The sequence below is a fragment of the Ursus americanus genome, chromosome 29 (genome assembly GCF_024610735.1).
Source record: "Ursus americanus isolate L20-20 chromosome 29, mUrsAme1.1.p, whole genome shotgun sequence".
In the NCBI taxonomy this organism is placed as follows: Eukaryota; Metazoa; Chordata; class Mammalia; order Carnivora; family Ursidae; genus Ursus; species Ursus americanus.
The window spans coordinates 34,715,588-34,787,676 of NC_142155.1; the positions used below are offsets into that span (position 1 = coordinate 34,715,588).

The 72,089-nt window shown below is 47.3% G+C and overlaps 1 long non-coding RNA gene across 1 annotated transcript; it reads left to right on the plus strand.

Moving 5' to 3' along the window:
- The first annotated feature begins 2,466 nt into the window (after positions 1 to 2,466).
- On the plus strand, positions 2,467 to 32,690 carry LOC123802814 (uncharacterized). The gene is made up of 4 exons (XR_006782666.2): positions 2,467 to 2,551; positions 3,128 to 3,220; positions 5,153 to 5,264; positions 32,366 to 32,690. It is a non-coding gene; the product is annotated as an uncharacterized LOC123802814 (long non-coding RNA).
- Positions 32,691 to 72,089: the final 39,399 nt, after the last annotated feature.

Consider the following 72,089-nt stretch of genomic DNA (forward strand, 5'->3'; position numbering starts at 1 on the left):
TGTGTTTGTGTATGTGTGTGTGTGCATATGGGAGTGTGTGTGTCTGTGGCATACGGGCATGTGCATAAGTGTGTGTGCATATTGGCACACGTGTGTGTTTGTGTGTGTGTGTGCATATGGGCATGTGTGTGTGTGCATATGGGCCTGTGCATATGTGTGTATGGGCGTGTGTGTGTGTGTGTGCATATGGGCCTGTGCATATGTGTGTGTGTGCATATGGGCGTGTGTGTGTGTGTGTGCATATGGGACTGTGCATATGTATGTGTGCATATGGGTGTGTGTGTGTCTGCATATGGTCATGTGGGTGTGTTCTGTCCTTTAAAATCATACCATGCAAGCACCTGCCTCTGGGAGAAGGCTGGCTGAGGGGCTGCTGACAGGGTCAGGAGTGAGCTCAGGAAACGTCGGCCTCCGTGGCAGCACCGGCTAAGGGCGAGAGCACTCTGGTTGCTGGCCGAGCGCCCCGCAGCCAGCGACGGTGATGTGGGCAGGGCAGAGGGGAAGGCCCAGGTCAGCCAGGTGGCAGAGGAGTGGAAGGCACTGGAGGAGAGGGCAGAGCCGGGCAGGCTTTGTCTCCGTCTTCTGACATTGCCGTGCCGGTCCTCTCATCCCTTCGATGATAAAGCTTCGCGTGCTGGTTGAGGAAGGCCAGCCCTGGAGCTCACCGTGTGAAGTGGGGTCTGTGGGCCATCCTTGCGGGATGACCCAGGGTGGACTGAGTGGTGCCGAGCCCGGGGACAATGTCAGCAGGTGCGTGGCTCTCAGCCCAGGGCCCGGCACCACACGAGAGCTCTGTAGGGTCCTGATTGCCGTTGTTGCTGTTGTTATTTTGCTATTGCTCAATGACTTCGGCGCCCTCCTCCATTTCAGCCCTGTCCTTGTCCTGCTCCTGAGCGCTTACTCTCCTTTCCTTTGGCTCATCAGGGATCTGGGAGCGCCCACATGACCCTCCTGTCGTGGGAGGTCATCAGAAGCCTTGCAGGACACGTGCACTGACACTGTGAGACAGGAGAACTTGGGGCGCCGGGCTCTCCGTCGCCGGAGCTTCTGGAGCCCTGAGTGAGCACCAGACAAGTCAGGGGATCCCTGGCCCTCGCCCCAGCCGCGCGCAGACGGGCATTCCGACTGCTTTCCAATTGGTGGGTTTGGGTTGAGAATCGGTTATGTGTTGGGGAGATCCAGAGACAAAACGCACGGGGACATGCCAATGGGGCTTCTCACAGAGGCTGGGGCTACTTCCTCGAAGTCAACGACCCCCCGCACTGGGAGCTGCCTACGCTCACTCTCCCCCATCCTCCCTTCCTCCTCTTTCCTCTTGTATCTTCTCCAGTCTGGGCTCCTAGGGCTCCCTCTCCCTGGACTTCTCCGCACCAGCTGGCGGCTCCTACTAGTCCCTTCAGCTGCTGCTTCTTTGCCTCTGCCCTCCACAGCCCCATCGAGTCCCCGGGCTTTAAAGACCTCCTTGACTCAGGGCCCCCAAGTGCATGTTCCTGACCCCACTCTCTGAACTCCAGACTCGTCCCTCAGCCGCCCTTCTGGGCCGCCGTTCCCGTCTCTGCCACCTTCTGACATTTTTGCTGCTGTTATACATTTATTTGTCTCTTTCTGTCCCCAGACCACAATGTCAGCTTCAGGAGGCAGAAACTTTGTTCTGTTCACTGCTGCATCCCCAGCTCCTACAACAGAGTTGTTATTCAGTAAATACTTACGTACGAATCACAGAATGAAAGAGAGAGAGAGAGAAAGGATGTACTGCCACCACGTACTGATACCTGCTAGGTGCTGCTCACCCAAAATCCAGAGGTTTTTTTTCTTTAACCCCTACAACCATTCTGTGAGGTAGGCATCGTCACCCTCATTTTACAGGTAAAGCAACTGAGGCACAGAGAAGCCACACGGCTTGTTGGTCTGTACTCCGTTTGCACACCTCTCCCTCACCTCCAGAATGGGGCACCTAGGAAGGTCACCAGGAGAAGCATTTGGGTTTGACCTTGTGTACTGATGAGCTTCCGCCGTTCCTCCATAGCTCCTGGGAGAATGTTCTGAGGCCCCCTCTGTGCAGGCCTGGAAGCCAGCGGGGGCTGTCAGCTCCGCGACAGGCATCTCTTCCCTAGCTGCTCTGGTAGAATAAACAGCCTTTTCCCTGGGGCGCCTTGGGACCAGGGAGCGGGAAGAGGAACCTGGCTGTAAGCAGGTGTTCTACTGCTATGGACTCTACCGTGTCCCCTCGAAACCCAGATGTTGAAGCCCTAACCCCAGTGAGACTGTGTCTGGAGACAGGGTCTGTAGGAGGTAATCTGGGTTGGAGGAGGACATGATAGGATTAAAGTCCTTCTAAGAGACACCAGAGTGCACCCCCCACTCACCTCCTCCCACCCCCCGTGTGCCTGTGCCAAGGCAAAGTCATGTGAGCACGCGATGAGGAGGCGACCATCTGCAAACCAGGAAGAGTTCTTACCAGAAACCGAGCCAGCCAGCGTCTTGATCTTGAACTTCCCAGTCTCCAGAAGTGTAAGAAACACGTTTCTGCTGTTTAAGCCACCTGTGTAAGGTATGTTGTTACGGCAGCCGGAACTGACTAAGATGTCGACTATCTCTGTTTGCCAGGGCTGAGGGGTTCCCAGGATGTGGGAAGACTGGGACAGCTCAGTCACTCTAGCTGTGCCCACTACTACCCAAGTGTGCCGGGTTGGGGGAGGTGCATCTAGACTTCTCTGCCTCTCTTTCCTCAACCCTCTCCCCACATACCTCCTTGCCCCCCCAGGAAGGCAAAGTTCTCACACTTTCACTAGCTGATCACCCTGGGGGGACACGCACACTTCTTGCACAAGGGAGGCTCTACTCCTTGCAGAGAGATGTCTGGCAACACACAGTACTTCGGGGGATGGGGGAGGCAGGGAAGTGTGGTGGAAAGTGGCTGAGGTCGGAGAGACCCTGGTCTCAAATCTTGGGACCATCACGTACTGGCAGTGCCACCCTGGGCAGGTCGCTCTGGGCCCTGCACAACTCCAGGAGGCATCTGGTCCCCAGCAGAATCTGAGAGCAGTTCACACGGAGCACAGTGCAAATGGTGGTGTCTTTTAGCTTGCATGACAAGACTGAACTGAACTGAACTCCTTTATCTCAGAATCCGTTTCCTCAGCGTCGTCAAAGGAAGATAAGATTTACTTCACCGAGCTGCAGAGAGAATTCAACAAGATAATGCGTTAGGACGTGCTTGGTAAGTACTAAGCTCTTGCTTTCCTTCCCTTCCCTTAAAACCCCCTACGCAGGGATGTACTGTACGGTGACTAACATCATATAATAAAAAAACATTAAAAAATAAAAAACCCTACGGAGGCAGTAAGCCACAGCACAGCGGTTAAGACTGTGGGCTTTGGGGGCGCCTGGGTGGCGTCTGCCTTCGGCTCAGGGCGTGATCCCGGAGTTATGGGATCGAGCCCCACATCAGGCTCCTCCGCTATGAGCCTGCTTCTTCCTCTCCCACTCCCCCTGCTTGTGTTCCCTCTCTCACTGGTTGTCTCTATCTCTGTCAAATAAATAAATAAAATCTTTAAAAAAAAAAAAAAAGACTGTGGGCTTTGGTCCGAGACTGTGAGGGTTCAAACTGTGTGATGCTGGGCAAGGTAATCAACCTCTCTGGGCCTCGCAGTTCATGGTGTAAAGTGAGGATGCTCAGGGGGCTGGGCTGTAGGTTGGATTTCATGAGACACCAGGGGTAGAGTATTATTGCAGTGTCTGCATGTAAAAAGGGCCCCGAGTGAGTGAGACTCTGCTCTCTGGAGAAGCCTCTTCCTTCCCTTCCTTCTCTCTTTTGTCCTTTGACCCTCTGCCTCTGGATTTTTCCAGACAAAGCAAAATCCTTTCATGTGCTTTCTCACCGCCCCCCACCAAGGGTGACAGTGCGGGATGCAGTGCGGGTGAGCCCGAAGGCCCATGTTTACGGAAGGTGTGCCAGGCCAGGCCCTTGAAGGAGGCCCCACCGGCACAGGGGGAGGAAAACACAGCCTCTGGCCTCGGGGTTCTCAGATGCAGCCCTGCCAGGCAGCAGGGGGCCTCCGGGGGCAGAGGTGCTGGGACGACACCCCCTGAAGGGAGAAGCCTTGGCCTAGAGGGAGCTGGAAGGACCTGAAAGTGACCAGGTTTCCTGGGCTACGTAGAAACTCGGACGAAGGTTCTCACCCTCTCCTCCTCTGCCTGAGCTCCTGAGGCAGAGCGGCAGCGTCTGGTGGAGACTCAGATGCCCCTGTGGCCTTTGAGGGACTTACTTCCGGAGGCTGAGGGCAGATGGCAGGGGTGAAAGAGGCCCTCATGAATGATGCAAGTCAGCGGCTCTCACACCGCCCCCCCCCCAGCCATGGAAAATGCTGGAGAGCTACAGATTTTGATTTGAATAGTTTTAAGGGGGGCCTGAGAATTTCCTACTTCAACTTTCAGTTTAGAAAACATTCAAAGCTACAGTTCAGTTGAAAGAAGGGTACAGAGAACACCTAGTACCTTTCACTTACACTTGCCACACGTGTCGATCTCTCTCTTTCCAAATGTGCATATGTATACACACAGATACGTATTTTATTTTTTTAGGATTTTATTTATTTATTTACTTACTTACTTATTTATAGATCAGTGAGGAGGGGCAGAAGGAGAGGGAGAGAGAGAATCTCAAGCAGACTCTGTGCTGAGCCTGGGCCTCCATCCCACGACCCTGAGATCATGACCTGAGAGTCAGATGCTTAATCGACTGAGCCACCCAGGTGCCCCTATACACATATGTATTTAAAAAAATATCTGGATCATTGGAGTATAAGTTGTAGATGTCGTAATACTTCCCCTTAAATATTTCCGCACACTTGCACAATACTTCCCCAAAGGTATTTTCCTATGTAACTACACTATCATATTACACTTGAGAAATGTACTAGCAAAATAATATTATATAACATATCATTCATATTCAAATTTACCCTATTGTCTCCAGAATATCCTTTGTAGTTCTCCCCCACCCCATTCAAAGATCATTCATGGCAAGTCTCTTCATTGTCCTTGAATCTAGAATAGTTCTCTCCAATTTTTTGTCTTTCTCGTTATTGACATCTTTGAAGAATCTATGGCATCCTTAACACTTCCGTTATATTTCTATCACTTTCTACAGATAACTGCTTTCACTGAAGAATCTATGCCGTTTCTGTAGTGGCGCATTCTATATTCCACAGTTCGCATTTCTCGGATTGTTTCCTCTGACTGAATTCAGGTTAAATACTTTGGTAAGAACACTGCATGGGTGGGGTAGTACATTGGGTGTCATTTCATGCCAGTTGGTCCTGCTGTTAATCACACTAAATTCATCATGTGTTTAAGTGGTGCCCGCCATGTTTCTCCATTGTACTTCTAAATTAATAAGTAATCTGAGGGGATTAATTTTGATCGTATGAATATCTTACCAATCTCTTACCCAACGGTAAGAGAGTACACCCCTGATCCTTCACCAAGCAGATTGTAACACTGAAATATGGTAGATGATAATTTTCTCATTCTACCTTTCCTTCTACTTCACGGACAGACTTTGTTTTATACAGTTTCTCCAGCCTTTGAACATCACCATGAATTCAAAGATTTTTTTAAAATTGAATAAGTCATAATTCATTATAAATATTAAAGCTCAGATTGGGTGTTATAGGCAACTGATGAATCACTAAATTCTGTCCCTAAAACTAATAATACACTATATGTGACCTAACTTGAATTTAAATAAAACCTAAAATAAATTAAGAGAAAAGAATTTACAAACCCCAAATGTTAAGCTCAAATTGTCCCAAATTTGGTCAGTGGGAGCCCCTTCAGTTTGGCTCCTGGGTCCCTTTGTCATGTCTTCATTAGAGTTTCAGGACTTTCTGAATCTTTAGTATAACCTGAGGTTCTAGGCTCCTCTTGTACTTTCTGTGTTACAGCTGAATCAGGCATGTTCTCAAGGAGCCCCGTCTTGTTCCTTTTAAAGGAGAATGATTTTTAAAAAAACCAAGATCTGGGGACTCAGTGTGCTCATTATTGTTGGGGTATTGTTATTCCTAGGACTTTTCAGTGGACTGAGCTTGGCAATACTTAAAAAAACCAAATCTTGAATTCACTTTGGTATTTCCAATTCAAATCCAACACCACAGGTCCTTCCTTCCTCCTCTTCCCACATTCCATATTGACGCTTCCTTTCTCGCACAGTAAGAACTTGCTTCTTAACAATGTACTTACTAATTTTCTCTATCCCGCAATGCACACAAAGTCGTTTTAGAATTACTGCACCAGAAATACAACTAACAACAAGCCTCCTAAGTCAGATGTGAGCCTTCTTTGTAGTTCTTTTTTCTCTCTGGAACATATCTCATGAAGGGTGTGGAGTCAGGGTACTAGGTCCCAAGTTACTTGCATTATGTTTTGGTTTTTTTCTATCTGATTTTCTGTAGACTTAGTTGTTGATTTAATTTTATCTTTGAAACATGTGAAATATTTAAATGATTGAGCAACAGAAAGTATACAGAAAGGTATATGCGTGGGGAAGTCTCATCCTTAACACTTCTGTTACGTTTCTATCACCTTCTGCAGATAACTGCTTTTATTAGATTCTCATTTACTTTTCCAGACATTGTTGTTGTTGTTTTAGTTTATTATTATTATTTTTTAAAGATCTTATTTATTTATTTGAGAGAGAAAGAGCACATGAGCAGGGGCAGGGGCAGAGGGCGAGGGAGAAGCAAGTTCTCTGCTGAGCAGGGAGCCCAATGTGGGACCCTGGGATCCTGGAATCATGACCTGAGCCAAAGGCAAACACTTAACTGACTGAGGCACCCAGGCGCCCATTGTTGCTATTTTAAAATAGCATTGATCCAGCTGCAAAGGAAAAGAGAATTTTAGCTAAAGAAACCAGGGGAATCTCCCTTATGGTCTGGATTAAAAGAGGATAGTACGGATAGGCCGGTGGTGGGCATTAAGGAGGGCACGTATTGCATGGTGCAGTGGGTGTTATATGCAAGTAATGAATCATGGAACTTTACATCAAAAATTAGGGATGTACTGTATGGTGAGTAACATAATATAATAAAAAATTATTATAAAAATAGGGGATAGTACAAAATGGCAAGAAAAGTAGTAGTAGGAAATGAGGGGGAAGCAGGGGGTCCCTCCAGCTACAGGGTCTCAAATATTCAGATGACCCTAAAGATAACTGCCTGGGGGCTAACCTTGCAGGAAGTGTTTCCTTTTTTCTTTTTTTAAAATTATGTTATGTTAGTCACCATACAGTCCTTGAGTGTTTCCTGAGGATGGAGTCAGGGGAACCTCCCCTCAACGTGACGGAAGCAGGTGATTTCATGAGCCCTGCCCTCAGGAATAAAAGCAAAGGGGATTGGAAGTATGAGCCAAGGATTATGACTAAGAATGTTTCAGTCAAGCTATTAAGAAGGGAGATGACAAGGGATCAAGGAGGGATAGCTGTCAGCGAGAGAGGCAGCAGGCTGGGTCCCAAAAGAGTTGGCCTGGGATTCAGAAGTTTCTGTGGAGGTTAGGCTTGGGTAAAATGGCCCCCCGTGTCCCCTAAATGACATGGGGCAAGGGCTGAATGCGGCGGTGTGTCCCTGTCTGTAAGAACCAAGCTGGAGATCTAATGCATTGAATGAACTATGGGTTCTGAACGTTAAGAGGAATCCTATTTATCTCTGTTGAGCATGCAGGGATTAAAAGCAAGCATTGGTTAGATAAAATGATCTAATATTCCGGGCTACAGTCAAAGTAAGGGGAGTGCTTGTCTAATTACTATTTTACCTCCTTCTTCTCCAGTGAGGAAAGTGGTCTTCCACTTGGAAAGGGTGGGGTAAATATTGCAAAGAGGGGATTGAAGTCAAGGACAGGTGAGGAGGCAGGAAAGCCAGCCCAAGCAGCTGTACTGAACTTGGAGCCCTGAGCCTGATGAATTACATCCTGCAGCCCTGGAGGGACTTGACATGTGATTTCAGAACCGCGGCCATTAATCTTTGATAAATTATGGAGGAGGGCATTTGAGCTCAGAGACAAGAGATGGGCACATGTGCTCTTGACATTCAGAAAAGGGGACAGTGGGTTCTGCAGCTTACAGTGCAGTGGGGGGGGGGGGTGTTCTCACCAGCCTGGTTAACAGGAAGGTGTGTGTATCTTCCGGAAAGTTGGTTTTGAGTCCCAGCTCTGGTCCTAGACTAGGGCAGGATCAGGGCAGGAATTTGGAGACCAGGGTGGTCTGGAAAGGGTCAAATCAGGGAGAAGACGGGGCAGTGTGGGGGTGTTCTCATGGCCCCTTCTGTAGTAATACCTGATTTACCACTGTGCACCTCCAGCAGCCATGGCTGTGGGCCTCAGACTGGTTTCCCCAGAAGCAGACCTTGAGATGAGGGAGTGTGTAAAAGTGTTAGGAAGTGTTACCAGGAAATATCAGGACGGGCGTGGGGAAGTGGGACAAGATGAGAAGGGAGTATACAAAGCGAAGGCCTAGGGGGAACTTTGGGTCAGCCCCACAGGGAAACTCCATAAATAATGTAGGTCTCGCTTCGTTGTCTTGATCATGAAGGGGACTGTAATGACTTTACTCCTCGTGTTGTCACCTATTGATTATGGGACGCCCGAGGGAGAGGTGAATTCCCAGGGATGTGGGAGCCTGAGAACAGTCCTCTGACAAAGAAACTCACGTGCTGGCTGAGTGCGTCCAAGGAGCTGGTATGTGGCCATGACACGAACTGCCTTCACACACTGCCTGGACCCACAGCTCTGGTCCAGCTAGCGGAGCCTGGGGACGGCACCTTGTCCAAGTTTGGCCAGTGAGGCTGCCTCCACTGAGAGTTTGGAGCAGGGCCCAGGATCTGCAGGGTGGAGTCTGGGCTTTGTGTGGCAGCCACGTTCCACCATTTGGGCTCCAGGGACATTTGTCGTGGTGTCTGATGGCCCAGCACCTTCTGAATGCTGTCCTAAAGCTTGCTGGAGTTCCTGATGTATAGGAACCGCTGGCCCCTGGCAGAACCTAGTGTTCTAGGAAATTCTGAGTGTCCTTTGTATCTGGGACAGGTGTGGGACTCGGACTACACCAGTCAGGAGAACCTACATGATACTTCTATATGGGAACAAACACAGGGTATCCATTTTTTCTGGTGCTCCTGGCAGCCCAGGGTTCTCATTTGGGAGATATTATGTCAAATTCCTGAATAGAGGTGGTGACAGCTCAGTGGCAGTAGAGGCTTGAGTTCCTGGCATCCAGTGCCCATCTGCTTCTTTCTACGGGGGAGGCATTAGGAGTGACAGGTTGAGGATTTTTAAAAAAATTTTATTTACTTATTTGGGAGAGAGAGATCAAGAGGAAGCGTGAGCTGGGGGAGCGTCAGGCAGAGGGAGAGGGAGACACAGGTCCGCCGCACAGGGAGCCTGATCAGGCCTCGATCCCAGGACCCTGAGATCATGACCTGAGCTGAAGGTAGACGCTCAACCAACTGAGCCACCCAGGCCCCGCGGAATGCTGTGGGCAGCGGCTCCTGGGCATCCAGAGAGGCGTTTGACCAAGTCTCTTGGTCATCCCAGTGGACAGATGTGGAAACGTGATGGACTAATCACTAGTTCAACCATATCAAAGGTGAAAGGGGACTAATATGTCAACACTGGCTGGAAGGAGGTCTCTAGAGGCATACCACAGGGATCTCCGTTAGCCCTGTCTGTTCAACATCGTTATCAATGACTCGGATCAGGGTGCTACAGATAACACAAAGCCAAGGGAACTGGAAGAAGCATTAGGTCCCAGAATCAGCTTTCAAGATAATCTTGATATCCTGAAGAACTAGGATTGAAAATAAAACTTAATGGAACATGCATCGGTTCTACACCAAGTTAAGACAAAAACCCCCCAAAAAACAAAAAACAACCCTGCATAAGAATTGATTTGAAAATGGTGGGTAGAGAAAAAACTTCAGAGGGAGGAGGAAGTATTCCTCTTTATATATTTATATCCGACCTATTCCGCAAAGGATCTTAGGGAACTTGTAAAACTACACGAAATGGAAAAGAGCTAAAACACAGTTGACCAAATTGCTGTAGCGGTTAACAGTAGCAAAATACTAAAAGCACAGTTGAGACCAATCCCCAGACACATGTATCACCCAACCCAGTGGATGTAACAAGTCATGCTCTGAGCTCCCCTGTGGCTGAAGCAAAGAGGGAAACTTGATTGGTTTGAGATTTTCTAGTACATAGAACAGACAAACAAACCATTTATCCACTAGAAGCACTGCTTTTCTAGATGGTCAGACCCGAGAGAAAATTCCCTCCTGGGTCCTTATAAAAAGAACACCTGGCGAGGCTAGGTAGGGATGGAGTCCTCAAAAGGCAGGATATCAAAGCAAATTCAGTGAAAGTGATTCTCCTTAGAGCCAGAAAAATGTCTAAGCACCGGATTTAGAACGTGATCTACCTCTCTAACTCAGTGTTTCTGGAGTTGTCCTCATTACTGCTGCCCAGGGGAGACAGCCTCACCTCATCTCGTTTCATTTCTCCCTCTCCTACCTAAATACTAAGTAGTAACATTTTACTGGGTAGAGTTGAACTTTTATGATCATAAAACTTTGAGATATCTAAGGTTTTTTGCTGCCCCCAGTTTTCACCCTCTTGTCCCTGAGAATGCACACTCCAGCAGGATGGAGGACCACTTGTCCTTCACGGTCCTCCTCAGCACTCAACAGTTGTTCTCAAGGTGCATGCTCTCTAGAGAGCGTTTCTTTATTGGGTGAATTGCCCCGCCTGGTGTAGGTTTTTTCTCTCTTTCTTTTTCTTTTTCTTTTTCTTTTTCTTTTTCTTTTTCTTTTTCTTTTTTTCTTTCTTTCTTTCTTTCTTTCTTTCTTTCTTTCTTTCTTTCTTTCTTTCTTTCTTTTTTTCTTTCTTTCTTTCCTTTTTAACGAATTTGACTTAATTCTGAACAAATAGGAAGCACCTTTACTTTGTCCATCTCTTGTTTTCCAGCTCTCTGTTGCAGCACTCCTCCTCACCCTTTGATGCTGTCTTAGGCAGAGCCTCTATAATAGAGCTTTTGGCCACCATCGGTTATAATAACTAGCCTTATTTCGGCTGGTTGGCCTTGAAAGGTCCAGCCCAGGCTGCATCAAAACTTCAATCTCATACCCACCTTCAGGCTTCTCCCCACCCCATCTGTCAGCTCAGGCCTGAGCTAGGGACCTGCCTTGGGGGAGGGGATGTTGCTGCTTTTTACCACCTTCTCTCCCATTTTGCCTATCCTTCTTGGCCTCCCTTTTGGGTGGAGTTCTTAACATTCCCTTGGAGGAGCGGGACATTGTGCAGAGGTCTTGCTGCCCAGTTGTCACACCCAAAGAGAGGGAAGTTACCCCCATGTCCTCTCTGGCCTCTCCAGCCAGCTTCCCACATTCCTTGATAGTTCTCGGGCAAGAAGCAGGTGTTAGCCTCCCTGTTCCAGAACCTGGGGGCAAGGACAAAGATGCTCCCCAAGCTTCTGTCCAGTGGGAATGCTGGTTTCTGTGGCTCAGCCAGCATCCAGCTGGACATAGGACTCACTCTCCCCTCTTGAAGGCCTGCCACCCCCCAAGCACTTCCCCTAGAACCCCATGCTTTGCTTGAGGGCTGGCAGAAGCATCTCCCTCCCTTCTTTCATGGGGAAGGGAGGGCTGGGGATGTATCCCAGCCTTACTCACTAGGCTGACAATTCTCTACTATTGGAAATCCCCCTACCTCAGTGGAATCTCTCTCTGAACTTCTCGTGCTCTCTCGTGGTGCCAGAGGTGGGGTGGCAGGCCTGAATCATACACCTTTGAATACATCCTGCAGGTATGTTCTGGGCACTTCCTTTTTAGAGTGTGGGGTCCCTTTTGCCTACTGTCCTCCACTTTGGGGCATTAGCAGAAATTCTGAGATTGGGAAAGGTCCATTCAATACTCCACTGAATGTCCAAACTTCCCCATTGGCTGGGCCCCCTTTCTGGGACTTGTTTGCCAAGACTTGTTGAACCTCTGGCTCAGGGCAACCCCTTCCAGGGATCACAGGAACCAGACAAAGAGCTGTGGTCACGGACCCTCCTGGCTTTGTGATTGTTCCAGACATCTTTCCACAATTGCCCAGAAAGTGTATTTTCACGTCCTCTCCCTGCTCCCCCATTTTGCTGGGCACACGGAATTTGTTAGGAACAGAGTAGTGAAGAGTTCAGAGGCTTTCTTCTCCTACACCCCCCTGAGGTTGGCCCAGCAGCTCAGTCCATCTCGTGGAGACAGGAGGAAGCAGAATCTGGGCCGCATGAACGAGAAGGGGGAGGAAGGAGGTGAGGGAATGGGTGGTGGGGTAAGAGGTGAGGGCGGGAGCTTGGGGAAAGGAGAGAAGGAGAGACACAGTGTGGGCCTGTTTTTCGGCTCTCTGGTTTCTGAACCACACTGAACAACAGGGCCTCAGAACCTCCAGCCCTGATTTTCTAGGAGAAGGAATGCACAGGGCAACATATCTGAATTCTGAGTGGGCCATCTGGAGCACAGTGACTTTTCTCAAATGGAGAGAGTGTGGCCAGGTAGTGAGAAAGTTTGGGTAAGGATGACTCTGGCCATGTGAGAGACGCATGCGTCAGAGAGGTTTTGCTCGATGGTGTCCACAGAGCTCTGTTTGGCCCCCTTCCTCTGTGCCTACTGAGGTCCACTTGCACCTCTGCTCCATGTTTCCTTCTCTCAGGGCCCACAGCTGTGGGATAAGACACTCACTCTCTAGAACATTCATGGTCATGATGACATCAGGGGAAAGAAAGGCCAGAAAACCACATACTAGCTCTTAAAACTTATCCTGAAAGCGACATGTGTGACTTCTGCTCACATTTCATGGGCCAAACCAAGTCGTCTGGCAGTGGTTACATGTGACAGAGTGGCAGTGAGTTTTTCTCCCACAGGGAGGGATGCCAGGTATTGGGGACAGTACTACAGTCTTTCATGCGAGGCTACCCATCCTGCCTAAGACACAGCAGTGGCATGCTGTTTGAAGTCTGACAAACAAGATCGTCAGAAGAGATTTGAAGGCAGCTGCTGTGTGGGGAATTGTATTTTTTCCCTAAAGATTATTTCATCTTGTTCGATAGATCATATTCTTAAATTCTTTCGCTGTCCGACAAGTATTGATCAGGGAAACTGTTCAGGCACCCAGGTGTGAGCCACATCACTCCGTAACTCCCCCACACACTCTTCCTGGCTGGCTGAATTTTCTTCCAATTTCTGTCTCCCTGATGCCTCCCCCCCCCCCTTTTTGGTCCACTTCAGTTTTCCTCTGAGTTCCAAAACCCAGATGATAGTGACTCCTTTGTGGTCACCTAAGAGTTTCAAACTCCTGTCTCAAGAGACTGGTAATTTTCTCTTAGATCTTCCTACTATTTGTCCAACGGAGCAGTGGGGTTTTAGGAAGTTTTTCTGTCTGAGGAGCTGAATTTCCACCATAAATGTGGTTCACTGAGAGATTAGCATGCTTTTTTCTTTTTATCATTAAAAAGAATTTTAATATTTTATTAAATCATTCGTCCAGAAAAGGAATGACTAAAAAATCATAGCTATAAAACCACCTTCACATAACAAATACCTGGGACCTGTTGGGTACTTTTCTTCACTGTTCCTTCCTTTTACAAAGTCAGCTGCTGCTCTCCCCTGATTTATGGCCAGATTGGATCCTGAAGTGTCTGTCCTGCTCCTGTGGGGGCCAGCGCCCTCCATGTCTCCGGGGCCCCTCACCACAGCGATGAGAACCCTCTCCTGGAAGGAGGCTTTTGTTCACCTCACAGGGAACTTTCTGGGCCACAGCCACAGGCAGCCCATTCACCCTCCTGGGCGGGGGGCAGGGGGGAAAGCTCATGAAAGAGGCAGCTTCATTTCATGGTTTTTTTGCCTCCTTATCAACTGGGACAATGTGTTTTTCCCCTCTGACTCATGGATTCAGAACCTTAGGACTGGAAAGGGGCTTCCCTGCTGTTTCCTTCAAGTGACAAAAACACAAAGATAGGGTGTAGCTACCCACAGTGCCTCGTTACATTTCAGCGAGAAGAATATTTGTAATTGTCTTTTCCAATCAGCCATTTTCCTAGGCAGTTTATTTACCTATTTTGATTTTGAGGTGGCTCACTTCCTACCTTGCTTTGTTTTGTTTCTTTACTGGCCTTAGCTGGGTCTTTTGTGAGCTGGTAATTTGTTCTCTGGTCTCTTAGCAACCAGGAACTTTTCTAGCTCACCACTGAATCAGACCTTGGAGTTGCAAAGTTTATAACAAAACCTGCTGAAGGACAGCACCTCTCCCAGAGCCAACAATTTTAAACGAATGTTTGAACAAGAAAACCAACCAGGTTTCAGGATGTGTACATTCATAAAGGCAACAATGGACAAAACACACATCTGACTCTCCAGAATGGTTCGATTGTCTCCTGGTCCCAGTCCCAGCTAGCTGAGTCTCGCTCGTTCTCTATCCCCCCCATGCAGCAAAAGGCACTTCCCTTGCTTGCTCTTGGGCTGATGTGAAGCAGATGGGGCCTGCCTGGAAAGAAAACAAGTGAACCCTGCCTGGAGGAGGATGAGGAGGGGATCCTGGGCCTGTTCTCCTTATCCAGGATAGGGCAAGCAGCTGATCCCATGGTCCTTGCCAGTTTCATGCCACACGCACACACATGCGCATCCCATGCCACGCACATTTTTGTGCAATGTGCTAGGTACTGCCTAGGGAAATGCGCAGCACATAGCCGTGCCCCTATAGAGCTCGCAGTCTAGTAAAGACAGACATAAATAAATCAGCTGCTAGCCAGTGTGATAAGTCCGACATTCATGATATACACAAAGGGGTGGGGAAGGAGAGGGAACTCAGCCTGGGGAGTGAGGTGGGAGCCTGTGTGAATGACTGCAACAGAGGCAGAAGGGGGGTGGGGGAGGAAGGGGCTACCTCTCTCCACCTGTAGCCTGTGTGCGGAATCACAAACTTCCAGCAGGGAGCCCCAAGCTATTAGCTTAGTGTGAGCTCCGAGTAAGCTAATATTAGCCAGTTATTAGCTCATGTGAGAGTTTACTAATTCTCAGGGTTATCTATGGCTATGTAAAAAATCACCCCGAAACTTAGTGATGTAAAACAGCCACTGTTTTATTATGCTCTCAAATTCTGTGGGTCAGGAGTTAGAAAAGGACATGGGGGTTGGCTCTTCTTTGTTCCTTGGTATCTGGGGCTTCCGGGGAGGACTTGAGTGGCTGGGGCCACCTTCAGCTGTGGTGGATTGGAGGCCATTTCCAATCTGGTTTCTTCACTCACGTCTGACAGCTGGGCTGGGCTGGCTGATACACAGGCTTGGCCGAGACCAGCATCCAGATTGTCTCCATGTGGCCTCTCCAGCATGCAGGTCACAGGATCATGGGATTTCTTACATGGAGCCTCAGGGATCGGAGAGCAAGGAAGTTTTCTCGGAAGGGGAGGCAGGAGCTGCATTGGCTTTGGCAGTCATACAGCATTACTTCCATGTACTGTTGGTGGAAGCCAAGGCCAACTAGATGAAAGGGACATGGGCCCACCTCTCACTGGAAGGAGGGTCAAAATATCTGCAGTTATACTTAAGGTACCACCTAAGGAGGTGGGGGTAGTGCATTCTGGTCTGACTCTGCCCCTCCTTTGCTGTGTGACCTTGGGTTAGCTGCTTTACCTCTCTGGGCTCCGGCTCTTCATCCATACAATCAGAGGTTAATCTAAAGTTACAAGGAGCATTAGCATAGCAAGTACACTCCTTATGACCCGTTGATTAGGTATGAGCTGACTTTCGACAATGGGGATGGATCTCCCGTTGAATCATGTGGCTCACTGGGTAAATATGATTTTTAGAATCTCCCACTGGAAGGGATTTGAGGAACCCTTGTTCTACAGATGAGAAAAGTGAGGTCTAGAGAATCTAAAGTTTCGGGAGTAAGTTAACGACGGACATTAACTAGAGAATAGAACTGGGGTCCCTGAACCAATCGCCCTGTGTGTTTTCCACTCACGTTATTACATTTGGAATTACGTATGGGATTTCATTCAAACATCCACCTTCAGGAAGACATCTCTTACGTAAACTTAAGGATATCTGTAAGGAGCATCTGGAAATTTTCCACTGGGTCCAACCCGAGAAGTTGTTAATTGGGCAGATCCAAGCTTACTGCCTGGCCCCTCTGAGGGCCTTGCCTTGGACCAGAGCAGAATGACAATGGAGCAGGGAGGTGGGCTGAGAAGACGTGAGTTTACTTCTGGTTTGGATCTTAATTTTTTTTTCATACCAGCCATATTCAGAAACGGCTCCTGTGCATATGTAATAGGGTGATTGAGTTAAATAATAAATGACAAGAGAGGCCACAGGAGGTGGGAAAGAAAGCAAGAGAGAAGGAGTCTGATTTCAGCTGAAATTGCAAAGGACACTGAGCTGCTGAGAGTGATGGGAGAGCAGAAGGGCCCCGTGGTAACAGGAACAAAAAAAGAACTGGCGAAAGAGCCATGTGGCCTGTTACAGCCCGAGGAAGGCAGAGAGAAAGAGAACAAACTGTAGAAATAGAAACAGGACATCAGGTGTTTAAAAAGTGGGGGGGATCCTGAAGTCACATTTAGTGTCGGGGAGTAAAGTAAAAAGCAGCGTAGGTCACGGAACCTTGAATCTTCATGATAAACGGGTGTTTCCAGAGGGGGGGGGGTCAATCACAATCAATCCTTAAGTGGAGTCAACCAGGCAGCACTGATTTTGTCATGTTGTTTGGACATTGACTGGGAATAAGGCTCATCTGTGCTCAGCTACCAGTTGGGATACTGGGAGGGTGGACGAAGGGAGACACTGAGGAAAGCCGTGGGGTTCTCTGGGAGAAGCCCGACTCCCCTACCCCATCCACCCCATTTTCAGCTCACACCAATCCCACCCATTCCCTTTCCAATCCATCACCTTCTGCTCTTGCCCAATTCCTGCTAGGTCCTCTGCCCTTATTCCTTCCCATCCTTCCCATCCCAGTCCGGATCCAACACAACGTGTCATCGCCATTGTCAACTTGCCCATTCTCATCTCAATCCGCATTTTTATCCCCTTGCATTTCGTTTACAGATCCTCTTATTTGGTCCTCATTGTTATGACAGTCTAAGCCTTTGTAGGATTAAACTCGCAAGATGCTAGACCTTAGGGGTGTAGGAATTTGATACCCCTAAAGCAGGATGCGTCTACTTTTTTCTTTTCGTGATTACGCAGAAAATGGTATTTGTATAGCCCATTGAGGTAGAGGGCTCCAGCCCAACCCAGCCCCCCCCCCAGCTACCCCAGGGGGCTGAGGTTTGTAGGCAAGGCTGAGATCCACTCTCAGTACAGTTTTGGAGGCTCCACAAAGGACTGTAGGATTCTGCACACTCCCAAATATGCACACTCTCCCTATAGACTTGTATGCTGTCTGTTTGCCCTTTGGCTGACTCACCAAATGACATCAGTTCCAGGGACATGAAGGCCTCATCCCTCTTCTGCTGTCTAAGGTAGCAGCAAAATAGAATAGCTTGGTGGTGATGCAGTCACAGCAGGACTGGCTCGTTTGCCTCAGTCAGGAGAAAGCAGCCATGGTGTTCAAATGTATTTAGGGGAAACTATCATACTAGTTACAGAACTTGTAACAGTGCTCAGGGCTGAAAGGGACACAGAGGGAGTATCATGCAGTTCCTGCTTTTGTGAGCTTGTATTCCAGTAGCAGGGACGACACTGGCCCTGGGGAACTATAACAGAAGCCCGGAAAGATGAGAACTGTGAGAGAAGTTCACAGCCCCTGGGGGTTGAAAGGAGGCAGAAGGGTCTGTCCTGTGGAGACGGAATCCTCCAGAGTTCCACTGAAGTTGTATCATTTCACATGCGCCTGAGGGAGGAACAGGATTTCCCCAGGAGTGGAGGGGGGTGGAAGAGTACATTGCAGGTCCAGGGAGGAACATAAACAAAAAGACAAGGGGGGCAAAACAACAGATGGGGTGGAGAAAACCACATAGCCCAGGCAATGTGAAGAGCGTAGAGATGGTCCAGGGATGGTATGGAGAAGTAAGTTGGAGGCGGGTCATGTAGAGCCATGATTCCAGGGTGCAGAGAGGTGTGTGGTTAAGGGGCCACAGGAACCACTTGTCTGAATTCTCCTTCTGGACTAATGGAAGCCCAGCGTGCTGGCTATGAGACAAGGGGAACCTGTGACAATATGTTGCTTGCTGTACCCTGTGTGATATAGTCCTTTGCCTCTCACCTAGGAGGCCTTGTGCCTTTTGCCAGGCTAAGTCATCAGCTTGTAAGTGGGGTGAAATCTAAGACTCGTCACAGCTCTTGACAGCTGGATGGGTTTGAAAGAAAGAGCCTGGAGCCGTGGCAAACAGGAGGCTACAGAAGTTAGGATGCTATTGGCTGCAGGTAAGAGAATACACAACTAAGAATGGCTTAAAGGAATGTCATTTAATGATCTCACATCAACTATGAGATCAGAAAATTCCAGGAGAGGTTAATCTGGCAGATCAACAACGTTAGAGTCTGGATTAGCTTCCCTTCGATGCTCTCTACTTTCTCCTCATAGTCCCAAGATGGAGGCCATAGCACCAACCATCACAACCTCACACAACAACAGGCCATCTTCCCCCCACAGAAAGCGTTTAAGTTAGAGAAAGGGTTTTGTTTTCGTGTGATTCCCTCTTTCTGTCAGATAGGAAGACTTTTTTTCCTTCATGTTTCATTGGCCAGAATCAGATCACAGGCCCACTGAAAACCAATCACTAGCGAACGGACTTGGATTAACACGAATAATTTAGACTAGTGATTCTCAAATTTGAGTGTGCTTATTAAAACTTGGGGGGCTTGTTAAAACACGGATTGCTGGGCCTCAGGGTTCTGGTTTAGTAGGTCTGGGTGGGGGCCCAAGAATTTTCATTTCTAACAAGTTCCCAGATAGGCTGCAGCTGGTCCAGGGACCAGACTTTCAGAAACACTGGTTTAGGGTGATGGTTCTTAACTCTGGTTATATAGTAGAATAACCTTGGGAAAGTGTATATATATAAGAAATGGCAACTACCTGTCTGAGCCATACACTTGACCTATTGAATCGAAATTTCAGGTAGCAGGGCCTGTCAAATGGGAGTTTTAAAAATCCCTCAGGTGATTCTAATGTGCAGTCAGGGTTACACACACTGGCCTAAATCAAAATGGACTCTCCCTGCCTGATTCCTAAATGTGTCAGCATCCTCTGAACAGGGAATGGAGAGAATGGCCGTGGAGTAGCCAGCCCACGGTGGTTGCCACGGGGAATGTCGCGGCGGTCAGAGCAGTAAATGAAGTTGCATGAAGAGAAGTGGGGGCTAGGGTATGACAGGGAGGAGCATCTCCGAGGGCCTTTTTGGGTAGAAGCGACTGTCCTTGGAGGCTGATGGGATGTGGAAAGAGGGGGAGACAGAAGAAGTGCTATGGGTTTCTGGACAGCCAGGAGGAGAGCGAGAGAACCCGGAGGAGCAGGCTCTGCAGGGATGTAATAGCTCCAGTGAGGATGTATGCAGCTGGAGGTGGCCATGGGACGCCCCGTGGGACAGACCTACAGGCAGGGGAGTGGGGTGGAGGCTGGAGACGCTTGATTGGGAGGTGAGGGCCGAAGACGGCCATAGGCACAGCAGGAGTCTTTCTCCTGGGGGCACCCTACCCACCCCCAGTCATGCAGTCAGCTACATGCCCTGAAGACTTAACATCTCTGACGTGGGCTCTTCCAGTAGAACCTCGCCGGGACTTCCTGCCTTCAGTCTCTCACGTTCATTAATCCATTTCCCACACAAGCTTCCGAACACAAAACTGTGATCCTTGGACTCTGTTTCTTAATGCTTTTCCCTAGACTGGCACTACCATGGAGAGGTTCTCAGCCTTGGTCACACATTAGAATCTCTTGCAGAAGTGTTTGACAAACTCTGGGCTCTGGGCCACCTTGACACCAGCTCCTTTAACTTTCTGATTTAACTGCTCTGGGATGGCGCCTGGGCATTGCGATTTTAAAAATCCTCTTCCAAAGATTCCGGTGTGCAGCCAGAGTTGAGACTACTGACCCTCAGGATGAAGTTCAAACTCCCGGGCGTGGTGTCCAGCCTCTCCCTGCAAAGCTCCTGCTTATCTTGCCCCCTTGATCTCCCTGTGCCCTCTCATCCCCTGCCATTCCCTGAACACACCATGCACTTTCATGCTTTTGCGACTGCACACCAACTCTTCCTCTGCTCAGAAAGCCTTTTCTGCTTGTTGGCTACATGGATGTCTTTGTTCCAGGCTCACTCCACCTAAGCATCATCTCTGTCTAGAAGACTTCCTTGGTCTTCCAAGGCAGTGACTACTTTTTCTTGGGTGCCCCCACCGGTTTCCTGTTCCTCTGTTATAGCGCCCGTCACTGAACGGCACAGATGTGTATTCATCTCTCTGATGGGTTTTGCTCACCCACTCACTGTGGGACTTCAGGCAAGTTGCTTTAGCCCTGCCAGTCACCGTGTTTGCTGTAAGAGAGATAATGATGTCCACCGCGTGACTTTCTTTTTCCCTTTCCCCCTTCCTCCTTTCTTCTTTCTTCTTTCTTTCTTTGTTTCTCTTTCTTATTTTTAAATTTTATTTTAAAAGATTTAATTAATTAATTAATTTGACAGAGAGAGGGAACGAGCGCAAGCAGGCAGAGTGTCAGGCAGAGGGAGAAGGAGAAGCAGGCTCCCCACTGAGCAGAGAGCCCAACATGGGAGTCAATCCCAGGACCCCACAATCATGACCTGAGCTGAAGACAGACGCTTAACCAACTGAGTCACCCAGGTGTCCCTATTTATTTATTTTAGAGAGGGAGAGAGAGAGAGCAAGAGCGAGCACAAGAAGGAGGGGCAGAGGGACTGGGAGAGAGAATCTCAGGCAGACTCAGAATGATCATGGAGCCTGACTTGGGGCTCCATCTCACAGCCCTGAGATCACAACCTGAGCCGAAACCAAGAGTCGAACACTTAGCCAACTTCGCCACCTAGGTGCCCCCACTGCGTGAGTTTCTTATGAGGAAGAAATGAAACGATTTGTGTTTAGTGTAGAGCACGTGTAGAACACAGGGCCTGGCACAGAGCAAGCCCTCCACCTCTGGACCAGCGCACCCAAAAGAAATACAATGAGCCACAAAAAAAAGAAAAAAAAAAGTGCTCACTAGCTGTATGTGGCCAGAAGCCACTGTACTGGACAGCCCAGTGCCAAATTCAAGAAATTCTGTGAATTTCTTGAGGATAAGCACCGTATTTTATTTTCTCCAGCATCACTCAATGCTTTGCACAGAGTAGTGTTTAATATGTGTCTATGAGATGTTACTGAGCTAAGTCAGGTTGTTCCAGAGTCATATCTTTGGGTAGGTTGCCAAGGAGAATAATTGATAAACCATCACAAGTTATGATGACAGGCTATGGCAACCAGCCAGTGACCGAAAGTAAGGCACTAGCTTACTCTCACAGAGTCAAGGTGCAGGAGCGTGAGCCATTGGCGCAGCAAGTCTGAAGTTAGAAGCCTAGAATGGGGAAGGTCTAGATATTGGCCTTGATGCTGCAGCCACTAAGTGTTGGGTTCCCTTCAAACTAGTCTCGTGCTAAATTAGAGGCAACCAACCCTACCCATTGACAGAATGGGTGGCCCTTTTTGGGGTGGGATCTTGGGACCACTATAGGAAAATCGCTTGACTCCAGAAGCCTCCCTGACCAGCTGAGTTCCAGAGAATGGCTATTAAAATAGACTTGTGTTTGAGCGCTGGTTCTACCGTCAATGAGCTGTGTGATCTCAGACAGCTTACTTAACCTTTCTGAGTTTCAGCTTCTGCCATCTGTGAAATGCAGAGACTAACAATCGCATCTGCATCACAGGGTTACCTTAAGGAGATCACGCACTTTGACCATGTCTGGAGGAGACCATATGCTTCTGACATGGCTTCCGCTCATCCTCACCTCCTGGTATTCACCCCTGTGTATCCCCTCCCTTTGGGTATGTGCTGGTCTCAGTGACTTAATTCTAACCAGTAGAATATGGCAAAGTGTTGGGACGGTGCCTCCATGAGTAGATTACGAAGGCTCTGACTTCTGTCTTGCCAACACCCTCTTTTGCTGCTACTCTCTGCACTCTGAGAAAGCAAGCTTCCAAGTTACAAGGTGCTCCGTGGAGAGGTGCACATGGAAAGGAACAGTGGCGGTCTTGTGCCACAAAGTCACGAGGGCTCCATGAGGAAAGGACTCCTTTTGACAACAGTGTGCGTGAGCTTGAAAGTGGGTCCTTCCCTTGGAGTTTTGAGATAAGACTGTGGGCTCCTGGGAGCTAGAGGACCCAGCAAAATTGTGCCTGGACCCACAGGAACTGTGAGGCAATAAATGTGTGTTGTTTTAAGTTGCAAGTCTTGGGGTAATTCGTTACGCGGTAATGGATAACTTAGGCGTGGATGCAGCATCTGACACAGCATCTAGAACATAGAAGGTGCTCAGTAGCTTTAACTATTACTCTTAACAGAAGAGTGGAAAAGTTTGCTCTTGGGAAGGGGGTTTTGTCCCATACCACAGAGATTCTCTAAGGTAGGCAGCCTATTGACAGCTTTTATGAACAGCCTGGTTGAAATCAGACTTGCTTAAGTGGAGTCGTAATTTTTTAAATTTTTTTTAAAGATTATTTGTTTATTTATTTGAGAGAGAGAATGAGAGAGAGAGCGAGTGAGCATGAGAGGAGGGAGGTCAGAGGGAGAAGCAGACTCCCTACTGAGCAGGGAGCCCGATGCAGGACTTGATCCCAGGACTTCAGGATCATGACCCGAGCTGAAAGCAGTCGCTTAACCAACTGAGCCACCCAGGCGCCCCCATAATTTTATGTTCTAAATTACATTCATTCCTTTACCCTGGAGTCGGCAGGTGCCTGCTCACCCCAGGCCTGGTTCCCATCCCATCCCATCACGTCCCACTTCCAACCGGTGCCCCATAGCATCACACTGTGAGGACAAAAATCAGACGCTTCCCTGGGATGGAGAGCCACAGCCGACCTGGGGCTGAAAACAGCTTTAGGATCAAGAATTAAGGTATAATCAGCCCACAGGCCCAAGAGGAGTGTTTTGTTTTGTTCCCCTTTTTTCAGAACTTGGTTGTCCTCAGAGAGAAAAACTAGTAAGAAGAACCCATACATAATGGAGTTAAGCATCTGTGATCGTGAAGCCTGATCAGTTGTGAAATGTAATCAATCACAATGTGCCTTGTCTGGAAACCAATATGTTCACTAAAGGGGGGTGGTCCGTGCATCGTCGGGGAAAAGGGACTCCAAGGAGCCGCGGTTTGTCAGGTTTTTTTTTTTTCCTGTGCTGTCCAGAGCAAGGGGGCACATCGGGCTGACGGAAACACTCGCTCTGCTTGACAGGCAGGCCTGAGAGGAGCCCGAGCATCAGGCAGTCATAACTCACAGACACAGCTGTTAAAATCACCCTGCTCGTCTCTGGCAGAGTCCTTGCTTACTACACAGACGAGAGTTATTCATTTCCCACGTACACTGGCCTCCCACAATGGACGTGAGGTTCTGGTTTTCTTGGAAGTTATAGTTCTCTCTGGAACTAATGAGCTAATATTCTGGCTTATTCATCAGTCTCTTGAGAGTTTGCACAGCCTGGGTCAGTCCCTGACCTCTCAGGCACTGACCAGAGAGAGCTGCTGCCTCTCAAAGTGGAGGACATGTGCCTGGGACCTGGTGACCTCCTGTCCTCTCTCCCTCTTTCCTGCTTTCTGCCCCCCTCTTTCTATTCTTTCTCTTCCTCTTTTTTCCTTCTATGCCACCCACCTCCTCTCTCCTTCTCTCTCCATCTTTCTCTCTCTTGGTATCATGTCTCTGGTATGAATCACTATATAGCATTTTTGGTTAAGCTAATGGATTTTGGAGCCTGCAGAGTTTGAGTCCTCGTTCTGTCATTTAGTGGCTGTGGGCTCTTGGGCAAGTTTCTTTAAGCTCTTGGTGACTCATTTGTAAAATGGGAATAATAACACTTGTTTGTGAGACTGATATCAGGATGAAATAAATCAGAGCAGCACCTGGCACTGATGGGTAGCCATTCACTCAGTGTCAGCTAAGTGACAGATCCTGGGTGCCTGCCACGTGCCACGTCTGTGCTGGGTGCTCGTCATAGATGTTGGGAGACGCAGACCTGCCTCTAGGGCACTTGTAGGAAGAATGGGGAGGCAGGGACATCAACAGGTCATTTCAGAGTATGTCCTTACCTGATGCTGGCTCACCGTGAGGGCTGATGTCCCCTGGGGGCATTTGAGTCTCAACGCTGTCTGTCTTTTCACTGCCACAGGGGTCACTGCCCAGGGCCAAGGGGTGCAGCATGTGGGTCCAGGAACCTCATGTGAGAGGGGGTCTGGGAGAGGAGCAAAACCTACAAGGAGAGGCTTGGAGGGCATGGGGGACAAGGTTTGTATCTGTTGCAGCCTGCCAGACATGTCTCTCCATGGTTGTTCAGAGCTGGTCCCCACACTCTGTACTAGTCATTTGATGAGATACTCAGGGATTCCCTCTTGGTTTATGGCCCCTGCAGCCCTGGTTGGCCTGAAAATGGACAGGTAGGTGTGTTGGTGAGGATGTGAGTATAACACAATCCTGATGAATCAATGACTCTAGGACTGAGAGTGGTCTGATTGCTGAGGTTGGCAGTGCCCAGGCAGACCTGACATCATAAGAAAGAATAAATGAAGAGATAAGATTGTCTCCTTAGAGGGAAGGGAAGGGATCCATAAGTGTTACCACTATTGCCTCCCAGGGGCTTTGCATCCCATTGCCCTGAATGTCCCACTAAGGGGTTTGCTGCTGAAATCGGCTCTCTGAAGACCATTGTCATATTCTACTCTTCTCTCTTTTGTCAAATGCATGGATTCGGTGTCTTTGCCAATAGGTGTCTCACTTTTAAGCAATTTAAAAAGTTAAATTAATTTTTTTTGGAACAGGTGATGAGTTGGCATGCATAAAAGTCAAAAGGTACTGAAGGGTGTACAGAAAGTATCTCCTGCTCCCTCTCCGCAGCCACCTGGTTCCTCTCCCCAAGGCAATTAGTGTTAGCAGTGTATGTGAGACTGTCAGATCTTTAGATAAAAGAGACCAGGATTTATAAGATTTCTATCAATTCAACACTTCTTTATTGAGCACCAACCAGATGCCAGGCGCTGAGGAGACCAACAGGGAATGGTCTCAGTTCTCTGAGATCCCATGGTGCAGGAGGGGAGCAGCCAGGTTGGCCAACAATTATAATCTGATTCTACTGAAGGAGAAACAAAGATATGTGAGAGGTGCAGAGAGAGGGGCAGAGGGAGGGAAATAAACCAATAATGGAGACAGAGGACGGTCTGTAACCCACCTTTTGGGTTTTCCACACCACCATGATTGGAGGGCCATAGAATTCATTTCTTCCTTGGTAAATGAGCTTTTGATTCTTTTTCTTAACTTGGTCTCATAGAATTGAAGTCTATTTCAGATCATCTGCCAACTTAAAAAAAACCAGCTTTACTGAGATACAATTCATGCAACACAAAATTCACCTTTTAAAGTGTACAATCCAATATCTTTTAGTATATTCTACTAAAATAGAATCGTGCATTAACAGGACAATCAATTTTAGAACCTTTGCCTTACCGCAAAAGGAAGCCTCATACCTCTTCACTGTTACCCACAATCTCCCCATCCCCCCAGCCCCTGGCAACCACAAATCTCCTTTCTATCTCTATAGATTTACCTCTTCTGGACATTTAAATGGATATGCATGAATCATGTACTGTGTGGCCTTTGTGTCTGGCTTCTTTCATTTAGCATAATGTTTTCAAGGTCCATCCATGCTGTAGCATGCATCAGAACTTCATCTGTCTATGATGGAATAATACCCCATTGTGTGAACAGACCACATTTTGTTTATCCATTCATCAGTTGATGACACTTGGGTGGTTTCTATGTTTTGGCTATTGTGAATAATGCTGCTATAATCCTTCATGTACAAGTTTTTGTTTGAAAGCTTGTTTTTAATTCCTTTGGGTGTGTACCCGGGTGTGGAATTGCTCAGACATTTGGTAATTTTATATTTAACTTATTAAGGAATCACCAAATCCATAGCAGCCACGCCATTTTACATTTCCACTAGCAGCACACAAGTGTTCTAATTTCTCATCTTCCGGCTTTTAAAGTTGGACTTCTCTCCTAGATGCTCCTACTGGAATCATCCACTTAGCTGCTCACTCTGCTGCCTGTGGACTCACCCCAGGCCTCAGCCCCTACTTATCTGGTATCTGACCTGGACAGAATTTCTAAATCGTGTCTATCTTTAAACTTTAAATGTGAGAGCTACAGGCCGTCACGCCTGTATGCATGTCTGGAGAGTGGAAGGGAAGATCTTGGGAGGCAGAGAAAGGAAGGTGGGGGTCTATATAGTAGCTATACTAAGCTCCCTTTTGACCCCAGGACAGTGACTAATGGCTTCTTTCTCTGGTTTCCTCACTTAAGGGAGGACGGAGCCCTCTCTAGGTGAGTCTAGTGGGCAGGAGAGGGAGAACTAGGGAGCCAAGGACAGAGACACAGAAGCAGAAGGTCTAGGACCTTGTAATTGTTCAGGGTTAAGCCAGGAAGATTTGGAAGCCAGGTGGTGTCTAGAGGGGACAAAGAATGTGAGCAGCCAGCCAGAATCCCAGAGCTGAAAAAGGAAGACGAAAGCATGGTCCATGCCAAGGGAGGACAGATAAGCCAGTGCTGACTGTGCAGTCCCAGCAGAGCGCATCACAGAGGCTACTGGCTGTGGAGCCCTGCTTGACCTAACCCCAAGCTATGGGCTGCTGGCCTTGCAGATCCAAAGGCCATTGCAGGTGTTGGGAAGGAAGACTCTTACTGCTCCTGGCAGAATCAGAGGGAGGGGAGCTACGGTGCTGAGGATTAGGAAGTGTGACCCTTGGGGAGGATGGTGGGCCCCAAGAGAGCCCACTCTGCATTCCTGCAACCCCCAGTCATTCAGCCCTCAGGTGTGCTGTGTGGCTATCCAACAAGGCACTGACTGGCAGAGAAGTGGCAAACTTAGTCATTCCCACGGCCTGGGAAGTCACTAGACAGAGGTTGATGCCAAGGTGCAGACCCATTCTGGCTCCCCTGTGCACGTGATAACTGACATACTCATGTGCTAGGCACTTGTTGATGCATTTAATCCTCAGTAATCTATGAAGTGGGTACTCTTATAATGCTAGTTTGCAGGTGAGAAAAGTGAGGCACGGAGTAGTTAAGCAACAGCCCCCCAAAACCCAGCTGGCAATACCAGAGCAAGGGTTTGAACCTAGACAGTCTGCTTCCAGGGTGTGTACTTGTTTCTTTTTTTTTTTTTTTTGCGGGGGGGGGGAGGGGCAGAGGGAGGAGGAGAGAGAGAATCTCAAGCAGGCTCCATGCCGAGGAGCCTGACAAAGGGCTTGCTCTCACAACCCTGAGATCATGACCTGAGCTGAAATCAAGACTCAGACACTTAACGGACTGAGCCACCCAGTGGCACCACTAGGTGCCCCTGGGCTGTGTATTTTTAACCACTAGGCTATGCTGCTTGCTTTTAACCTTCGTTTGTTGTCCCTTTCCCCTGCCCCCTCCAAGGTCCTGAGAACCTAGGGCCCACTGTCTCCTAGGTGTGGCTGAGATTTCTCCTCCTCTAGTGCCTTGGCCCACATCCCTCTCTGCCATAATTCTACAGATTCTGGATCTCCTCATTTAGCTCTTCCAGCTTCCCTCCATTTCTCCTTGTCTAAGCTTACCAGATTTAGCAAAAAACAAAAAACAAAAAAACACAAGCACAAAACCAAAAAAAGCAAGTAAAGAAAAATCACAAAACCCCAAACCTGGAATGCCCAGTTACGGTTGCATTTTAGAGAACCAGTGAGTGATTTTGTAGTATAAGTATGTCTAGGGATACACTTATGTTTGGGATATACTTGTGTCACACAATTTTTTGTTGTCTCTCTCAAATTAAAGTATAACTAGCAGTTCTGTGTTTTATCTGACAAACTTATCCCTGTTTTTTGAGTTTCGTGTTGGGGTCACACGTAGATGAAGAGTTGCTGTTGTGAACACTCCCTCTTCCAGATAGTTCCCAAAATGTTCACCTCCTATTTGTTTTATTACGATTCCTGGGGGAGCCTGCCATTAGAAATCTCTATTAAAACATATGCTCATTTAATTCTATTTCTCTATTTCTGGATTTGAAGTCGCGGCCTCACCAATCCCAGAGCAGATGAATGTTTAGGAGTCTGTGCTTTAAAACCACACCACAGAGTTTTTGAAATTCTGAAGATGTGCTGTCTACTGGTCTTCTACCTCTCCTTCCATAGTGTTTCTCTATTTGCTCCCCTTTAAAAGAGAATTTTCAGGTTAGCCTTTTCTGAGTCTCCTTTAGGAAGAGCCAATGCCAGCTTTCCACCAAGTTCACGCTTTTCAGGTGTCCTGTGATCTCTCTTACAGATTCTATCAACATGTTTGGAATAAAAGCCAGGCCCATTGCTCTACGGTTCTTAGGCTCCTCTGCAGGCTTTTATAATAAGTCATACGTTTTGGCCAACATTTCTACGATTTCACCCTTCAGAGCTCTTGGGTGGATGTCATCTGGTCAGCAAGATTTATTTACATCTAATTTTTCAATTAGTTCTAGGCTGTCTCATTTGTTTACCACTATTTCATGTACAACCCAGGTCTTGCCTGCTTCAAAAGATACTTTGAGGGGTAGAAAACTCCCTCCTGACCTTTCCCATCTGCTAGCAGGTGGTTATCAAGGTTGTTTATGGACTAGGCCTTATAGTAGATGCTAGAAGAAGCAAAGATGTAAAAGATAGGGCCCTGCCATCGAATAGCTCACAGTCCAGGAAGGAAGGTGACAGAGTTAGAAATTCTTTCAAGCTGCAAGTAACAGAAAAATTAGCTAAATGTGGATTAAGTAAATGAGTTTTATTTATTTATTTATCTTTTATAATAAGCAGTCTGGAGGCAGGTGAATGCCGATGTTAGTTTAGCTGCTCAACAATGTCCTTAGGGACCAGACCCCATAGCTCTATTTTTAGTTACTGGCTTCTCATCTTTGTGCTCTTTGCCTCATTGTCACAAAATAGCTCTTGCAGCTCCAAGCATCATGCCCCTGCTTAAAGGCTGGAACAACTTGTTTACAAACTGAGGGCTTCAGAGGGGGGGGGAATGGGATAGGCCGGTGATGGGTATTAAGGAGGGCACGTATTGCATGGTGCACTGGGTGTTATGCGCAAGTAATGAATCATGGAACTTTACATAAAAAACTAGGGATGTACTGTATGGTGACTAACATAATATAATAAATTATTATGCAAAAAAAAATAAAGGCTGGAACAAAAAGGGAGGGTAGGTCACTAACTGTTTCTGTCTCTTTCATTGGGGAGAAGCACCTCCCACCCTACCCCTGTCACTTCTCCCAACCCACCATATAAGACTTGAGCTCATCTATCATTGGCTATGACATGTGTCACATGGCCACCAAAGCAGTAAAACAGTCTGGAAACACGAGTGTTTAGGCTTTCCAGATTCTTTGGTGGAGGTAGGCAAGGTTGGGAATGGGTGTTTGCTTAGCTAGCCAATAGCATTCTCCTTGGAAGGGAAGCTGTAAACATGCCAATGTCACTGACAGCCTAAGACAGTTTCAGTGCCAGAGGAGTAGCACAGATTCAGACCCAAAAAATCAGTTATTCCCCTGGTTTCTTGTTTTATGTGGAGTTCAGAAGGAAGACAATTGCTCATGAACTGGGATAGCCATGGAAAGGCTGGATGAGAATTAAACATTGTTGGGTTAAGGACATTCTAGGTCAGGGAAATAATGGAAAGGACTAGCGATGGGGACACAAATGTCTTGAAGGGCAGTGAGCACGGAGTGTGGGCTCATGCAGAGTAGAAATGTACCCAAAGGACTTATTCTGGCTAATTTTCCAGAAGCTGCTCTCTTGAGTTTGTCAGAAGCTGTAGCTTGCCTTACATGCATGGAGAAGAGTAAGCACTGTATATGGAGCAAGTTCCCAGCAAAGTACACTTCAGATATGCCATGTTTCCCAACACCCTGCTCATGGGCTCTGAGCAAGCATATTTCTGACCTGCTCATGCTGAAGAGTCTCTCTGGCCCCCACTCTAGCTACTGCCCACCTGGTCCTTGTTTCTGGAGCCCACCCTACTACTTCTTATCTTTGTACTCCTTTGCATCTCTGGAATGGTTCCATTGCCTTGATCCACTTTGGGATGTTGTCCTTTGTGCTCAGATGTTGGCAATTACATTCCCTCTGTAGACTTGACCTTTTTTGGACCATTAACAACCCTGCCCACACTCAGTGAGCTCTTGACAACTGGTGACCCAAGGCTTCATGCTTGAAATCTAATCTTGGCCACCATCCTTGACCCAACACTTCAACTAGACTTGGTCAAGCTGTTCATCCAGTCTTTATCTAGGGCTCACCAACTCTGAATGCCAGGTAAAGCTTTTGTTCTTTATCCAATAGGTATAAAGTAGTCATTGAAAGCCTTGTTTGGGAGAATCCAAGTCAGGAAAAGCTGTGTTAGGAAGCTCTCTATGACAGTGGCATTTAGAAGAGATTGGGGAGAGGAGATCCAGCGATGAGCAGACCAGTCAGGAGGCTCCTGCAGGAGCTTATAAAGGTCTGGACTGGGCAGGAGCAGAGCACATCCCTGATATAAGAAAAATATGAGGATGTGTCAGTGGGATTCAGGACATGATGATTTTGGTTTGGGAAGAGAAGAAGAAGAAGCACAAGAAGAAGCCAGCGTTTATAGTGGGAACTATTATTGGGAATAGCAGATGAGGATATATTGAACCAGTTTTTGTTTTGTTGGTTTTTAAGAAGACACATTTGGCTTTAGGCAAGCCTAGTGTAGAGTGTCAGCAGGGTTTCTAAGGGAAGACAGTGTGGGAGCTGAGAAAAGGACCCTGATGAAAAGGAAAACTTGTAGGTGTTAGCTGGGAACAGCGAGAAAGTGGGGATAGGAAAGAGCAGGGAGAAACAAGGATCCTGGAAGGTCGGGAAGGGGAGGGGAAGTTGAAGAAATCATTGCAGGCAGGCAGGACACGTGAGGGTCTGAGAAACTAGAACAGGAGAGAGTTTCAAACCTGAGGGAATGGCCACCCACGGCAGGTCGCAAGCCTCTTCCCTTGGAAGGTAAAGAATTCAAGTCCTTTTGCTGGGTCCTTGTCATTTCTAATTCCAGTCCTGGCCTCATGATAATTAAGAACCTTCTCCCACTCATCAGTTTTCTCCCTTGGGGTGCTTATTTTTACTTTTGGAGCCAAGTCAGATCCTGCAAGACACTTTTCCAGTACATTTTGACCTTAGTTAATTCTGATTTTCATCTGCCTGTCATGATGAGTGAGTTTCCTCATTCTCCTGATTTGAATGAGTATTTCTCAGTTTTCAGGTTTTTTTTTTTAAACAAGGGAAAACTTTTGTGGCCAAGCAGCAGTGCTGTGACATTTGGTTGCCTTGTAAGGCTTTTGTTTGTTTGTTTTTGCTCTTAAACATTTTTTCCTGGACTTCGTGAGAGAGCTAGTGAACGTTCTTCAGGATTCCTGTGACCTTCTTCCTTCTATACTTAGCTCATTCTTGTATTTTTCTAGTTCCTACTAGAGGTATCTAGCCTGAGGTATCTTACTATGGATTTCTTTTCTTTTCTCTCTGATTGTTGGAGTTAATTTTGTGTTATAATGTTAACAGCAGCTAACATTTGAAAAGTGCTTTACAATTTACAAAGCATGTCACATACATTTTCTTATTGTATCTTCACAGTAATTTAGGTACAGTTGTCCTTGTTTTATCAATGAGGCCTCTGAAGACGCAACTGGTAGTAGAAGGGGCCCGAGTGATTAAGTTCCTTGACTCCTACCTCCCTCTCTCCCTCCTCTTCCTTCCTTCCTTCCCCCCCCAATATCACTACTTTTTTCCTTTAAAAAAAGAAGAAAAAAAGAACACATGATCATTTGAGGAAATTTGGAAAAGTCAGAAAAAAAAAAAAGAAAGAAAGAAGCAAACTTACATTATTGGCCACTCCACTGTCCAGGGACTGCTACTGTCAGCACTTTGTGGTATTTCTTTCTAGTTGTATTTCTATGGATTGGCGAAGACTTTATATAATTAAAAACTAACCACATCTTGATGTTTGAGCCTGACTTTTAGGTGTAACATTATATCGTAAGCATTTCCCCATGCCATTCAACTATTTCAAAATGGATTCTAACATGTGGATGTTATAATAATCTATGTAACCATTCCCCTCTTGCAGGACCTTGAAATTGTTTTGGGGCTTGTACAAAGACATCTTTTATACCACAAACACCTGTCTGAAAGTCTGTGTTCTGAGTATAAGAGTGGCCGTGGAAGGAGCCGAGATGCCCTTCAACAGATGAATGGATTAAGAAGTTGTGGTCCATATATACAATGGAATATTACTCAGCTATCAGAAAGAACGAGTTCTCAACATTTGCTGCAACATGGACGGCACTGGAGGAGATAATGCTAAGTGAAATAAGTCAAGCAGAGAAAGACAATTATCGTATGATTTCTCTCATCTATGGAACATAAGAACTAGGAAGATCGGTAGGGGAAGAAAGGGATAAAGAAAGGGGGGTAATCAGAATGGGGAATGAAACATGAGAGACTATGGACTATGAGAAACAAACTGAGGGCTTCAGAGGGGAGGGGGTGGGGGAATGGGATAGGCTGGTGATGGGTAGTAAGGAGGGCACGTATTGCATGGTGCACTGGGTGTTACACACAACTAATGAATCATGGAACTTTACATCAGAAACCAGGGATGTACTGTATGGTGACTAACATAATAAAAAAACATTAAAAAAAAAAGAGTGGAATGGCTGCATGAAGGAGCGTATCATTCAACTGCATTCCACACATGAACCAGCTTTTATTCCAAAAAGAAGCATGTATTTGTGCCTATCTTACCACACCTTTGCAGCATTGAATATTATATTTTAAACTAATTGCTAGTTTTATGGATGAAAAACAAAGTTCCATTGTTTTGTTTTATATTTCTTTGTAAATAGCTTATGAGACAGAACTTTTCCTCCTTGTTATTTGTCTCTTTATTGAGAGTCTATGGCACTTTCATTTTTGTTCTTGATATTTAAGGCTTTATGAGTTAAATGCCCCTCTAATTCTTGGTGCTTCCCCAGACACCCCATGCATTCATGCCATCTTCCCCTACCATGGAAACCATGCTGAGAAGGGGGTCAACCCATTATTAGAGGAAAAACAATGAACTGAATCAACTCATACTGAATGCATATGATGTATTGCCTCCCCTTCTCCCATCAGCCCTCTCAGGGCCTTGTGCCTGGCAGATATCATTTAAGGTAAAAATAGGTGAAGGTATGCTATAGATACTTGTGGAATGAATAAATTCACGTGGTTCCAAGGGATTAATCAGATTAGGATGAGGATGGAAGGGGCAGGCAGGACACGTGAGGGATGAGCTACAAGTGGTGGTGAGATGTCCAGGTAGGGACATCCTGGTCCTAGAGGGACTCTAGTACAATCTCAGGGACTGGAATAGATTATTCCATTGCCCCAGAGGTTTTCTCTTTGCTTATGAATGTAGCTTCAGACATTATGCAAAATTCCCTCTTGGTACACTTGTCCTAGGTCAGAAATGGCAAACGTATTTCATCCCATGTGCCAGTTCCTGTGGGGTGGTTGTGGCTGCCTGTACGGCTGGTTGAGTAGTAGTACGCTGCTGTCTCTGGGTTCTGCAGAGCGGAATACTGGGATGAGCAGTAATGTCTCTCCTGGGTGCCGGAGCAAGGCAGGTTAATGTCTGTGTCATCTTTGTCTTAGGGAATCCCTCCAACCCTGTCTCCTGATCCTGCTGATTCATCTTGATGTTCTTATAGACTTCCCATTTTGAAGCAAGTTGTTCTCTCCTCACTTGTTAGATTTGGCCGTTGAAAATTACTCTTGCTTTCTCAGTTTCTGACTGGCTCTGGTTCCTGGGAGTCCCATGAGGGAAGAACTTGTGCAGGACTGGGTTTTGGATGTGGATGACTTTTTTTTTTTTAAACAGCTTTATTGAGATATAATTGACATATCATAAAATTCATTATTTAAACTGTATATAATTCAATGTTTTCAAAATATATTCATGGAGTTGTGCAACCATCAATTTTATAACATTTCCAACACTCCAAAAAGCAGCCACCCACCCTTTCTACTCTTTAGCAGTCACCCTCCCTTCCCAAACCATCCCCTTCCCTAGCCATAGCAACAGTAATCTGCTTTCTGTTTCTATAGATTGGTCTATTCTGGACATTTCATATAAATGGAATCATATAGTATGTGCTTGTGACTAGCTTCTTTCACCCGGCATAATGTTTCCAAGGTTTATCCATACCATGTTGTGGCTTAGTGCTGATCACATTCTGTAGTATGGAGAGACCACATTTTATCTATCAGTTCATCAGTTGATGGACATTTGGGTTGTTTCCACTTTTTGGCTTTTAAAGATAGTGCTGTCATGAACACTCATTACAAGTTTTCATACAGGAATATGTTTTCATTTCTTCTGAGCAGGTAATCTTGTGTTTAACCTTTTGAAAAGCTACCAGACTGTTATCCTAAGTTGCTGTGTCATTTAACATTTCCGTCTGCATTTTGTGAGGGTTCCATTTTCTCCACATCCTTTCCAACACTTCTTATTGTTTGCCTTTTTGACTACAGTTATCTTAGTGGGTATAAAGTGGTATCCCATTGTGGTTTTAATTTGTATTTCCCTGATGACTGACAGTATTGGGCATCTTTTCATCATCTTATTGGTCATTTATATATCTTTTTTTGAAGAAATGTCTACTCAGATTATTTGCCCAATTTTTAATTGGGTTCTTTGTCTTTTTATTCTTGCATTATAAGAGTTCTTGATATATATATTTTATATATAAATCTCATCAGATATGTGATTTGCAAAAATTTTCTCCCTTTTGGTTGGTTATCTTTTAATTTTCTTGATGGTGTCCCTTGCAGTACAAAATGTTTTTAATTTTGATGATATCCAGTTAACATTTTTTTGTTTCTTTTGGTGCCATATAAGAAACCATTGCCTAATCCAGCACCATGAGGATTTGTGATTATGTTTTTGTCTAAGAGTTTAGTAATTTTAGCTCTTACATTTAGATGTTTGATACCTTTGAACAAATTTTTGCATATGGCGTGAGGTAGGATTCCAAATTCGTATTTTACATGTGGATAAACAGTTATCTCAGCATCATTTAGTAAAAAGATTACTATTTCCCCATTGAATTATCTCAGAATCCTTGTTGAAAATTGATTGTGTATATGCGTATTTATTTTGGAACCCACAATTTTATTCCATTGGTCTAAATGTCAGACATGGGTGACATTTAAATTTCCTCCCACATTCTGGGATTTTGAATTTTATGCAGACTCCTACTAGACCATGTTAGAGAATTTATTCTTCAATCTATCTACAAAGTTCAATCCACCAGTTTGTTGGAGTTTCTGTAGGCAGACTGATGTTTATCTGATAAAGTTTTGGAATGCCTTTGTCTGCAAGTTCTGTAACAGAACTCCTGACTCAAGATGACTTAAGAAATATGGAGGGGCGCCTGGGTGGCACAGCGGTTAAGCGTCTGCCTTCGGCTCAGGGCGTGATCCCAGCGTTATGGGATCCAGCCCCACATCAGGCTCCTCCGCTATGAGCCTGCTTCTTCCTCTCCCACTCCCCCTGCTTGTGTTCCCTCTCTCACTGGCTGTCTCTATCTCTGTCGAATAAATAAATAAAATCTTTAAAAAAAAAAAGAAATATGGAAACTTAATTGTTTCTTATAATAAGAAATCCAGAGGCTGGTGGCTCTAGGATTGGTTCATTTAGCAGCTCAGTGTTGATAGTTCTGTGTTCAGTATCTCTGCAGTTCTCCTATTCTTTTCCTCATGCAAGTTGTTGGCTGCAGGTCCAAGCATCAGTCTCTCATGTAATCGTACTCAAGACAAGACGGAGGGGGGATTCTTTTCACAGATTTCTCTGTTCTATTAAGAAGGAAAATTTTCTAAGAGGTCAGGTTTCTACCCCATGTGACCAGGTTTGGGTCACGTAGTCACCCCTAACCACAGAAAGATTGGGAAAGTGAATATAAGCATTCCTAACTCTTAGAAATTAAGCAAAGAGGGCAAAGGGGAGAGTGGATGGAAGTAACAATTATCAATGTCTACCTCCTGGTTTGGCAGGAGTTGAAGGGGTTGGGATGTGTATGTGTCCGTGAGTCTCTGTGTGTGTGGGTATGTGTGTGGGTATGTGTGTGTGTGTCAGGGCGGGGTGGGCAGGCAGGATAGGAGAGATTCCATGGGGTTGAGAACTGGAATCAGCCGTTCTCCTTTGCATCAGTGATATACACTTGGGATGGAAAGGTCTGGAAATATATGGGAAAAAGTGAGAAGGCAGGTAAGAAAACTTGGAAAGAACACCAAATCTGGGAAGTCCAGAGGTAGGGGTTGAAGAGGTAGAAGAGTCAAGACTCGAACTTGAGCAAAAACTAGTGAGACTCAGCTGGAGCAGTTCCTTAGAACCCTTTCTGGCATGGAGGCTGGTTTTCATGAGCTGGCAGGCATAGGATATTAGTCATTGGGTTTGGCCAAAAGACCCAGGAGCAAGATCACCGTTTGTGCTCAGCACTGTGTCAGAAAACACAAAGATGTCTAGGGCGGTCTCCTGCCTTCAGGAACTTTTAATCTCATCATTTATCCAGGGAATACCACTGCCAGTTTTGAAAAAGGAGAAGCCATTCCTGTCTTACACAGCCTGGTTCTCAGGGCAGCAAGAGTACATGTCCTGCCTCAAAGTTGTAAGCCAGGGAAGCTCAGCACCTCTGGCAGAAGCTCTTAGCCCCAGGGACACTATTTTTTGAGATAATGCCCATGACTAACATTTATTGAGCACTTACTCTTTGTATAATTTTAGTTGTTTTTTTTTTCTGTATTACTAAAGCTTTCAATCACTCAATGGAGCAGATACTTTTATTATCATCCCTATTTTATACACGGGAAAACTGAGTCACTGAGAAGTCAGTCAACTTTCTCAAGGTCTTACACAGCATCAGGTATTCAGTCTCAGGCAGTCTGATGCCAAAGTTAAGGGGAGGGCTGCACTGCTTCCCAGGAGTCAACATCTTTCTGTGGAAGAGATTCTTGTGTATCTAAAAAGGGGGATGCACTGATGCGGGAGAGCTGTGCTGATCCTATGCTGTGTGCTCCTCACCTCTCTGCACCTGTTTCCTCATTTGTGAAAAGAGATGATCTTCTGATATTCTCTAGATCCCTTCTGGCCTGGAGATCTGTGAACAGCACTTTAGAAGGCAGGGCAGCCATGGCTGATGCTTGGAAGAAGTTAAACTCCTTCTAGCTCTTAAATCCCAGCTGCACTGAATCCCCACAGTCACAGTGACAAAGAGCATCCAATAAAAACCCCAATCATCTCAAATACCGTTGACGGGAACAAGGAGGATTCCCAGTGGGAGGACCAGGTGCGGGGGAAGGATGTGATAGAACTGGAACCAATATGTGTCACTCATGATTCCTTTTCCTTAGGAAGAGACAGGGATTGTGAGCAGGCCAGTTCATTATAACTGTATTTACTGCATTGATTTCCATTGCTTTGATGAGGAAACGTTCCAATAGGAGATGCAAGTTGCCTTGGGACCTATAAATCCTGCTGCCACGGCCCTGGCATTCTCGGACCAGAGCAACCAGTGTGTTAGTTTCTTCTCCTATGAAGAGGTATCTTTGATTTTTGGAGTGGAAAAGAAAGGCTCAGAGCCATATGGTGGGAAGTTCCAGCCCTGGGGTCTTGGCCTTGGGAAACTCCACTGGTGAGGATCTCAGCTTCCCAATCTGTGGATACAAAACGTTACCGCTAGCAACATGTTGCTGTGAGTCAGACAGCTGGCTCCACCACTACCCTTGAACAAGATACTTAACCTCTGTAGTGTGGATTTCTCCATCTGTGAAATGGGGATAATAGCAGTACTTACAGAATTGCTGTGAAGAGTAAATGAGTTACTCTACATACAGCAACTGGTTCATGGTAAGGTACTATAGAAATGTTGGCTCCAAACATGTTTCTTTGTCAAGTCTAGAAGCTTCCTGAGGGCAGGGATCTTGACGACCTGACATAACACCAGGACTACAGTGCAGGCCACAGTGGCTGGTTTGTAACAGAGACTCACATATATTTGTCGAATAAATGTAGAATGAATGAGAGTGCTTTGCAAACGGGTAAGTGCAACTCAGGAGAGTGGCAGAATTATTATCTATTATTATCTATTACTAGTTGTTATCCCTGGTTTCTCGGGATTATCAGGTAGCTCAGAAACTGGAGGATACAGGACATTCTGGGTCTGGCTCATTGGTCTGTTGTTTCCTGTTAACTCCTTTCAGGGTCTTGGGGACTAGTCACTGTCATTAGTCAGGGTCTCAAAGGTCAGTTGAGAGGGAGGAGGCAGTGGCTCAATATTGTAGCCTCACTTTGGCCAGAAAACTCCTTTGTTAGCCAAAGCAGGCATCTGTAACGTGAAACCTCCCCATTTGTCTAGTCGGTCTTTATGCAGTGTAAAGGGCTTTTGCATGCAGTGTCTCATACCTACATATGGAGGCAGAATGACAAGGGTGAGGGGACTGAGGCTTGAAGAAACCAAGAGGCTTGTTGAAGGTCCAAAGATGAGACTCAAATCTCCTGACACCAATCCAGGGGCCCTCCTGATTAGCACAGGGATAGAGAAGGGGCAGGCTAGAGCTCTGCCTCCTATAGGATGTGTGCATGTTCTCGGACAAGTGACTTTTCTCTCTATAAAATGAGAACAGCAGTGAATACCTCTCAGGTACCTCTCAGCATTACTGCAAGAATTATATGAGGTAGTGTGAGAAAAGAGCTTAAGTCCGAACCTGACATGAAGACAGTGATCAAGCTTCCACCCCCTTGTAGCCAGTGGCGCCGTATGTCATGTCCTAATGGTGTGCAGAGAGATGGCACACACAGGGAGGAGTGGGGGAGCCCATGCCTTCCCTTAGCAAAGAATTACTGAGGGGCTCCTATATACTAGGCATGGTGCCAGGCACTCTGGAGACAGTGGTGAGCAAATGGGGCTGATCTATGTCCAGTGAGACTTAAAATCCAGCAAGACAGGCAACCATTAATGGAATATCCACAGACAAAACAAGGCCTGCCCCCTCCTTGATGCATATATAAAAGGATCCGTTCTTGGTACATACAAAAGATAGTATTTACAATACATACGCAATTCTGGGGAAGTGATACCTAAGCTAAGATCTGAAGGATGTGGCAAGTTTCAGAGGATCAAGAGCCTCGTTTTAGCCTCATTAGGCCTGCGATATCTTGAAAGGTGTGTGCATGGTGAGACAGACAGGTGGCTGGCTCTGTGATACAGAGCTCAGTGGAGAGGCACTGATAAGGATGGAGATGTGGGGCCTGTCATCAACAGGTGGGGTTCAATCCATGTGAAATGAGTTCACGTAAGGAGTAAAGAGCTCCAAGAAAGAGGCTGAGACCAAAGATATATGAGACCTGGTTCCTCCGGCCTTGGGGAGCTTGGAGTGTGTTTGGGTGGGGAGCGAGTTCCCACACTTGGGAAGTGGCTGGAGGCAGGCTGTCAGGAACATAAGCCGGAAAGTGAAGAGATAGTTGGGATCCAGTTAGTTAAGGAAGGATGGAGAAGGCATGTTCTGCTAGCTGGGGTTCATCAGAAGGAGGAACTGGGTGAGGCTGGCAATGCAGAATGCACCCGAGATTTCTGTGTTGCCTCAGCAACAGCACCCACAGGCTTTCCAGCACCAGGAAGGATTGACGGTGGCCAAGGAGTCAGCACCAGAGGCAGATGGCAGTGTGAAAGCCTAGTGCTCTTGTGTGTGTGTGAATGCACATCTCATCTCTTTAAAACAAACAACTTTTTAAAATCTCACTTAGAACCTTCTGATGTCTAAATGGTTTGTACTGTGTGTTCATGCCATGAAAGCGCAAAGTGCCCTTTATTTGAGAATGTTAATATCTCCTGCAGGTGCTGTTTTGGTTAAATACATTTTGCCCCCTTGGTGCTAAGTGTTTTAATTTTTGGAATTCTCTTGTGCCTGTTTCAAATGTTTGTTTTTAGGTCACTGCCAGAGTTATCTGGCTTAATGACAAAATGTATTTGCAAAGCAATTCCTGAGGGGCCATGGTTTTTATTGGCATTAGGCAAGATTTCTAGGTGGCCTTTCTTTCATTCCTTTATTCAGCACTCATGATCTAAGCACCTATATGTGGGGAAGGAGAAGTTCTAGGAGAACTGGAAGGAAAAGGCTCAGGTGGGAGGGTATGGGATACAGAGATGAAGGGACTACAGCCTAGGAAAGAAAGAACAGAGAAGTGTAGAGGTCAATCACATACACCTAGACGAGAGTACCACGATGGGTAAGTGCCACAGTGGGTAGGTAAGAAATGAGATGCTTTCAGCTACAAATAACTGAGTGGAATAAACGAGAAGCTTTAATTTAATAAGAGGCTGGAAGAAGGCCATCATAGTGTATTATTCCTATCCAGTTCATCCAGGATTGTGGTTTATTCTGTCCTCCTGCTCTGCCACTCTGCTTGTGTTTGTGATGCCTCATGGCCTCAATGTGGCTGCAACATCACATGCTGGTAGGGTAGCATCCCAAGAGATAGGAATGGAGGAGAATTTCTCCTCAAAGTGCTTTCCTTCCCCCTTCTCCTGCTCTCAAAAGATTACCCAGTCTTTGGGGTCCAGGTCAAATGCCTCCCACCCAGTTACCCCATGAATATAACCTACTTTTCTCTAAATTTTGGTAATATTCGGTTTTCTCCACCTCTCCTCAGCACACACGTAGTGTTTTGCATTATAACTACTTGTGCTTGTGAGCAGATCTTGTTGGTCCCCTTTGACGACTCACGACAAACTGCTGTGGATACAATGGAATTTTTCTCTGGTGAATGAAAATCTCAGCGTGACACTGAGCTATCATTCTGGAAGCCCATTCCTACAATCTGGGCCCAGAGGTCCGGAGGATCACAGATGAGAAAACGTTACTGCTGGAATCTAGAGACTTCCTGGATAAGAACAGCCTTTCCTTTCATCCACAGGGAGATTGATAGTGAGGCTCAGAAGGCTTAGGAGGCTTTCCCCATAGTATCCAACTGAATTGGGATCTAGGCCACAGCATATCCTGTCTATTTTGATTTTAAAAAGTGCCAGAGATTTTCTTATGATTGGCCTGGTTTTCCCAAATAAAACCTGATGGGAAGGGTACTAATGAAATATTCTGGTTAGTTGGCGAGAGACAGTTAATGTGCTATTGTTCCTCAGGTGTTTCTGTGATGATGAGCTTTGTTTCATGGTGTAAGTGCCTGCATGTCTTTCACTACCACTTTCCTCTCTTGCCAACTTGCTGAGTATGTAGTATGTGCTCAATAAAGAACTGTTGGATTGAATTGTACCCACACCCACCCGCACAGCTTCTCCTCCATGTGCCTTACTAATGTACTGTGGTGATGGGCTCTACTTAAAAGACTGGGATTAAAAATGGGGCCCTCCTGAATCACCAAGGAACTGTTGAAAAGGAAAAACAAAGCTGGGGGCATCACAATGCCGGATTTCGAGCTGTACTACAAAGCTGTGATCACAAAGACAGCATGGTACTGGCACAAAAACAGACACGTAGACCAATGGAACAGAATAGAGAACCCAGAAATGGACCCTCAGTTCTTTGGGAAACTAATATTTGATAAAGCAGGAAAAAACATCTGGTGGGAAAAAGACAGTCTCTTCAATAAATGGTGCTGGGAAAATTGGACAGCTACATGCAAAAGAATGAAACTTGACCACTCTCTCACACCATACACAAAGATAAACTCCAAATGGATGAAAGACCTCGATGTGAGACAGGAATCCATCAAAATCCTAGAGGAAAGCATAGGCAGCAACCTCTACGACATCGGCCAAAGCAACCATTTTCATGACACATCTCCAAAGGCAAGAGAAACAAAAGATAAAATGAACTTGTGGGACATTATCAAAAGAAAAAGCTTCTGCACAGCCAAGGAAACAGTCAAAAAAAACTAAGAGGCAGCCCACGGAATGGGAGAAGATATTTGCAAATGATGCTACAGATAAAAGACTGGTATCCAAGATCTACAAAGAACTTCTCAAACTCAATACGCAAGAAACAAATAAACAAATCATAAAATGGGCAGAAGATATGAACAGACACTTTTCCAATGATGACATACAAATGGCTAACAGACACATGAAAAAATGTTCAAAATCATTAGCCATCAGGGAAATTCAAATCAAAACCACACTAAGATACCACCTTATGCCAGTTAGAATGGCAAAAATCAACAAGGCAGGAAACAGCAATTGCTGGAGAGGATGTGGAGAAAGGGGATCCCTCCTACATTGTTGGTGGGAATGCAAGCTGGTACAGCCACTCTGGAAAACAGTGTGGAGGTCCCTTAAAAAGTTAAAAATTGAGCTACCCTATGACCCAGCCATTGCACTACTGGGTATTTACCCCAAAGAGACAGACATAGTGAAGAGAAGGGCCTTATGCACCCCAATGTTCAGAGCAGCAATGTTCACAATAGCCAAATCGTGGAAAGAACTGAGATGCCCTTCAACAGATGACTGGATTAAGAAGCTGTGGTCCATATATACAATGGAATATTACTCAGCTATCAGAAAGAACGAATTCTCAACATTTGCTGCAACATGGACGGCACTGGAGGAGATAATGCTAAGTGAAATAAGTCAAGTAGAGAAAGACAATTATCATATGATTTCTCTCATCTATGGAACATAAGAACTAAGATGATCGGTAGGGGAAGAAAGGGATAAAGAAAGGGGGGTAATCAGAAGGGGGAATGAAGCATGAGAGACTATGGACTCTGAGAAACAAACTGAGGGCTTCAGAGGGGAGGGGGGTGGGGGAATGGGATAGACTGGTGATGGGTAGTAAGGAGGGCATGTATTGCATGGTGCACTGGGTGTTATACGCAACTAATGAATCATCGAACTTTTACATCAGAAACCAGGGATGTACTGTGTGGTGACTAACATAATATAATAAAAAAACATCAAAAAATTAAAAATGGGGCCCTGATGAATAAACATGGTAAAATTTAATGGGAGGGAGATAATTTACTACCTTCTGGCTACCAAAGTTTAATTAACACTCCTGTAATGCCATTTAGTGCCATTGGATACTCACCATGGGGGAAGGCGAGGCCCCTGCAGGAAATATATTTAAAAAAAAGATAAAAACACTCAACCTTCTAGGATTCTCATTGGCTGAGGCCCAGAGTGGGATATTTCTCTTCATGTAGCCTTGTTGGCCTAATGGCTAACTCATTAGATACATTTGGTCCAGAATTTACTTTTTCTGCAAAGTCTGGCTTTATTTTTTTTATAGTAATTTTTATTATGTTATGTTAGTCACAATACAGTATATCCTTAGTTTTTGATGTGATGTTCCATGATTCATTATTTGTGTATAACACCCAGTGCTCCATGCAATATGTGCCCAACTTAATACCCATCACCAGCCTATCCCAGTCCCATACCCCCCTCCCCTCTGAAGCCCTCAGTTTGTTTCCCAGAGTCCACAGTTTCTCATGGTTCATTCTGCCTTCTGTTTAACCCCCTTCATTCTTCCCTTCCTTCTCCTACCAATCTTCCTGCTTTTTCTTATGTTCCATAAATGAGTGAAACCATATAATAATTGTCTTTCTCTGCTTGACTTATTTCACTTAGCATAATCTCCTCCAGTCCTGTCCATGTTGCTGCAAATGTTGGGTAATCGTTCTTTCTGATGGCTGAGTAATATTAAACAACCTGGAAGAAACGGATGCCTTCCTGGAAACGTATAAACTACCAAGACTGAAACAGGAAGAAATTGATTATTTAAACAGACTGATTAATTATGAAGAGATTGAAGCAGTGATCAAAAACCTCCCCAAAAACAAGACTCCAGGGCCTGATGGATTCCCCGGAGAAATCTACCAAACATTCAAAGAAGAAATAATACCTGTTCTTCTGAAGCTGTTTTAAAAAATAGAAACAGAAGGAAAACTACCAAACTCATTCTATGAGGCCAGTATTACCTTGATCCCCAAACCAGGCAAAGACCCCATCAAAAAGGAGAAATACAGACCGATATCCCTGATGAATATGGATGCCAAAATTCTCAACAAGATCCTAGCTAATAGGATCCAACAGTACATTAAAAGGATTATCCATCATGACCAAGTGGGATTCTCCCTGGGATCCAAGGGTGGTTCAACATTCGCAAATCAATCAGTGTGATAAATCGTATCAACAAGAAAAGAGTCAAGAGCCATATGATCCTCTCAATTGATGCAGAAAAAGCATTTGAGAAAATACAGCATCCTTTCCTCATTCAAACCCTTCAGAGTGTAGGGATAGAGGGTACATTCCTCAATTTCATAAAAACCATCTATGAAAAGCCTACAGCGAATATTATTCTCAATGGAGAAAAGCTGGAACCCTTTCCCTTCAGATCAGGAACATGACAAGGATGCCCACTCTCGCCACTATTATTCAACATAGTACTAGAAGTCCTTGCAACAGCAATCAGACAACAAAAAAGGATAAAAGGTACTCAAATTGGCAAAGAAGAAGTCGAACTGTCTCTCTTCACAGATGACATGATACTCTATATGGAAAACCCAAAAGACTCCAATCCCAAACTTCTAGAAGTTATAGAGAAATTCAGTAATGTGGCGGGATACAAAATCAATGCTCAGAAATCAGTTGCATTTCTATACACGAACAATGAGACTGAAGAAAGAGAAATTAGGGAATCCATCCCATTTACAATAGCACCAAAAATTATACGTTATCTCGGAATTAACTTAACCAGAGGCGTAAAGGATCTATATTCTAGAAACTACAAATCACTCTTGAAAGACATTGAAGAAGACACAAAAAGATGGAAAAATATTCCATGCTCATGGATCGGAAGAATAAACATAGTTAAAATGTCCATGCTACCCAGAGCAATCTATACTTTCAATGCCATCCCGATCAAAGTCTGGCTTTAAATGCATAGTTAGCACTACACTTTTCATAGTGGTTGCTCTGTTTTCTTCTTTCTTTATCCATTGGTATATCATTATCTGTATATCTACCCACCCTCCCATCCATCTACCCATACATCCATCCTTCCACCACTCACTCATCCATCCGTCCATCCATCCCTCCATCTCTCCATCCCTCCATCCCTCCATCCACCAAACCATCTATCCAGCCAGCCAGCTTGCTTTGAGCACTGTTTTTGTATCAGGCATTGTTTAAAGGTAAGATCCTACGGAATCTGATTCTCCCTTGCCTTATCTCTTACTACTTTCTCCTTCACTCTGCTGAGTATGATAGCAGCCTTGTTATTCCTTAAACAAGCCAAGTTTGTTCCTGTTCTTCCCCTACTGAATACTCTTCTACCAGATTCTTGCAAGACTCATCCCTTCATTTCATTACAGGATTTTGCTCAAAAGTCCCCCAAAGTACCCTTACCTCCTATTGTAGTTATCCCATTTTCCTGTTTTGTTTTTCTTTGGGCCACTCGCTGATCACTTGAAATTGTAGTATTTACTTGTTTATCATCTATCTTCACCACTAAATTGCAACATCCCCAAGGACAATTTTCTCTATCTTTGGTGCTATCTCCTTAGCACCTTAAAAAGGGTCTGGTACACAAAAGGGGTTCAAGAAATATTTGTCAAATGACTGAATGACCACGGCCTTAATTTTGCCCTGGGCCAATTTACAGTGTATCTGGGGAGACAGAAAAGATATTTAAGGAGATTTAAAAAAAGGTGGCCTATGGCAAAACCCAGATAAATTGTTTCTGATGATTAGCAGGAAAGATGATAGCGTTTGCTTGGGGGGAGGGTGTCTTGGAGGGCAGGGGTGGTATAGCTGACACTATAATTGCCCCACCCACGTCTTCTTCCCTCTCCTCCCGATTCACCAGCATCTGTGATAGTGGCCATGCACACTGGTACTTCCTATTTTTGAGCTCAGGTCCATAGTTCTCTGGGTTTTTCTGGTATCGTGGGAGCTTGCTCAGCTTGTGTGCAGGGTGACCCTCGGGTGCTGGACATGAAAGGCTCTGGGAGTGAGTAAATAAATACTTCTGCTTCCCTGCTCAGCGTTGGGACAACATGGAAGCAGGTTTTCTACGGTCCTTCTTGGTGGGAGTGAACACAGGTGCACAGAGCAGTAATCCCCTCATTAGCTATCCCCCTGCCCTCATATTAGCTTTTCTGTCTTCCCTGTCTCACTTCCCCTCCACCTCACCTGGTGGTCCTGGAGTAAACCACCAGCACCAACAATCTTGTCTCAGGGTCTGCTTTCAGGAAACTCAAACCAAGATGGCAGGGTAGGGTAGAGGCATTTTAGAAACAGTAGAAAAAGTCAGTAACCCAGATTTCCCTGTGGCTCTGACTTCCCAGCAGTCGAGGGAGCCTCCACCCCACTCCCACCTTGCAGGAACCATCGCCCACTTGATTCCTGGTGGCAAGGTGGTAGCTGAATGTAGGGACAAGGCGAGGGTCCGGGCAGCAAGAGTTTGCCATTAACACGCTGTGTGCCCTTGGGCAAGTCCCTTCCCCTCTCTGGACATCAGTCTTGTCACTGGCCCTGTGATGTGGGTGGACTGTCTAATCTCTAAGCTTCCTTCTGGCTCAGGGGATCCACAACACTGTCCTGCTTTGCTTTTCTTCTCTCCTTCCCTCTCATGCCGGTTTCAGTCGTCTGCATTTTCTTCTCTGTCTCTCTCTCGGGGTCCAGTGTTGGGGGATGGGCTGGTAAAATCCCAGCTTTAGTTGTCCCTGGTAAGGACATGTAAGACTTAATCCACTCAGCGTTCTTTAGGATCCTGGAGAAGACCATTTTCTCTCTGCCTGAGGTGTCATTATTGTTAATAATGATCACATCAATCTACCTCATCAGGACCCACAAGTGCTTAACTAAGAAAAATGCTTTTGTCGCTGTTAGTAAATACAAAGTGGGCCTACTCAATCAGAATGCCACCCCAGACGGGTGAGTCTGTTCCCTTCCCTGTGCCCTGACTGCTCGTTTGCAATCCTGCCCTTCTTCAAACGACAGCGTTTATTTTTTATTGATGTTTCAGCACTTTGACAAATACATTTTTCCATGAAGAGAAACATAATTAACTTAAGTCATTTATATTAATCACAAGGGGGGAAAATCATGCAAAACAGGGGTAATTTTGTATTGAACAAGGCACGTTATCTAATGAATATAGATGATGCTGATTTATGTGTTTATCCAAAAAGCACCAGTAGGGAAAAAATGTCAACCCCCCAGCCCCACCCTATCCCCCCCAGAAAAAAAAAAAATCCCTCAAGTTCTATTTAATGATGCTTCCCGGTTTGGTGGCATCCTGCCCACAGACTGAAAAATAAAATGACTTTTCAAGTGTTTACAGAGCTTGAACAGCAAGAGAAATTCTCTCCCAGCGTGGGTGTCCCCTGCCTGAATCCCAGGGAAGCTGTAATTACTTATTCCTGCAAACGCTGGCCGATATGGCTGGGTCTATGCAGGTGGGATGGTGTGGACTGCTTCCTACCGAAGCTTTGGGACAGGTCTGAGGCCGCCACCATTGCAGGCTGTGGTCGGCAGGGACCTGGCCACCAGCACTCAGATTCCACAGCTGCATGGACCAACCGAGGTAGAGCCATTGGATGGAAAAGTTGCAGTTGGAATAATTCGCTGTTGTGAAAAAGAGTGGTAATGCCTCCTGTTTCCAGCCTCGCCTCCCCACATGTGTGAGTACAGCAGCTGGCTGGAGCTCTCAGGTACCAAGAAGAAAGGAGAGCGGGGGGAGACAAGGACGCATCACAGGAGTGTCACTAAATCCCACAGTGTTCGAGCCAGGAGCCCGTACCATACACGGCACGGAACCCACCCCCTCATTTCCCCATTGAGTAAACTGAAACCCAGAGAAGAGCAGTGATTGGCATTACCAAGTACTCCCTATGTATCAGGCATTGTTCTAAGTGGTGTGTGTTTTAATCCTCACAACAATTTTATGGGATCGGTGCTGTCATGGTCCCCATTTTACAGCTGAGGAAATTCAGGCTCAGAGAAGGGAGGCTGCTTCTGCAGGAACCCACAGTGAGTCATTGGTTGAACAAGACCCCAGACTTTCTGACCCCCCTCCCCATCCAGGGGGAGGGAGCAGCTCGTCCCAAGTGTGTGAATTCCCCACAGGGAGTTTTTGAGCAAGACTTGGGAAACTTTCAGAGCTTGGTTCCATCTCTCCTCTTTTGTTTTATGTAGGCTGTTCCCTTTGCTGTCACTGGCCATAAACATCCCTACACGGTCTCAGAGGACTGCGAGCTTGCCTCAGGGGCACCGAGGTGACCGATTAATGAGCTCGGAGACACGGCTCGGGTGGGGGTGGGGTCTGGGTTGGGATCACTGAGGGGGCAGTGCGTGTGCAGAGGCCGAGCGTCCAGTGCCGGGGTTCCTGGAAGAGCAGAGGCAGCCAGCCCTGGAGCTCGCTGACTGTGTTGCGGCCGTAGCCGCTCCTTCTGCAGGTCGAGAAACAGACCGGCCGACCTGTTCCTGACTAGGACGCTGGATCCTCCGTTTCTTCTTCCTGTTGTCTGTCCTGGACCTGCAGCGGTATCCCCTCTTCCTGAGACCCTCAAATAGTAGTCTCGAGGACTGTGGAGCCAGACCATCTGGATTCAAATCCTGTCTCTGCCGCTTGCTGTGTGACCTTAGAAAAGTCCCCTAACCTCCCTGGCCTCAGTTTTCTATACCTCCACTAGGGAACGGCTAAGGAGTGCTCAGATTTAGGACAGTGCATCGAATCTAAGCGTCAGCTATTATTATAATTATTATGAGAAGGACTTGATTCCCCAAATCACCCACCTCCTTGTCTGTGACCACACAGAAGTCAGAAGCAGACATCAGGTTTGGGCAGGCCTGGCCCAGTGGGGAGGAACAGGGAGCGCAGGAAGGGCTTTTGGGGTTGGTGCAGGAAGGTGGGACCGACCAGATCCTGGTTCTCTGGTTTTCTCTGCACTCTGCTCTGAGCCATCTGCCCACTGACCAGGCTGCAATCTGTCTCTTGCCTGGTCTGTGGCTCCTTGAGCAGCCCGGCCAAGCGGGAGCCAGGGCCCCATCCATCCTCGGCTGCTTGGACAGCGGCGCTGGAGAGCACATCTGTCACTGTCTCCCGTGGCATGGATGACTGGCGTGTCATCTTTGACAAATGTCTATGCCAGCGAGCTCTGCATGGCTGTGGATAGTTACAGACACTGAAAATGCACAAACACAGACGGGCCTTTCCACATGCCAGCAGACACAAAGGAGGACCGCACTGCAGATTGGAGGGGCTGGGGAAGGGGGGCCACAGAGGGTGGATGTCGACTTGGAAGACCTGAGCTTTGCCTCCTACTCTCCCTCTCTCTCTCTCTCTTTTTTAAAGATTTTATTTATTTATTGGAGATACAGAGAGAGAGAGAGAGTGAGGGAGAGACAGAGCATGAGCAGGGGGGAGGGGAGAGGGAGAGGGAGAAGCAGACTCTCTATTGAGCAGGGAGCCCAATGTTGGACCGGTCCCAGGACCCTGTGAGCCACCCAGGCACCCCTCTGCCTCCTACTCTTCACGCAACTTTGTGCAAACCATTTCCTCTCCCTGTGCCTGGGTTTCCCCGTGCAGGAGATGGGGATAAAAGTTCCGCCCTGTCCTCTGGTGTTACAGGAATCAGTCATGACGTTCATCACTCTGTTAGCAAAGATAGCAGCCACCCCTTTTCAAATACCTGCCTTGGGTCAGGCATTTTGTGCCTGCGTGCACGAGCTCCCCAAATTCCCCAAACAAGCCCATTTTACAGATGAGGAAACAGATTTAGAGAAGCAACTTACCTGGGGTCACACAGCAAGTGACGAAGCTACCTTGGCCTACAGGCAGTGCCCACTCTAGGCTGGGAGCCAGAAACCTGGATCCGCAAAGGGCCAGACAGTTGATGCTTTATGCTTCGCAGGCCATGGGGTCTCTGCTGCATCTACACGGCTCTGCTGGGGTCGTTTGAAAGATGGACAATAAATAAATGCATTGGCTGTGTGGGACTTGTCTTTGGGGCTTGCAGGCCATAGCTTGTGGCTCTTCTGCTCTAGGCTTCCAAATCAAAGGAGAAAATGAGGACCGAATCTACACTTCAGGGAGTCATATTAGAGATGGTTGAGAACACGGGCTTGGGAGCCAGACTGCCTGTGTGCCAGCCCCAATGGGGCCACTTACTGCTTGTGGGACCTCGGACAAGTGACTTAATAGCCCTATGCCTCAGTTTCTCCATCTCTAAAATGGGAATAATAATATTGTCTACCCCACAAGCTTGTTGTGCGAATTACATGGTTAACCATGTGCCTAGCACATCATGAACACTGGGAAAATGTCAGCTATTATCATGTGCTAGGGAACATTATCATTGACACCTGAGAGGCTGAAATTAATTTAAATGGTGAGTTGGACAAGATTTCCCAGCTCAGCTCTCCTGGTTCCAGTGTTCTGCTTTCTTCCTGCCACCAGCCCAAATCCTCAATGGGGGAAGTGGCCTCTTTGTCATGTGTTCACCTCCTAGGCCCCCCGGGATGCCGGACAAAGGGACCTTAAGGACTAGTCTGCTTCTTACCATTGCAAGGACACTGAGGTCCAGAGAGAGGGGAAGGAACTTGCTCAAGGTTATACAGCCCTTAGGTGTCGGATTTACTTTTCCTGTCTCCCCAGTCAATGCTCCCTCCCAAGTGGCTCAGACGGGCTCTCCTGGCTTGGCGAAATACAAGGCATCTTCCTGCAAGTGAGGTCATCCAGGAGGGGGTGGCTCTCCACTGCTTGGGGCTGGCAAACACAGCCATGAAGGACAGAGACTGAGGCCCACCTCCTCCCGTCCTGACATCAGCCTTGGAGAGCCCGCTGTCCATCCAGACACCAGAACCCCAGCGCGTCCCAGCTCAAAGCCCTGTCTCCTCACCCACAATTAAGAAGCCTCCATCCTCTGGCCTGCTGTGCTCCCTGGGGAATGCCAGAGGCAAGATTTCCTGGACAAAGCTGGGAGTAGACACTAGGTAGAATCAGCGAACAAATCGCACTTGAGTCAGGAGGCAGTGAGTTCTCTCGTAGTTGGTACTTCTGGTTGTATATTGAGAAAGAGATAGCAAAACGGTCCAGATAGCTGGCCTGGCAACTACGAGCCCTGGTGGCTCCTGTGAACATAAATCACGTGACACAATAACAGCATCAGACAAGGGCTCCCTGGGACCATAATGGAACATGATAACCATACGGATATTAGGAACGCCCCCAAGGTGCACAAATGTCCTTCTCTGCCAGCGGATGCAAGGGATTCTTCCTTCTCCATCAATGACATCTCCAGCCTCACTTTATTCCTCTTGCCTTCTTGATACAATGATTAAGTTATCCAGCCAGCAGCGTGCCCCTGCTCCCTAACGGCACGCCATCTAGAACCACACCTGCTTCCTCAGCCCTCTCTAAAATCCCACAGAATAAGCCCAAACCCTGGAGAGGCCTCTCACTGAGCGCCCCCCGCCCCGGTTCCCCATAGTGCGTGCTCTCCCGTGCTGACACAAGCTCATAAACCTCACTGTGCTCGATGATCTTTGGATGTTGGGCTTTATCAGCATTTTTATCGATATTGGACTATGGATGAATGAGCTGGAGGAGAAGTGCCCAGTGATGAGGTGGAAGGTGGAGTCAGTCAGTGTACCCCACAGAGAATCAGATGCTTCAAGCATGGTAGGTAGATCCTGCCATGAGCTCTAGTTCCTTTTATTCTCTTAATGACCTTGGTGGAGAACTAACATTTCCATTTATAGACAAATAAACAAACACACAAAGCCCCCCTGAGGCCCAGCAAGCTTCAAGAACTTGCCTGCGGTCTGCAGCTGGTAAGGGGTGGGCCCAGGAGCCAGGAGTCTTCCGATACGAAGCCTTCTGGTGTGAGGCTAATCTGTGGTCTCCACAACAAGAAGGCCTCCTGCACCATCTGGTTCTCACTATTGGCAGCATCGACGGCCTTCAGATGGGTAGTCTTCTCTAGAACATGCTAGCCACATGGTCAGAGTTAATCAAAGGGTTTTGGTGGGCAGTGTCTCCATCTTCAGAGCAGACATCAGCATCCAGGGCTAGGCATCCAACCACTGAAGGCCTGGCACTGGCAGTTGAACAGCAGGGAGGAGCCCCATGGACACTTTTCCCTTAACCCTGACCTTGGAGGCGGAGAAAGGGGGACCCTCTTACACTGTTGGTGGGAACGCAAATTGGGGCAGCCACTCTGGAAAACAGTATGGAGGTTTCTCAAGAAGTTAAAAATAGAACTACCCTACAGACTCAGCAATTGCACTGCTAGGTATTTATTCAAAGGATGCAAACATAGTGATTCGAAGGGGCACACACACCCCAATGTTTATAGTAGAAATGTCCACAATAGCCAAGATGGAAAGAGCCCAGATGTCCATAGACAGATGAATGGATAAAGAGGATATGGTATACACACACATACACACACACAAACACACACACACACACACACAATGGAACATTACTCAGTCATCAAAAGGAATGAAATCTTACCATTTGCAATGACATGGATGGAACTAGAGGGTATTATGCTGAGTGAAATAAGTCAGTCAGAGAAAGACAAATACCGTATGATTTCACTCATATGTGGAATTTAAGAAATAGATGAACATAGGGGAAGGGAAGGAAAAATAAAAAGATGAAATGAGAGAGGGAGACAAACCATAAGAGACTCTTAACTCTAGGGAACAAACTGAGGGTTGCTGGAAGGGAAGTGAGTGGGGGGTTGGGACAATTGGGTGACAGGCATTAAGGAGGGCATGTGATGTAATGAGCACTGGGTGTAATACACAACTGAGGAATCGCTAAGTTCTACCTCTGAAACAAATAATACACTCTGTGTTAATTAATTGATTTTTAAAAAAGTGAAAAAAACCAAAACCTTGACCTTGGCATCCAGCACTCCACATTCACTTTCTTAAGCCATCATGTCTGTAGAGAGAATACACAGAGGGGTCAACCTAACCTCATCAAAGAATGTCTACAGCAAAAAAAAAAAAAATAAAAATAAAATAAATAAATAAAAATAAAAAAAAGAATGGTTACAGCAGAGTTTTCGTGAAGCTCCTCTCCCAGCTATCTGCAGAGGCACCTTCCCTATTAAGTTCCATGGGCCTGCATGTTCTGTGTGGAAGAGGGGACATCTGTAGGGTTGCATGGTGGAAAACAGAAAAGGCAGAGGGAAGGGCAGGAAGGGGAACTTTACAAGTATTCACTTGATGTTGGACAGTATGTTGGGTGCTTTTCATAGGTGTGGGAGTCCGTTAGAGTTGGCTTTTAGTGTGGCAGGAGAAGCGTCACTTGGAGGCAGGTGGCAGTGTGAGAATTTTGGAGGTTGAAAGGTGGGTTCATCTTTGAAGCCCACTTCCCTGGTTTTAGGCCCCTGCTGGATAGATAAGTGTACACTAAGCATGTTCTCTTGGAGAACATGGTGATATCACCCAACAGACAGAGTGTGTTCTGTCTAGCCGTGGAAATTTTACTAGTCTGTGCCCTTGAAAAAGTAGAAGAAGTGTTTCCCTAAGTGCATAGGCCCTTGGAGTCCATGGAGACACAGTGTAGTTTTGAGTTGAATAACTCGGATTGGGACCTGTATCTATCAGCTATTGGGGTGGCTTTGCCTGGCCTTGGGGGTCAGCCCTGCCCTCTGGGTCTGGGGTTCCCTTGAAAATGACATCATCTCACCTTTCACTGGCTGGGAGCTACTGGGAGCTCGGGGGAGGGAGGTGTTTCTGAAGCAGGAGTGCTCCGTGGGCCTGCCACGTGGTGCCTGCCAAGGGTGGCCAGAAGCCCTGAACTGAGGGCTCAGCCTGTCACCTCCTGTGCTGTCCTTGCTATGTCACAGGTGTTCAGTGGAGCTTTGCCGGACAGCCATAATCCGGTTGCAGCAACTGGATGATGACCATTCTGTTCTCCAGTACCCCATGCAACCACTGGCCTTCCGGAGTTATTCTCCAGGACACTCGTGCCTGCACCAGGGTCTTCCCATGGCGGCTCCTGTGCCTGGAACATTCTTCCTTGCTCTTCTTCAGGTGTCACTTCTCTCTCTCTCTCTCTTTTTTTTAAGATTGTTCGTTTATTTATTAGAGAGAGAGTGTGAAAGCATGAGCGGGAGTGAGGGAGTGGCAGGCAGAGGGAGAAGCAGGCTCCCCGCTGAGCAAGGAGCCGGATGCGGCACTCGATCCCAGAAGCCTGGGATCATGACCTGAGCTGAAAGCAGACATTTAAGCAACTGAGCCACCCAGGTGCCCCTTCTTAGTAACACTTTCCCTGCCTACCCTGTCTAACGTTCTAACTTTCTATCCTCTGTTGTAATTTTTTTTCCTTTTTTTCCCTTATCCCTAACATAATATGTATGTTCCTTAGGTATCGTGTGTATTTTCTGTCTCTCGTACTGAGAAATGAGCACCCTTACGGCAGGGAATTTTTGTCTGATGTGGTCATGGCTGCGGTCCTCCGGGTTTAGAACTCAGTCACATGCATGGTAGGCACTCAATATATACGTGTTGGAAGAATGAATGAGTTTCTATTTCTATTTTACTTAGAGTTTATATTTCATCAAATGCTTTTTTCATTTATTGATATGATCACATTTTCCCCTTGAATTTGTTGGTGTAATGAATTATGTTAATTGATTTCCTGTCATAAATCTGTGTGTTACTAGGATAAATCCCACTTGATCATAATGACATTTTGCCAGATTTCATTTACTAGTGTTTTATTTCCAATTTTTACATTTATATTCAGAAGAATGATTGGTCCACAGTTCCTTTTCCTAAGCGATCTGTACCAGGTTTTGGTACTAAGGCTATGCGGTCTTCGTAAAATAAATTGCAGTGCTTTATCTTTTCCTATGATCTGGAAGAGCTTAATTAACGTTGGAATTATTTGTTCTTTAAAGGTTACATAGAGCTCAGCTGTGAAACCATCTGCTCCTGGTGCCTTTTGTGATGGTGGGTCTCTAACCACCTTTCCAGTCTCTCTGTGGTAGGTAATTGGTCTTCTCATTTTCTACATCTCCTTAGGTCAATTTACGTAATTTATATTTTGCTAGGTACATACCCACTCCAAGGTTTCCTATTTTGTTTCTGCAGAGTTGATGTAGATTTCTCTTGTTATTTTTTAAATCCCCAATGCATCCGTGCCTATGTCTCCTCTCTCATTCCAATTCTGCTTCACTTTGTTCTCTTTCTTTTCCCTGAAACCAGGCTCCTGATGGATTTGCATGACCTCAGCTTTGGAGAAACCATGAGTTCTGGGCCCACACCTGGAACCCATGGGTTCTTGGAGAGAGACGCCTGGGGGAGGCTGGCAGGGTGGTGTTGGGGGGACCCCAGCAGGCCAGGGAAGGTGGAAGGTGCTGGTGGCTGGGGTTTGACTCCTGGCTCTCCCACTTCTGGTTGTATGACCTTGACAAGCCGTTCTGCTTCTCTGCCCTTGCGTTTCCCTCTCTGCATGGGGGGATGACGGTAGCAGTGCCGAGCTCACATGGACGGGAGGACTGGATGAGTGTATTCGAGCAAAGTACTGCTCACAGTGCCTGGCAGGGAGTGGATGTGCAGTTAGCATTAGCCTTCATTTTGGAGTGAACACTGGAGGCCACGAGGATTTCCAGAAATCACTGGGTGTCCTATGGAAGAATGGGCTTTGAACCCCCCTCCTGCTGATATCTGGGAGGAGTTGTGATTCAGTGGACTAAGGGGAGTGTGACTTCTGTCTGTGGTCTCAAGGTGGTTAGCTAGGGGGCCATCGCAGGGACACGTACACTCGCCACATCTTTCCAATAGCCCTATAAGATAGGTGGTAGGTGAAACCTCTGAAAGTGGCAATATTCAGCCATTTTTAACCCACATCAAGGCACTTTCATATGGTTCACCCTGATGTTATTATTGCTATCATTTTTCAGATGACAGGCTCAGAGAGGGCAAGCAGCTGTCCTAAGGTCACACAGCCTGTTGATGTAGAGGGCTCTTTGGTCAAACCAGGGCCATACAATTCCAAAGCCTCTGGGATACTTCCCAGTGTGGTCAGAAAAACAAAAACCCGCAAAAGCCATTGCAAAGATATGCTGCAAACCCAACTTGAACAAGGTGGCCAGTATGGATGGCTGCAAAGTAGTAATTGTCTAAGCATCTAGAGGCCGATTTGAGCAGGAGGGGAGGAGCAGCGCTCTGATAGAGAGACCTCCTGGGGTCTAAAAACCCAGTCCCCAGTGCCCTGGCTGTGAGAGCAGCCACTGCCAACCTAATATTCCATTTGTGGAACTATTTCAGCCAGCATCCTACTAAAGAGCAGGTGTTTATTTGCAGGACCTGGGGGGCTCTTCAAAGGCAGGCATCCTCTCATTAATCTTGTAACCACCTTCCAAGTAACACATTTCCTCACAAATGGTCACCTGTACACATTTTAGCTTCTTACACAAGGAACTGCTCATCTAGACATAATTTGGGGGAGGGAAGGGTGGTGCTATTTATGTAGTTTTGCTCAACATGGGCAAGAGAAAATGGGTTCTAATAGTCATGTGGGGTCTATCCCTCCAAGGGTCTTTGGCTGATGATATCTAAGATGGATCTTCAACTTGGCACTTTATGAAGATGACAGAATGATTTGTTGATGTGAAGGTCTGGGTTTTCGTGAGGAAGCACACAGATGTTTGGTACACGTGCACATACAATAAACTGACAAGGATATTGGCAAGGCGATGTCAGTCTTCAGGTCCCCACACTAGGGAACTGGGCTAATCCTTGTCTAGAAGGGATAGGATGCTGACTCCATGGCCTGGCCTGAAGCTCTGTGCTGGAACATCCACCTCTTGCTCCAGAACCCTCCTTCCTGAGCCTCAGCCACAGCACATGCACTAACTCACACACTCTCTAAGTGCCCAGAGAACTAGATCTCAGTCAATTTCCAACAGATGGTGGCTTCTCCCCAGCATACTGCAAAATTCTGACTCTGGTTGGGCATTGTACAGTCCTGTCTCCAATCTGCAAATGCTGAGGGTGCCTTCCCTCTGTTGGAACCAGTGAGACTCTGCCCTGGGTTTTCTATCTTTGATTATAGGAATGATAAGAGTCATTCATCTGAGTTTGTTTTCTGGGACGAAGATGGTTCTTGAAGTCCAAGCTGAGAATGGAGTGCCCACTCACGGAGCCCAGGCTGTTTCTGTGAAACTCTGTGGTCGGCATCATATCCTGCTAATCCTCCTTAGTACTCTGGTTTCAGCACACGCTGACAGCTTCCTACTGCAAACACCTGCTGCTCTCTCTGGCTGCAGGAGAGTGGGAGGCTGAGATAAGGGACATTCTAGAGGTGTCAGGAAGTTGAAGTCTCTGGGAAGAGCCCTCTATAAATGATGGATGAAAGTTAGTGGATAAATACCCCAGTTCCTAGCCCCTTGAGTGGGACACCCTGTGACATATTTATGCTGTCAGTCTCCTAGAGGGAGGCCAGAGGAACTGAGCTCATTAACACATTCATTCCCTGTCTTACTTCCCCACTCTCCTGCTGCTGCTTCCCGGGCTCACTTCCCAAATAAGCTACCACATCCTTGTCTCAGGGTCTGCTTCTGGGGAACCCCACGAAGACATCCCTTAAACATCCTGCCATCTCACCCAGCCACCCACGTGCACCTGCTGATTAATTGGGTGGTTCTCTGCAAATACCAGCAGGTAGCTGCCTTCCTCTTAGCTCGTCTGTCCTCTTTGTAGCTCAGACCATTGGGGTTGGTGGGTCTAGAGAATATTAGTCAAAGATGCTCCTTCTGCTGCCTGAGCAAGGCTCAAGCAAACCCATATATCACTCACTGTATAGTGTGTCTCGCAGTGGGCTCCCGGGGGTCTTCAAGGGTGGAGGCACCTGCAGGAGGAAATTAGCGTCACTGGACGCAGTGTGGGCCAGAGCTGAATGTCAGCACTCTGCTGTGCTAGCTCTTCTGTCGTGGTGGCCCCTCTGTGTAGCATTGCCCCAAGAACTGCGCAGAGCTTCTCCATCACCAGGCCAGCCTTTGTCAGGTGGTGGACTTTTTGACATTCCAGCTGGCTCAGCACTTCTGTGACTCCTCAGGTGCAAGTCCTGGCTCTGCCTCAGTGAGCTCATCTCTGCACTGCCTCCTATAGTCACCGGCACCCAGATGTCTAGGGCATCTCATGCAACATGCTCGAACTTCAGTCTCCTCTGAGTTGGGTAACGGCAACTCCTTCCTTCTGATAGTTCAAGACCAGACCCTAAGGGTCATTTTGACTCTTCTCTTCCTGTCACACCTCATATCCTGTCCTTCAGTAAATACTGCTGCCTTAATGCTCCACACTCTGATCACTTCTCCCCACCTCCCTGCTGCCTCTCTGATCCAAGCATCATTATTTCTTGCCTAGACTTCTGCAGGAGCGGTCTCCCACACTGATGCCCTGATCCCACCCCTGCTACCCTTCTGTGTATTCATGACACAGCAGCCATTGAAAACTAAGAGCAGTTCCCACCTCTGCTTGGAGCCCTCCCACGGCTCTTACCGCAGTGGAATAAAGGTCATGTCCTTACAATGGTTTCAGGGATCTGTGAGAACTGGTGCCCAAACCTTCCCATGCCTCTCTGACTTCAGCTCCCACCACTCACCTCCTGTCTCACTCTACTCCAGCCACACTTCCCTCCTTGCTTTTTCTCCAACACCTAGCCATGCCCTTGCCTTGTGGACTTCACACTATTCCCTCTGCCTAGAACATTCTGCCCCCCAGAGAGACTCCCTTACCTCCTTCAGGCTTTCAATCAAATGTTTCCCTGCTGAAAACCGTCTTCACTTCCAAAACACTCTCTAGCCCTGTCCTCTGCTTTATTTTTCTCTCTGGCTTTATTGCCATCTGATAACCAGATACTTCACTTGGTTACCCTTTTATAGCTAACTAGGAGGTAAACTCCTTGGGAGTAGAGACCATTCCTGTTCACCATTGTATCCCTGCCATTAGAACAAGCCTTGGCAAGTGGTAGATGTTCAATAGATGTTTGTTGGAGGATAAATAATGGGTATAATAGGCTATGATCTTGAATAAGCCATTCTTCTTTTCTGGACCTCAGTACCAGCGGACAGGCCACCCTAGGTGATTTCTGAGGCCCTGTTCCAGCTCTTGGTCTTTGGTCTCATGAAGAGGCCAACTTTAGGGAGCCAGCTCTAAGACTAGGGATGTCCTCAGCATTTGTCAGCCACGTCAAGACTGAGCTTCCTGCTTTCTTGGCAGAGGGATCATTAGGGAAGCAGAGAAAGTAGACAAGTATATTTTCCCTGCTCATCTGTAGGGTAGGAATCCCTACAGTAGAGGCAGGAATCCCAACATCCACCACCTGAGGTCTGTGTCTGGCTGGTCTCTTTATCTAACTGGCTGAAACGTTGAGGTTGAAATTTTAAGTGCCTGGGGGCGCCTGGGTGGCTCAGTCAGTTAAGCATCTGCCTTTGACTTAGGTCATGATCCTGGGGTCCTGGGATCGAGCCCCACATCAGGACCACTGCTCAGTGGGAAGCCTGCTTCTCCCTCTGCCGCCCCATCCTGCTCGTGCTCACGCTCTCTCTGCCTCTCCCTCTCTCTCTCAAATAAATAAATAAAATCTTAAAAAAAGTTTTAAGTGCTTATAATAGCTTTCTTTATGCCCCAGACTGCTGAGGTGTGTGTGTGTGAGTGTGCACATGCGTGTGCATATGTGGGCATGTGCATGTATGTGTGTAAGTATCCAACAGCTAATAAATAAGGACTCAGGAATATGAGCCAATGTAACAATGGCAGCAAGGATGCAAAAGCCAACTCCAATTACCCAGCCCACTCCCAGATCCTTGGTCTGCAGCCCTTCCAGGCCTTCTGACCGCACTTCCCACAGCTGAGGGTCTGCAGACCTTACCTGCATCGCAGGTGCGTGAGTGCTTCCCTCTGGGTGGGCTTGCCCATCTTTCCATGGCTCTAACACCAGGGCAGCAGGGCCGCACTGAGCTCCTTCCAAGCCTGGGGTCTTGCCCTCCCATGTGCACCGCTTTTTCTCTGCCACTGTCACAGCTGCTGCCTGGGGGTCCGAATGGAGGTTCCACCCACCAGTTGAGGGGTTGGGCTGGTGAAGTATTTTTGCAGGACAGGAAGTGTCTCACTGTTATGGCAAAGGCATGTTTGGGGACAGGGTGGGGCTGACCACCTCCGCCCTTGCTCTGGCTGGGTTGGCAATGCTCCACCCTGCTGAGGTGGACAGAGACTAAGAGGGGAGGAGGCGGTTGGGGAATGCCCTCTGGGCTGAGTGCTGGCGGTTTTGTGAGTTTGGCAAGTGGGAGACTCCAGAGCAGTTGCCAGGTGGGCACTGAGGGAGGAGAAAGAATTTTAGAGTTTTGTCTGAGGAATTTAAACTGGATTCTCATTACTATTCTTTAAGAGAAGCAGAAAAAATGGACACAAATGTAAAATTACTTTTGGCAACTGGACCGTGCTCATTTATATGTGATGCTGTACAGAGAACACGTCACATGGGACACCAGCTTATGTTCGGGTTACGTACGCTTGTGTTTGAAGGAGGTGTTTGAATGTGAAAGATAAAGTGTGAAAAAATGGCTGAGTGACAGAGAGAGGAAAACTGGGAAGGAAAGAGATAAGGAGAGAGAAACAGAAGAGGAAAAAACAAAGAAGAATAAAAGGGGGGACAGTATCAGAAAAATGGACAGATGGGGTAAATATACACAGGAGTATTGGGGAAATAGAAACCAAGGAACGTAGGATTGTCTTCTCTCTGTACCCAGGGCTCTCTAGCACCTTTTCTCAAGCCTTTTCAACTGTGATCAACTACTAGGAATATATTTTGCTTTGCTACTTGCTATTTATACACATAAACGATTGGGAAAAAAAAATTTTTTTTTAAGGAAACAGTGTTTACCTTCATGGTCTGCCATGAACCATCAGCATTCCTGTCCTGTGTTGTCCCCTCTCAGGATGACTCTGGACTTCAGCCACAAGACATGAGCAAGGGCAATGCAAGTGGAGACGAGATACGTTCTTGCACATGGAGATTTGTCCTCTGGCAAGGTTTGCTTTTGGTGTGTAGTCTCAGGAAACCCAAAAGTCATACTGTGGAAGCAAACGAGCCATATGGATGGAAAGGCCACTTGCTGGAGCATGCAGGCCCTGGCCGACAGCCGCAGTGGAGCTCCCAACCATGTGGACGAAGGCATCGTGCAAGTGGGTGCTCTAGGCCCAGCTGAGCTACCCTAACTCTTGTCCGTGGAGCAGAGATGATCTGTCTTCACTGAGCTTTGCCCAAATTCCAGAACTGTGAGTAAATAAATGTTGTCATTTTAGGGCCACTAAGTTTTGTGTTGGTTTTTTATGCAGCGATAGACAACCAAACATCCTTATTAGAGGCAAGGCACCATGGTGTTTTCTATCATCTTTAATTCTACTTTATTTTTCCAAACACGTCAATGATTTCATGGCCCACTGAAGAGTCATGATCCAGTTTGATAGTGTCTATTCAGTAGACATGGTTCCTTCTCCCCCTGCCCTAATCAATGGCAGATGAGTTTGAGATCATGGGTCTTCCAACCTTTCCTCTATCCTGTTGCTCTTAGAATCATGGCACGTCAGAGATGAATGGGAATCTTAAGAGGTCACCCAGTCCAAGGCTAGTCTCAGAAGAGGTTTCCCTGAGTCATCTGGGTCTCCGGGTAGACAGTTCTACTGAGAAGATAATTTTACCAGGGGAGGTATTTAGCTCTTTTTTATGCCTGGCTCTGAATCCTGTTAAACATAATTTACAGCCAAGGATGGTCTACTGGTACCCGATTCTGCCAGAAACGGAATTCATCCCTACAAATGGAGAAAGGATATCACTCACCCTCCTGCCAATACCCATCCTTATGTCCCTCTGCTTCTCAAGTCTTTGGCTTTAAGACAAAGGAAGCAACTTCATATGTCATTCAAGCTTCCTATAACACAGTCTTACCAAATACATGTTTTTTTCCTCTGGTCCAGTGATTTCTGCGTCATGTGCCACCGACCAAATATATCAGGACCATGGGGGAAGCTTTTCGAATACATTTCCCAGGCCCCACTAGGAGATAGGGCCTTCAAAAATCTTTGGAATGTGATGCCTGGAAATTCACATTTGAACAAGCTCCCCAGCTACATCTGTTGTACATCGGTGTTCAGGTTCAATGATGCTAAGGGCTATGGTCTGGATTAGTGCATTTCAGCTTTTCCTACCTCAGGTCATGGTAAGAAACAATTTTACATTCTGTCCATATGCATACGCACGAGTGTGTAAAGGAAACAGAGTTTTCGTCCAATTCCACACTTGATGAAAGCTGCACTCTAACTTTCCTATCTTATTTTATTTTTTCAAATGCTGGTTGTAACTCATTAAACTGGTTTTACGATTCACCGACGGGTCACGCTATATGGTTAATAACACAGCCAACCTAAGCAAACACAGGTTATGTGTCTCTTTGGTAGACATGGCTCCTTTTCCCTAGTTTTGCTCTAATAATGACCGTTCAGCGTGGCAAGGCTGCTCTTCCATCTTTCCCCAATGTGCCCTTGATTCTTCTGCTACGAAGGTTTACATGCAGATAGCATTTACCAGCCACCTTACTCTTGGTCAGGGCTGGGTCTCCAGCTGAGCCTGGGCTGGAGCTCAGGGTGCAGCTGAACTGGGAGCCTGGGGCTCCCTCCGGGCTGAGTTTGTCAAAGCCAATAGCTCCAGGAGCTTTTGGTTGCAGGGAGAAGGAAATAGCACAAGCGGGATGGTGCAGGGGTGTGACGGCTAACCTCTGCTTTTTCTCCACGATGACTGTTCCTGAGTCCTCAGGGGACAGGAATTGGAGTTCGCAGCCTTAGAGTGGGGTCCATGAAGGGTCACATGAGCCTCCCTGCAAGGGCAGAGATTCTTCAAGTGTTCGGCTGCTCAAAACACTTGTGAGGCACCTCTGGGACCCCCAGAAGTGAACTGGAGAAGGCTGTTGAGGCAGAAAGCGGGGTGCCCTCATCTGTGTATCCAGTGATTTGGGTCACCTGCTCCTGATTTTATATTTTCGTCTGCTGTCACGTCTTGGGCTGAGAAGCTCCCTAAATCCACTGTCTTCTTTGTAAACTGGGCTTGCTCACCCCCAACTTGCCTCTTTCAGATGCAGAGAGGGAGACTCTTGCGGGCTACTCCAGGCCCTGGGGTGGTCCGTCCCTGTTCCAGTCTCTCCGGGCCTTTGATCTGCTTCTCAGTCTTCATCCTTTGGCCAGATGAGGCACCATCTTTCCTGTCTGTCCTCAGACTTCAGCCTCTCCATCTCCTTCATCATTTTGGACATTTGAGACACCCACAGGAAATCAAAACAAATTCAAAAATGTGCCATTTACGGTGGCCAAGAAAGCCAAACCGATCCCTAAATGATGGATTTAGTGGTTGCAGCTGGGCCTAGATGCAGACAGACAGCTAATGAGGTAATTTTTCTAAATGCACAGTGTAAACAAGATAACACCTCCCCCACCTCTCTGCAAGTCTCTCTGGGTTTCCATCCCTCTCCCTCAATTTTCTGCAGAGATGCACACACCAGTTTGCATTGTTCCAGTCTTAGGGGTTGAACTGCGGCACCTCCCAATGATCTGCTGGAGCCTAACCCCCAGTTTTTCTGAATGTGGGCTTATTTGGAGACAGGGTCTTTACGGAGGTTACCAGGTTACATCATTGTCATTGGCGGGGGGGGGCCTCACTGAGTATGACTGGTGCCCTTATGGAAAGGGGAAAATGTGGACACACAGACATGCCGAGAGACAGAAAATGATAAGAAGAGATAGGGAGAAGATGGATATCTACGAGCCACAGAGAGGCCTGGAATGGATTCCCCCTTGCATCCCTCGGAAGGACCCACCCTGCTGTCAGCTTGGTCCGGGGCTTGCGGCCCCCAGAACTGTGAGACAGCACATTTCAGGTGTTGAAGCCCCTGCTGGGTGGTACGTGGTGACAGCCGCCCTAGCAAACCAACGCACACGCGTTTAAAGTCTTTGGCTTCTGCGTTCTCTCTGTTGGTGATTCTCCTTTCAGAGGGAGGGCAGGACGAAGAAGGAGAAGGGTGGGGCAGAAGCCTTGCCCTTCGGGGCCCTTCCAGAGCCATGGTGGACCCACTGGAGTGCCTTCATGTGCTCATAAGTTTCTGTAAAATTTGCAAACGATATTCACACTGCAGTCAGTCACAACTGCTGATGCTCCTCACTGTGGCTTCCCATCCAGCACCCCTTCCAGGCCATCTGGTGGCCTTTGAATGGCCTAGACCCAGATAAAGGGAATCAGAGCTGAGAATGTATACATGGGGTTGAGTGCGATCTGTGTATGGCTTGCAGTTACTTCCACATATAATCCACAAGAAGGCATAGCCTCCAGTAGGATGCTCCTACTTCCCTCTGTCCCTTCACCTTGGGATGTGACATAGAGGTACAGACTGAGTCGTATCACTATGTGAACAGAGCCCAAGGCACCCAGCACCCAACATACGTGGGCAGGGGAGAAAATTCAGGTTTGATATATGGACGTGGATGCCAGCCAGCGGGAGTTCTTCCACTCATCAAATGTGGAAAAAATTGTAAGTCCTTATAAGCATGTATTGGAAGACTGTGCTAAGCAGTTAGTTAATACAAATTTATTTTTATGGATTGTGTGACTTTTGTGGCATTTGTCAGATTTTCAGAATTTGTTTTCATTTCTTTCCTTATTTATTTGAAATATTTGCTTTTGGATCTAATTTTGTGTTCATATCATGGTGTTTTCCTTAGTATATGTGCTTCTGATATGAGCACTCATGGTCTGTTCCTTGAAAGGCTTCCTAAGATGGTACAAGCTTCAGGCCCATCCAACTTTGAGCTGACTCTGGGTGTGGGAAATGAACAGGGAAGGCATTGGTGGGAGGTGAGGGGGGCATTTGGACCCACTGTGGAGAGGGAAGCAAAGGTGAAGGGGTAAGCCGGGGACAGCGATCAGGGCTTCATACTGGGAGACAGAAGACCCACCAGCCAGCCCAGCTCTGCCACTCAGTTTGTTTCATGCTCCTGGGCTAGTCAATTTCCCTCCCTGAAATTTCTTAATCTGCATAAGAGCTATGTGCCTTGCAGGGTGACTTCTGATAGGCCTTAGGCTCCAATAGCCTAGAATCCTATTATCTTAATCACCAAGGGGAGGAAGTGGAGTCAAAATTGTTAGTGGAGGGGCGCCTTGGTGGCTCAGTCGTTAAGCGTCTGCCTTCAGCTCAGTACGTGATCCCAGGGTTCTGAGATCGAGCCCTGCATCAGGCTCCCTGCTCCGCTGGGAGCCTGCTTCTTCCTCTCCCACTCCTCCTGCTGTGTTCCCTCTCTTGCTGGCTGTCTCTCTCTCTGTCAAATAAATAAATAAAATCTTTAAAAAAATTGTTAGTAGTTGGTGAAGCCTTTTTTTGCGGGAGGAGAAGTAGCCGAGGAGCACCTCTCAGAGGAGTCTGGATTGCCAGAGCCCCAGCTGGGGAGCCTGCGTGACAGGTGTGGTTTCTACAGTCATTCACTCTCATCTTCACTCGTTCCTTCCTCCAAGAGCTGCACACCAGGCACATCCTGATGCCAACCCTACACGGGAACTGGGGAAAGCACAATGAAAGAGACAGCCCTGACTTCGAGAAGCTGGCATTCCAGGTGGGAAGACAGAGCATCCAATAGGCCATCTTATCACAGAGGTATCTGTGCTCTTGCTGGGCTCACGCATCTCCAGTGGCTTAGTGACGCTGGGAAACATGGACATATGTGATCCAGGGGCCTGACCCGGACCGCACATTTGAATGATCAGAGAAATTTTTAAAGTAAATATATTTACATGAACCCACCTCTGGAAAGTCTTGGTTAGTCTGGAAAGGACAGCAACATTTTTAGAAGTTCCCCAGGTGATCATTGTATACAGCCAGAGTTGAGATCCCCTTTTCCATAACCTTCCCAACCATATTGTGTGCAGGAATCCCCTGGAGATCTTGGTCAGGGTGGATTCTGACTTTGTGAGTTGGGGTGTGGGGAATGCCTGAGATTCTGGGTTTTAAGCAGCTCCCAGGTGGTGCTGATGCTGCTCTCGAAGCCACAAAGCTCTGAGGTCTGGCCCTCATGTCCTCTGATTGCATCTCCACTTACGTTCCCCTCGTTCTTCCCGCTCCAGCCACACCGACCTTCTTGCAGCTCCTGAAACACTCTGGGCTCGCTCACTCCTTGGGGTCTTTGCACACACTCTATCTGGCACATTCATCCCCAGATGTCCTCATGGCTTGCTCCCGCACATCGTTCAGGGGCCGGTGACAAAGCACCCTGACTGAGAGTCATCCTTCAAACCTTCTCAGTCTATTAAACAAGGGAAATGGATTTGAAATTGAGCACACATCAGTACAGCTTTGGGGAACCACTTGTATTAATCAACATGGATTTTATTTTTCAAAGTTATGTAATGATGCTTTAAGGTCTCCTACTAAGTGGGGGTTGTGGGGCGAGTTGGAAGTAATGGTCCTGGCCTGTGGCTCCTCCAGCAGGACCCCAGGGGAGGGCTGATGCCCGGTTTCCTCAGAGTATCAGGCAGGCTCTCTCCAGGGGCTACCTCAATGGACTCTCTTTCAGCTGGGACCCAATTTTGTACCTGGAGAATCCCCATCATACCTGAGTGCCAGAGGGAGGCAAATAGCCCTGAGTCTCAGGATCTCATGAGGGTCTTTCCAGGAGAATAAAGGAGTTAGGTCAGCAAAACCTGGCAAAACACTTCCCCTGCTCTGGTGGGTAGGGTTAGGTTTAGGTCTGGTGGTGTGGAGCTGGAGTCCTGTGGTAACACGTGGATATACAGTGATTTGGTCGGGAGGGGTCTTGGGTGGATAAACTGGATGTGGCGGCTCAAAGGCCTCCTGTTATGCATCTCACACGAGATAGTTCCTTTGTCCAGAACACGGATGTTCAGTGAGGGCTGTCCATTGCATTCAAACGGACCCAAGCCTGCTGCCCTGTGCCTGGCACATAGTCGGAACATGACGTAAGTGCATTGAGTTAGAGCTGTCAAATGATGGCACTCTGGCACCTCTCTGTGGGCCCACAGATGATGCGGGTGTGGGAGGAGGGATGTATGAGCATTTGAGCGCAGCTTGTTGGCCCAGCCAGACCCCCAGAAGCCTCAGGGGAGTTTAGGGCTGTAGGTGAAGGGCAGGGTAGCTTCTCTCCCAAAATATTGGATATGTGCTACTCTAATTCTAGAGGTCATTCATTCATTCAACAGACACATTCACTAACTCCTTGCTGTGCCCAAGTCCATGTGAACCCGTGCCTACCTGAGAAATGGGGGCACCAACAATCTTATCTTAGAGGGTCAAGGAGGCCTGAGGAAGACCTATGTGGTCAGGAGCCTGGTCCAGGTGCTGGGGGCCCTGGGGACTCCCCAGCTTTCTCACCAGAACAGAACTACTCAGTTCCTTCACTTGAAAAGCAAGGAGTTTGAACGAGGTGGCCTCCAAGGCCCTTCTAGCTCTGACATTTTTAGGAGTCTGAGATTCCTAAACTGCTGACAGCAGCCCTGGCCTCAGAGCTGCCCTGACAAGGCTACTCCAAGCAGGGATTGGGTTAGCTCCTGCCCCACCTGTGGGATGGGTGCCATGTTGGCAACGCTGCCCAGGGCCCAAGGGTAGAGCAGGAAAACCCACCTTTCCCAAAGAAATGTTCCCATGGCTTAGTCAGCAAACATCTACCCGCCACCTTCCGTGACCCTGCTTACACTGTCCAGGTTCTGCGGGTGACACAAAGAGATGACACAGGGTCCCTGCCCTCTAGGGGTCTCTCAGGTTGAGGACATGGCCAGGCACACCTGAAAGAGCAATGGGAGATGCCAGTGGGGACAGGAACGGGTGCAGGAGAGAGGCTATGGGCTTGTGAGGGGAGCTCTCTGGGAAGCATCATAAATCCCCACATTTTAAAAACACAATTGTTTGTGCAGGTCCATGGCCTTTTCCGTCCAGAACTATGATTCCGGAGTGCAGCTGCACAGAACACATGTTCCTGCCTGGACACATCGAGGGAATGAGGACTGAGCACCCGCCACAGGCCAGGCACCGAGGATCCCAGAGCAAACCAAGCAGACGGAGAGCCTAAGTCAAATCCGGGAGGAGGCCGGCACCACCAGCCCCACAAAAGGACTGCCTTCGCATCATCACCAAACTCGCTTGTATCCCTTGGGGAAAAAAAACTGGTCATTTTCAGGAGGAAAGAACATATTCATACATCACTTCCTGATAACCTCTGCATACGTAACAGACCAACAGAGTAAAATAAAACTGAGTTTAAATTTGGGTGCTGGACGGTCTGCCAGGCTCTCTCACTAGAGAGGTCACCCAATTCCCACACACCAGCCCCATCGGGAGATGTTAAAATCCGCCTCAGCAAAACTGTAAATTACCACACAGGGGGGGCTGTTGGGCCCAGAGTTCATCACAAGGCAGACATGTGGTCTTAGGGGAAGTTCAGAATTGCCACCTCTTTTGATTCAAGGCACAGGGATGGATCTGCCAGGGAGAGGATGGGTGGGAGGTGGAGAAAATGGGAAAATGGTGATTTGTGAGTGGGCAGTAGTGAGGCTTGCAGGGAGGGTGGGTTGGGGGGTTTGGCTGATGCAGATAAGCCTTGCCAGGAAGCGGGGACCTGAGACAAGGGAAAGCGGAGGGCAGGAGGTTGGTAATGGAGGACCTTCATTCAAATGTGGGTTCTATTCGGTGAGTCCTAAGGAGGTATTGAATGTTCCTGAGCCCTGGGGAGGGGGGTGCCCAAATGAAATCAGCCGTGTTTGAGGACAATCAATTTGTCAGCCAAGGGACGGGAAGACAAGATTGGGAGCAGAGGCGTAGGTTCCTGGTCCATCTGTGAATTCTGGGGAGAGGTCTGGGACTCAGGCTGACCACGGCACCTGGGTGAGAGTGGTCACTCAGTGTGGAGTTGGCAGAAGGAGGGCCTCGAGAATGGAGGGGGTTAAAGCTAGCAGCAGGTGAGGGCCTGGACTCTAAGCAGAGAGTGAAAAGCAATCAGGCCCTGGGGCCATGCTGGCCTGATTCAGCATCATCCAATCATTGTCCTCATTAGAACACTCAAACCCAGGTGCTAGCATCATCCAATCATCGTCCTCATTAGAACACTCAAACCCAGGTGCTACGTCTGTGGTTGTGTGCTTTTGCACTAATTAATTTATCCTCATCAGAGGGTGCAATCCAAGTGTTCGGTCCCCCTCTCCAGGGTTGGAAGAACTGCAGGCCAAACTTTCTAAACTTAGGTGGCGTTGCAGGAAGGAAGATGTGGGGGTCATTTGTGTCATGAATCATGGCTGTGTCTTCAGCAGGTGCCCTGTGCAGGAAGGCTGGAAATCAGAGATATATTTTTGAGACTGCTTTATAACAGCCCGTGAGAACCTCCTTCTTTGTTTTACGCTTCCCAGAAGCAGAGCCTCTGAACCATGACTGCTTCCCAAACAGCAGCCTTGGCTGCAAATCAAGACAATCTTGCACCTGTAGGATGCAGGTGGCCAAGGGTGGCTCTGGACGAGCATCAGTCTCTCTCTGCCACGCCTTGGGGTCCCCACATCAGCAGCAGCCACCTGTCTTTGTGTTGGTTGTGGCCACAAAGGCAGAATAAACCTCTCCCCGTTAAGCAGGTCTTCACCCTTGCCCTCTGTTGCTTTTCTACTTACTCAGTTGCCACGCAGTTGGAGAGCCATCCTTGGTGAAGCCTTCTCTCCCAGCCTGGGACACCTCTTCCTCTGCTGACCCCTTGAAGACTAGACTCACTTGGCAGTTAGCCTATGCCTCCTGTTTCTTCTCTTATCATTTCTTTTTTCTTTCAGGTTTGAGCTTCTTCTTAGCCTCCCCCAATAAATTCATTCTTTGAAAGGAAGGACTGTGTTTTGTACTTAGGGTGACATACAATCTATCATTGAAACCAAGACACTTCCAAGAGTGGTACAGATGTTGCCGAGGCCTGCTCATATTTTCTTGACACTCACTGTTCTTGTACATTCTGACGTTTTCTTACAGCAGACTGGAGGCCTCCTTCTATTCTCTGGAGCAGCTGGAAAGGCCAGAGTTAACCACGGCAGCCATAGCCAGCAATGAACCGGAGTTGGGGCAGACGTCCCCAGCTTCTTCCTGTGGGACAACTCTGAGGGCTGTTCTCCGAAGTTTCCCAGGATCCCCCAGTGGGTTTGTGCCCGAGGTGCTCACAGTGGTAACCTGCTCATGATCAGGCCTTGGGCTGGCTCCTTCTCTTCCTGTGAAATTTCCCACATTCACCTCCCAGATCTTTGTCTCAAGGATGGCCCTGGGCCAGGGGTGTGTGTGTGGTGACCCTGCTCCCAGGCCTCTTGGTCCGGCACTGCCTAGCATAGAGCTAGCCCTGCGCACTCACTCATATTTTGCCATATGAATGAATGAATGGATTTAAGGAATGCTTTTTTGGGCCCCCGTGAGGACATGCTGGCCGGTTTCTCATGGCCCAGAAAGAGATCATACATTTCCCTGGTCCGTTCTTGTTTGCTCTCTGCTGTGTAACTGTTTTAGGGCGTCTTCGGTCCCCTCCAGCCCTAGCCTCCCACTCAGCTGTTGACCTCGCTTCTTATTTCACGGGGAACATGGAAATCACGCGAAAAGGACTCCCACGTGCTTGGCCACTCGCTCTGGGCCTCAGGCACTCTGCCCGGTCACCTGTTACTGCAGATGAGCTGCCTGTACTTTGAAGGCCCCCTGGGGCCCTTGCACTTCTGCCCCCTCTGTTTCCCTCTCTTCATCCCAGTCTTTGCTCAGGTGTTGCCCCTCGGACAGGTCTTCCCCAGCTAAAGCTGCATGCCTCTCCTCGTGCCTCTTCCCTATTTTCCTCCGTAGCTCTCCTAACCGCCTGGTGTCCTGTATGTTTCGCTTCTCTTCGTTGTCTGCTCCCCCTTTTCATGTACACTCCATATGGGCAGGAGTCTTTGTTTTGTTTATTGCATTAAGAAAGGTTCATGGAAAGAAGACAAGCAGGAAGGCTTTTGAAGTGAGAGAATGAAAACCATTTAGAACGTGAGGCCGGAAATGGACCTCGAAAGTTACCCACCTGCCCCTTTCTCATTTTATAGATGAGGGAAAGGAGGCCCGGAGACTCCCAGCAGTTAGGTGAAGAGCTGGGATGGGAACCTTCCTGTCTCAGACCCCCAGTTTGGGGGTTCATCCCACAGCTAATCATCACAGCCTGGGAGCCTAATCTCTAGTTCGGTGACCCTCGGGGGTCAGCTTGCTCTTAGTGCTGCTGTGTGTTGGTCACTATTCATGTTCTCTAATGTGGCATTAGCTCCCCCCCCCCCTTGAACCAAAGCCCTTGAGATCACAAGCTGGGGCTTCTTCCTTTGAAATTCCCGGTGCATATCCCAGTGCTTCCTATGGTGTGAGCTGGAGGCCCTGGGAAGGCCTCCTGCCCTCCTCTAAGTCCGCGGTTGCAAAAATCGCCCGTTACTGAGTTGTCTCCCTGTGCTAGGAGCTTCAGGTATGTTAACATATCAATATTGAAAAGCTCCCCGGGAAGGGAGGCACTGCTGACCCATTTTATGGATGAGGACACTAGGGCTCAGAAACTTGAGCAAGGTGCCCCGGGACTGATCATGAGCTAGCAAGTGCAGTGCCAGAATTCATTCCCACTCCAGGATGGACAAAGAGCCATGGGGTGGGGGAGGGGAGAAAAGATGGCAGATTAGAGAATGTACATTTGCCACCTGCTTATTCCCTGATG